The following is a 72,089-nucleotide window of genomic DNA, read 5'->3' as shown; positions in this document are numbered from 1 at the left end:
CCTAAGCATAAGAGAAGTCCCATTAGGCAAAGTTAGGTGTATGTCTCCTATACCAAGAATATCATAAGTCTGCTCAAGGCCCAAAGAAATGCATCCATCAAACTCCCTGTAAGTAGAGAACCATGCTTTATGTGGAGTAACATGACAAAATGCCATAGAATCCAATAGCCAATCTAAGGCGTAGGCTGTATTACTGAGCAAGAAAGTTGTAGGAAAACTAGATGACAGGAGTACATGCTCAACTGCATCATCATGGGTAACAACATGTACCTCACCACTAGTAATAGTGGTAACACCTGCTGCATCTCCTGTATCTCTGACTCTCTGCTCATGTCGAGTCCGCCATCTGTGTCTCTGCTGCTCTCTAATGCATCTAAAAATTTTTCTTTTAGCATGCCCAAGCTTCCCACAATGGAATCATACATTTGTAAAAGAAGAATCTGTAAAAGACAATAAGGAATCCAAGTCATCATGAATAGGGCTATCCATAGCATCCACGGAGCTCAAGGAATCCAAGTCATCATGAATAGGGCTATCCATAGCATCCACGGAGCTCAAGGAGTCGAGGGCTATCCCAACATAGGGAACCTGCTCATCAAGACAACTATCAATAGAAGCACAAGTGGTAGAAGCATGCTGCTCTGCAAGTACTCTTCCATCCTCACTAGAGAGGGAAGCATAGAAGCATCAATTAGAGATGCAGAAGCTCCCACATGAAGAAGAGTCGTAGCCAACTGCATGACATAACCAACCATAGTCGATAAAGCAAAAGAAATTTTTCATAAGAGCATATATTATTTAGCCATGAAATAAACCCATAACCATAATGGCAAATATGACTTTGCAGCACATCAGACCACATAGTAGCATTCAAGTCAATGCAAGACCGGTAAGTGGCATAAGATCATGCAATGGTCAAGCTCCAAGAGAAGCCCAAGTATCTGTACAACAATATCCAAATAAGTGGCTCTGTAAAGTACATGATAGTAGAAAAAGTGCATAGCCAGATAAGCATCAAGAGCAACTGCTCTCTGACATGTATGGGCAAAAGCAACCCAACTAGCATAGAAGCTAGGCAACATAGAAGCAACAAAGCCATAACTGCTAAACCCAAGCACTGTCAAGAAGTCTAGTGATCAAGGAGTAACGTGCAAAGAACCAAGCATCAATGTGCAATGAAATCTCAATAACCAAATGCCAAGACAATGGAGAAACCACTGCTCAAAACATGTATTTGCATCCAAGTAAATCAAAGATCCATAATCGAGGCATTGAGGGCCAAATAGCGTCCAAGCTGCATAAGTGATAAGCCAACCAAAGGCAAACTGCTCCACAAAATTCTCAAATGCAAGTCGATTCAAGCCCAAACATCTGCCATATTGCAGCCAACCCAAAAGCATCCATATCAGACATCAGACCCATAATGGGTAGCACGTTGCATAAACCTTATCAAGTGAAATGCCAGCTACAAAGAAAATGATAGTGAACCAAGAATTGAGCTCTACTCTTTGCTCAAGAAGCATCCCGGAGCATAAACATCAAAGTGGCATCATCCAAATACATCAACATATCATCCCGAGTAGTCGGGAGCACCCATAGACCATAGGCATAACCAAACTAGAGGTAAAATAACCTGTCAACCAAGGTAGCATAAATCCCAACCAAGAACAAAGTGTCCACATCCAAATCAAGGCTCAATAGCTCTCAAATAGCATATCCGGGCATAAACCATGATGACCAAGCATCAATACATCTAACAGGACACCCGAATGTCAACAAAGAGCATTATGCATAAGTCATCCCTGATAAAACCTTGATGTGCCCAAACAATGTACATCAATAAACCCTACATAAATCGAGCTATGGAAGGTCAAACTAAGTCCCAAAGAATCTCAAAACATTCGGCAAACATCCCCAAAGCATTTGGACATCAAATACAAGCCTTAGGAGCATCACATAAGCTAAGAGCATGGCATTTTCTTGTTGTAAATCAACTCAAACATTGCCTAAATTGGGTTCCGGATGCCCGAGATATAAGAAAAATTGGGATTTTTGAGCTAGATTTTGAAACAAGAACAAAAAAACGTGAGTTGCTACTGTGGGACCTGCTAGTTATGCTGAGGATAAGGGGGGAAATGGGGGCATATAAGGTGCCCAATGAAGCCAAGGAACACCTGCAAAGAGCCTATGAGGGCCTACGAGAGGCGGGAGATGAAATCTTACCTTGGGGGGAAGAAGCCATGGCTGGCATTGAAGCTCCAAGCTCTAGATCTTCAATCTCGGTTGAAGTAATGCCGGGCCAAGCTCCACGATCAAGCTCTAATCCAAAGCTCTTATACCAGTTGAAGGGGATGCAATGGCAGTGGAGAAGGAGAAGAGGAAGATGCGGGAGAGAAGAGCACACACAATGTAGGTGTTGTCCAAATGAACTGATAGCCTTATTGCACTATCATATTATATATGAATCACAGTGTACAAGAGCAGGCCCAAAGGCCTTTTACCCCAACAGTGGCATCCTCTTCAGGGTAGTCCTTCCATTGGTGGATGAGATATTCTCTAAGGGTTTTACTTTTGAGAGTCTTCTCTTGCATGTCAAGTATCTTTTTTGGCTGAAGTTTGAGGATTCCTTGATTGAGCATTACAATTTGTTGGTCGTTTAGTACATGGTCTGGGTTAGGGACATATGCTTTCAATAGATTGAGATGAAATACATTATGTACTTTCAAGTTGTTAGGGAGTTATAGTTTGTAGGCATTTGGCCCTAGTCACTTTAGTACCTTATATGGTCCACAATACATGGGACATATCTTCTTGAATTCCCCCAAAGATAAGGAACTTTTCTTTGGGCGAACTCTTAGGAAAACCATGTCACCTTCTTTGAAGATGCATTCTTGCCTTCGTTGATTGGCATATGCCTTCTATCGATTCACTTTTTCTAATCCATTTCTTCTAGCATTTTCCTAGATGCTTCTACATGTAAGGTAGGATCAGAAAAAATTAATGGGGTAAGACAATATTGCCCATATAGTGCTTGAAAAGGAGTCATTTGAATACTTTGATGGTATGATGCATTGTAGGAAAATTCAACTAAGGGTAGGTATTGGATCCACTGTTTGGGTTCCCTATTACAATAAGCCCTTAGTATGTTTTCTCAATAACTTGGTTGACCCACTCTGTTTGACCATTGGTTTGGGGATGGTAAGAAGTACTAAAGTAGAGCTGGGTTCTTAGAGCTTTGAACAAACTTTTCCAAAAGTTTGAGGTGAAAAGAGAATCGCGATCGCTGATGATTCTTTGGGGTAGTCCATGTAACTTGAAAATTTCCTAGAGCTAGTTTTTACAGAAATAAGGTGTGCAACTTTTGTTAACATATCGATGACTACCATTATGGAGTTATATCCTCCTTGTACTGGGGGTAGTTCAACTATGAAGTCCATGCTGATATACTCTCTAGACCTAAATGAAGGAGTTGGCTTTCCTATGGTACACAGGTGACTAGGCCAGGCTAGGTCCCAAAAGCCCTATTGCGTGCCCAAGGTGACTATGAAGGTAACACCTCAATGTATCCAAACCCACAAGTGGCATGTATGCCCCTCAATCCCAGGCTCCAAAAGATAATGCCCAGAAACGTAAATCAAAATAGAGTAAGAGAAAAGCCAAGAGGAAGGATGCTCGATCCATGAGTGCTCCAATGGTCTATCAACCAAAAGCTCAACAAATTGTCAATGAACAACCAATCATCAATGAGCTCCCACCTAAGCAAAGGAGTGGATTGCCAATGGAATTTCAAGAGAACAAGCCTTAAGCCAATGCTTAATCACATCCTTCAAGAAGAGCAAAATTCCCATGCCACCATAGGAACTTCTTGAGCTCCAATGATTAGTTGAATTTGAGTTCAATTTCTTATGCAAATGGTATACTCTGTACATTCAATGGGAACAAGAGGGTTATCAAATCATGACCAATGTGGAGCAACAATATGCCATTAAGACTTTCGAGTATGACCAAAAAATATGTGGCCCCAACCTCATTTAGGGTATTAACAATGACAAGAAATCTCCCATTAGAAGACTCTAGCTACATTCATACTTGGATAGGATCCTAATAGAGGAGAAACTCCATATTACAAGCCAAATCAACTCAGGTAACCTCTTGACCGATGTATTGACTTATATCACACATGTGGGCTTTCATCCACAAGATATGGACTGTCATGCAACATTAGAGTATAACTCAACCTTTTACGACTGGCTCTTGAAATAGTGAGGCACACCAAGGATGCATCAAATTACTTACACCTTTACTTCTACAATCCTAAGAAGGATTTCCATCATTTCCAAGGGGGATGGGGTAAAGTGGAAGGTGAATGAAAAATCGAAATAGGAGTTGAATTTCAAAAGAAAAGCATGAATTGAATTTTAAAGATAAGCTCAAATCTCCATCATATGAAGTGCCAATGTCATAGCTATGATCTCTTTGTTGATTAAGCTCTTCCAAAGGGAGTTTCCTGCCGAGAACATTGAATAATTTTTCTGCTATCCTAAATCAAATTTTTGTTAAACACCATAAAATGGTGCTTAATCTTCTCTGAATCACAAATGGAAAGTCCTCCAACAACTCCTTGATGTCAATAGGTTAAGATGAAGGAGCAAAATGAAGTAGAGCCTGTGGTCTGCCATGAAACTTGGAAGAGCTTTGGGAAATTTGAAGAAGAAGAAGAATCTTCTTGAAAAGTAACCAAGCCTATACCCTTTTCTACTCTATTTACCACAGTTTTTAAAGAAAATACCTTCAAAATTGGCCAAAAATGACCTACGAGCTGCTAAATTTGGTATTCCAGTCTCCAAAATTGGTCCAAGACTCCATTAATTCTCTAGACCTGCAGTCCTTGTGGTCCAAAAATCCTTGATAACTCCAGTGCTGCTCCATGTCATGTTTGTACCTGTGTACCTGTGGCTCTTAAATCTATGTGACTGAAAAAGGATAATTGACTGGAATGTTGGCCAACTGGATCAAGAACCTATGACTCTAACACCAATTGTCAAGGAGAGGACTGGGGAGAGAGAAAGAGGAGAGAGAAGAAGAGAAGCAAAAGAGAGAGAAAGAGGGTGATGAGGAGAGAGAAAGACTAGAAGAAGAGAGAGAAAGACAAAAAAGGAACGAAGGAAGCCATGAAAGCTAGAGAGAGGGAGAGAAGATGAAGGAGACTTATTACTATAATCTGATGGTAAAAAATGTCAAGTCCCTTACATCTTATATACTTTCCAATGTAGCATGTATTTTCCTCCATTATTTTATTCCCATATTCCCCCCGTATTCCCCATCTCTTACACCATATGAGAAATATCCAATTTACATTAGATCATTCCTTAACTTGCATGGTTGAAGGAGTTAAGGGCTCTTGTGGTCTTCCCATATGAGAAATATTCAATTTACAATATAAGAGGAGAATCCACCATGGTGTTTAGAAAGGCCTTATCACATTGTACTAGTCACCACCCAATTCCTTTGTATTTTTGTCTCTTTGTATTTATTTTGAGTGTCTTTTGACACTTAATTCCCTTTTCCATCTTGTTGGTCTCCTCGAGTAGCTTTTCAAAATTTTCATATCTTGGCCTCCCATTATCTATTTTGAGCATTTTTTTATCCCAAGAAAATGTTTAGTTGCTCTAGACACAATAGAATCATGAAATCGGTGCCATTATCAACTCAAATTTTATGTTTTAATACTATCACATTTAGTATTATAATTGGAATGGCCTAATAGTCCCATTATAAGTTTAAAAAATCTCACAATAAGCACTATAACACCAAATTATAAAGGAATTGGGTGGTGGTCAGTACAACATGAAAAAAACTTTCCAAACACTATGGTGAACTTCCCTCTTGCATTGTGCTAGCCCTAGACTAGTACAACATGTAGGAGGAGGGACCTTGAGACCATTAGGGCATCCCCCATCACATTGTGATGGCCCTAGGCTAGCACAACATGAGAGGGCCTTGGGTTAACCCAATGTAAGAGGGTGCCTCGATGATCTTAGGGGAACCCCACTCACATTGTGCTAGGCCAAGGCCCCCCTCACATTGTTCCAATCCTCTTGGGCATCTTCTTTATCTCTTTGTATCTGAGACTCTGTGCCCATTTTGAGCATTTTTTGTCATATGAATCCATATTTGGTTATCAAGATCTAAATGGTTGTATATTGTAGCTTCTTTGATAGAGGAATAGAGATGTCAAGGATGTGTAGCTTCCATTGAAATAGAAAATGAAGGGGGGGGAAAACGTTGAATGAAAAGGAGTGAGAATGGAAAATCACATGCAAAATTTTGGAAGAAAATGTACTAAAATGGAGAGTTTCAAGAAAAATATAGGGATATTAAAATGGAGAGAGAGAATTTTAGTAAAATATTTAAGAAATTTTAAGAAAATGATAGAAAATGCAATTGTGTCAAGATTGGCAAAAAAAATGCTATCTACCATCTTGAATTGTTTGGGAGCCTCATGAATTTTTGGGGTAATTTTGTTGGATACTTGTGGTAAATTAATAGTTTGAACTAGAATACTTTGTAATCCTCATATGTGAACCTCATTCAATTTCTAAATAGAGTAGGTTTTGGCTTGTTTTGGCTGCAAAATCTATTTGAACACATATATTCACATAGTAATTGCATTGTCAATTTACAATAGACTAGCTAGTTGTGCTTCCAACTATCTACTAGTTTGATATTGTAGCATACGATAGTTAAGAGTATGCCACATAATATGGAATAAGAAAATGCAAAAATATCTATCAAAAAGTAATAAAATTTTTGCAATCTCTTAGTTTAGTTTCATTGATACAATAGCTCATATCATATCATTGATCGCTACAATCTATAACTAGCTTGTCATCCACATCTAGCTAGATATTTTTTAATGCCATCACAATGTCATCCATTTCTTAAATTTTTTATAAAAAAATGCAATTGAATGACAACAAGAGCTAGAAATTTACCAATTTACATCTAGATCATAAAACACAAGATTTCTTGCCTCTTGCCTTGCCTTGTGTCTCCTTCACTGCCTCCTCGATGAGCGCAGTCAAAATGCTTCCATAGCCAATGAATGAGGCCTTGGACAAGGCCTTCTTTCTTTCTATGGCCTTGGAGGCTAGGGACTCCCCACCTGCTGTACTTCCTAAAGCTAGTGCTTTAGCCGCCTGGTCAATGGTTTTGTGTACATATCCGTTCCAGTCAACTTCATCCAAGGTGTGAGCTACTACATTCTCCAGCATAGACACGCTGATTCGATGCATTAAGGAGTTGTACCACTGGCTGCTGGAGAAGAGCGCGTGCACTAGCTTCACTTGTAGTCTGGCTTCCACATCAGGAATGTCCTGGATGCTGATGCCGTCATTAGTTAGCACATCCTCCCTTTTCATTTTCAGCATGGCATAAACATCCCTCTTATGCTTTTTCTCTATCTTCGGCTCCAATCCCAACACTTTCTCCACCAAGGCTGGGTTTAAGTGAACCTACACTTGTTTAGCATTTTCTCCCCTTCCCACCGTCACGGTGCCGTACTCCTAGTCAGGGTCGTATGTCCTAAGAAACTCCACACACTTTGTGTGTCAGGCTCTTGCGCAAATTTCTCAAGGTACTTGGTGAGGTTGCACTGCTCGATGACTCTCTTGGCCACTTCCTCCTTGGCCACCATACCCTCTATGTTATGAATGGTTCAGAACTTGAGCTGGTTGTAGGTGTGGTTTTCAAGGGTGATGCGGTATTGCGTTCTTTCCTCCTCCATGAACGGAAGTCGATGGGCGTGGTCTTGCTGCAATATCTTTTGTTCCTGTCATGATCCCAAGTTTCCATTAGTGCTTTCAAATGGAAAAGTCATAATTTGCTAGAAAAGAAAGACTCTATATGTTTATTGAATGAAAGCATTAAAATCCAATCCAATGTAGAATTTTCCCTTCAGACTTTAACTTTTTGCCCTTTATTTCAAAGTTCTCGTGCCATTTTTCCTACCTCACTCGTTGTTTACGTGTTTATGTATTTTGCTTGATTTTCCTTGGTTTTAATTTGATTCACCTCACCCCCCTCCTCTTCCAGCTCGAGAAGAATCCTTCCTAGGATTGAAGGTTAGGAGGTCAAGAGCATTCTGCAATGGGTCTAGGAGTTACCGGCGTAGGAACCAAGTGTAGAAATTGGGGTTGTACTCTAACTGAGCTTCGCGGTCTAGATCAAAAGGTCGAATGCCCACGTGTGTGATGTAAGTGAGAACATCTGTTAGAAAGTCACCGAAAGTGACACAGCTAGCAATATGTGACTCTTCCTTAGTCAATAGGCGATCGAGGTAAGGGTGTCCTTTGATGTGCTCTTCCATGGGTCGGCCACGAAGAATGGATAACACTCTATATGAGGTTGGCACAACGTAAGTGGGCTCGTACTCCGCTATTTTGATTGCACGGCATTGCTCAGCGTTTGTCATGACTTGGCACCATTCAACTTTCCATTGCAACCTAAGAGTGTACCAGTGCCTCAAGAATAGGGATTCAGTATCAGCAAGTTTTGATAATTCTGCAATTACTTGGTTAGTGATGGCAGAAGTGGTTCGCTGATCATATGACGTGATGAGGCGTTGTTTGAGGGCTTGCTCTTTGCAGATCTTGCTGTTGAGCAATTTAGCAGCGGAGTTAGCCACTTTTGCGAAGGCAAGTTCAAACGTCTCCCAAGAACAAGGCATCGTACGAACTTCGGTTGCAAAGGGTTTGGGAAACAGGCCTAAGTTCAAGCGATCGTAGCTCAGAGCTAGCTCTCTGAAAGTGGCATCTAGTCGTCTAATGCAATCAATCACGTCATCACCCGTATCTTCGGCTAGATTTGAGGCCAGTGTCAAAAATGATTTTCGCTCATAGAAGGGTTTAAGATGTGCTAGTGGTTGGGGTTTGATAGCACTAGAGCCTTTGACAATGAATAGTTGCGGTTGCGGGTGTTCTTGAGATTGCGGTTGGACCTCTTGGATTATTGCTGGGAAAGTAGCAGCGACGATCGATGGATTGCTACCTTCAGAATGGATTAGGGTAGTTAGATTGGCTCTAGCGGGTGATGACTCATGTGACGATGTATGTCGTTTGGGCCGATAGGCTTGTTCGACTCTCTTGGGCATGTGTGTGGATGAGCTTGATGGATGTGGGTATGGAAAGCATTGTGGCTTATGGTTTTGAGGTTCTATGGGACTTGGGGTGATCAAGCTTGAGGGCAGCGTACGAAAGGTGCCTTTGGCCGTATGGGCTTTAGGGATCCATATCCAGGCATTTCCCTCATAATAGCCTTGTGCTTTCAAGAGGGCTTTAGGGACCCATCTTTGCTTGATCATGCGTCGATTTCTGTGACTACGCCTTGGTTTCCTAGGTTTAGAGTTTCGGGTCTTATGAGGATGTGTGCGTCAACTCCTAGGTGGCGGTTGCGATTGTTTAGGCTTCCATTGAAACCTAGGCTGTTGGGCCTTAGCTTTTGCTGCTATGAGTAGCGGTTCTTGAGAATTGGTGGGTGGTGGCCGAGCACTATCCCCCTCCTTAGATTTGGCTGCTAATACTTCTAGTGGTGGCCTTGCAGACTGTGATGAGGTCACGTAGCCCTTGCTGAAAGCTGCAACAATGCGAACGTTGCCTATGGTGAGGTAGATGTGCTGCAACTCATAATCAACATTGCAATGAGTTTGCTTTTTGAAGGTTTTCCCTAGCAGTGACTCCTACCTGCATCTTTGTCGTTTGGCAACACGTAGAAGATCATTGGTACAGTCTCAGACTCGATAGAAACGACGGCTCTGCACTTGCCGAGAAGTGCATATGAGTGGCCCCCATATGGGCTTAATTTAGCATTAGTGGGCTGTAATGGTGGTTTGCCAAGTTGGGTCCAATAATCGTGAGTCAAGACATTGAAGTTTGCTCCCTCGTCGATCAAGGCATTGAAGGCGCATGTTCGCTTGGCAGTGACCGTGATGTGTAGGTATGCGGGCTATATGGCTTCCTCATCCTCATCATCAATTTCAGTGATTGTGGCTACTCGTACTTTGACAGGAAGTTCCAACATTGGTGGCTCATGCAAAGGATGCGTGGGAGGGTAGTACTTCTTGACAGGACTGCCATTAAAGAAGCCTATTCCCTCGCCGTCTAGAGTTTTGAGCTCGACGTTGCCCGTTTGGGTGATTGCATGACCTTTGAAAGGTCCAAGACCTCTAAACTTCATTTTTTGCTTATGCCCCTTAACTGAGTATAGGAGCACTAAGTTGCCCTATTCAAAGTCGCGCTGCTTGACGTGCTTGTCAAACCAGCTCTTGCATCATGCCTTCTCACATATGAGCGCATGAGTGACTAGAAGGAGAATCTCCGAGAGGCATTCGAGTTCAACTAGGCATTGCATCCATGCCTCCTTTCCTTCCTATTGTTCCTCAAGTGCTATTCTCAGGCTAGGCACGAAGAATTCTACATGGAGAATTGCTTCGGTTCCGTAGGTCAACCTAAAGGGGGTCTAGCCGACAGCCATTTTATAAGCTGTGTGGTAAGCCCACAAGGTTGCCATCAGCTTGTTATCCTAGTCACTGCGTGAGGCAGAGACTACCTTGGTCAAGATGTTGACAAGAATCTTATTCGTGGATTCTGCTTGGCCGTCTGCTTGAGGGTAGTATGGAGAGGATTTTCGATGGATAATTAGGAAGGTGGATAGGAGATGCGCTATCACTTCATTGATGAAGTGTGTGCCCTGGTCACTGACTAGTTCGATGGGGTAGCTGAATCGTGAGATTACTTGTTCCCACAAGAACTTGCTAGTCATTCGAGCATCGTTATTTTGTGTTACTCTCGCCTGTGCCCATTTCATTAGGTAGTGTGTGGCCACAATGATGTATTTGGCCTGCGAATACTGTGCAGCGGGACTGATGGGTCCTATGAAGTCAATTTCCCATTTTTCAAAGGGTTGTCGTGCAATGATTGGGATCAACTCCATTTGATCCTTGCAAATCGGGACCTTGCCCACGCTAACACTCGTCACAATGCTTAACAAATCATACTGCATCACGAAATAGCATTGGCCACCATAGTTGAGACTGCAGCACCTTACGGACCGTCGTGTCTCTGCTAAAGTATCCATCAGCAGTTTCGTTGTGTGGCTTTGAGAGCATGTCGTGCATCTCATGCTCACACATGCATTTGCGCAGCAATCCATCTTGCCCTAGGTGATACAACTAGCCTACTATCAACTGGTAGGGTTGGATCTTGAGAATGAGTCACCTAAGACTTGCCTTCTCTATCGGTCGCTCAGGCAGTCCATGCTCAAGTACTTGGACTATGTCATCTGCCCAATATGGCATTAGATCGGCCTTGAATAAATCTCTCTTGCTGGAAAGGTTAAAGAGATGGGCTTCTGGCAATTCATCGGCAATGCCTTCTCCAACGGCTTCTCCTGTGGGGATGCATGACATATGGTCAGCCATGTAGTGCTATTTTCTCTTCCATACAACCACAGAGAAGTCAAAATCCAAAAGCAGAAGGAGCCACCGAGCTATGCATCCTGTAGCACAAGGTTTATTCACTAGATATAGCAAGGCTTGATGGTCCACGAAAAAGATAAAGGGTGTAGCCAATAGATAATGCCGAAACTTCTTCATAGTAAACACCATAGCCAAGCCCTCTCTTTCTGTCCTCATCGAGTAGTTCATTTCCATCTCAGTGAGTTGTCTGGTAGCAAAGCTCACTGGATAGTCTAGGTTGTGTTCACCAAGTTGGCACAACACTGCCCCCACATCAAATTTAGAAGTATCAATATGCACGTGGAAGGTAATGGTCCAATCTGGGGCTTGTAGAATTGGTGTTGTGGTTAGAGCCTTCATAAACTCTTCATATGATTGTTGGCATGCTTCAGTCCATTCAAAGACAATCAGCAGCTTGTATAAAGGTCTGGCCATCAACGCGTAATTCAGCACAAACCGCTGATAGTATCCCTTATGGCCTAAGAAGCATTGGACTCCCTTATAGTTGATTGGGGTGGAAGGTCAACAATAACCCTGACTTTCGAGAAGTCAGTGGCAATGCCATTCTTTGACACCACGTGGCCTAGGATGCATCCATGCTTTACCCAGAACTGGCATTTTAAGGGGTTCAAGGAGAGATAATATAGGCGACACCGCTCAAAGACTGCTTGGAGTTTGTCTAAGTGTTCCATCCAAGCTGAGTGAATGTAGAGGTCATCAACAAAGAATTCCAACTCTTTGCAAAGCATGTCTTTAAATATGATGCACATGAGGCATTGGAAAGTGGCAAGGGCATTAGTCAACCCAAAAGGCATGACTATTTAAGCAAAGATGCCCCACTCAGTGGTGAAGGCAGTCTTATGCCAATCGGTAGGATGCACTTGCACCTGATTGCATCTTGAGAAGCCATCCAGAAAACTGTAGGCCTCCTTGCCCGCCACTCTTTCAAGCATGTGCTCAGTGTATGGCAATGGGTAATTGTCCCTCTTAGTAGCAGCATTCACCTTCTTGTAATTGACGCACACTCTGATTTTTCCATTTTTCTTCATCACGATGACTATGGGTGATACCCAGTCTGTGTGCTCAATTTCGTAAATGAATCCCACTCTCATCAGCTTATCAATCTCTTCCTTGACAGCATGAGCATATTTTGGATTCATAGGGTACGGTCGCTGCTTCATCGGTGTTGCGTTTGGTGTCATGGGTATATTATGAGTCAGTACACTTGGATCTACCCCTTTGAGCTCTTCCAAGGACCAAGTGAATATGTCTACGTACTCTCGCAAGAGAGCAACAAGACTCTTTTCTTCTTCCTTAGTCAAGTCATCGGCAATGAAGGCTGGTCGGGGTGTCTCCTCTTCCTGGGCTAGGTTCACCTCCTTGACCTTGGCTGGTCCCTCGATTGGTTTGCTCGTTTGTCCTTTCCGTTTGGCAACCAACAGGATCACTACCCTATCTCCTTTCTTGAATTTCATAAATCTTTTAGGGAGGTTCCGCGGTTTTCATTGTTCGTCTATTCATGTGTCCTTGGATTGTTTCGCCCTTTCTTACTTCAATCGTCTGCACCTCAGGTGGATGGGTAGGTTCCCCTTGGTGTGTTGAGGGTCTTGGGCTGCCTAGGTATTTCTGGGTCGCTATCTGAACTTACGACTTAGAGTCGAACTCCCCGACTTCGCTAAAAGACTTGGTCTCCCCTGGTGGTCACACTTCAAATGGTGATTCTGTCCTAAGCACTAGTGTCATTCCCGGTTGGGCTAGGTCTGCTTGCTCAAAGTCTATGGCTCCTATGTGTTCTAACCAGGCACGATCACAATCCATGCGCATGACCCCTCACTCTATCCTGAAGACACTCTTTTTCTGTGGCTTGGAGTTTGCCCGTATTTATTCTATTTTATGTCCCTCAATGTCGTATTCTATGGTATCTATCTCACCCTCACTTTTGTCACTGAAGGATTGATAGTCTTCGTACTCGTCATTAGAGTCCTCTGTGTCAGACTACTCGTCGTCTCCTAGGGCTTGGTATATCTCTTGTCATTGATTAGGGACTAGGGCCCAGTTGTACATGAGGTTTAAGTCATGCACCCTGGTCCATTGCCACTTGGATTCATCTAAGAGATCCTGGAGTGGTTTGAAGTTTGCTATTGGATTGTCAGCTAGCTTTTTTGTTAAGTATTCCAGAATCTCCTGGAGTTCTCTTTTGTTGTTTGGCACTTGGAAGGTGACGGGCTTAGGTCTCCCACGAAGGGTTCCTACCATCATGCAAACTGGTACGGAGGGCGTGCCGTTAGACTTGCCCATCATCTTGATGGCTTGCTAATATGCCTCGTGATCTGAGAACGGCAAGTCGATTGTAGCAAGGACATGCATCCAATCTCTCTCATCCTCTAGGCATGGGATATACTTGGTCAAGGGCCCATAAGACTTCTTGACTTGAGCATTATCTTTGAGCATCGCGGAGATGGCATCCAAGTCAACTGGTGAGGTCTTCCAAGTGTCCATCTCTACCCTCATAGCTTCCATTCTATTGCCTAAGAAGATCAAGTCCTTACCCCAATCTTTGATAACTCTGGCATTGCGCATCCAAGGTCGGCCTAATAGGATATTGTAGTCCACCCCTTTCATGACTATAAAGTCGACAGAGAACTAGACACCTGCGATTTTCACTGGCCAGTTTTTAAGTACCGCGAATGGCTTCACTCTCATGCCGTTTGCTAATGTGACATTAAACCAAGTAGTCTCGACAGGTGGGTTTCCCCAAGTTTGAAGTACTGCCTGGCTTAGCACACTAACCCCAGCACACGATCCCCTTTCTCTTCATGTCGCCTAGGGCTAGGATCGATAATACTGCATGCATCCTGGTGCCTTCCCAGAAAGCATTAACGTGTAAGGATTTTGGCACAAAGTGTAGTGTTAGACTCGATATTTGTGTTTCTGCATCATGGTCATGCAGATCAACAGCTTGTTCTCATGACCCTTCAACCCATTGCATCAGGTCTTGCCATAGGGTGGGATGCTGCTTAAGCAAGCCTCCTAGGCTTACATCAAAGGGGTGGTCACTAGCGTGGTAAGGAGGTCATTGGCTGCTCATCTCTCTCCTAAATCGGATTGTCCTGGCCAATGGCCGTGACTGATCTGTGGGCCTGTAGCATCAAGGATTGGCCTAAGCGATGCTGCTTATGGTGCACTCGTATCTACTGGTCGAGGGGGTGAGACTGCGTGCTTATGCTGGGGAGATCATCAATCTCGTCCTCTAAGATGGGCTCAGCATCCCTTAAGTGCTCTTGGGCCTCTTTCACCCAGTCCTTCACTTTCTCTATGGCCTCTAGTTGGCGCTTCAGATGTGGGCATTCCCCTACCTTGGCACTTTCCTTTTCGACCATCTTAGGGGCTTAAGTTTCTGCCTCTGCATCTGTGACCTTCTTTCCAATAGGCAGAGTTGTAGCACTCTTAGTTTTCAATGCAATCTTAGCTTTCGACCTCTTCTTTCTCTGCCTGCAGCTCTTCTTCCCTATCAAGGCTACATCCAGGTTGCTAGGTCCTGGCAGTGATATACCGGCCTGCTTTGTCTGGGCATGGGTCATGACCCGTAATGGGATAGGTGTGGCCTCCCCATCGAGGTTCTCAACACCAAACAGCCCCAATGGGATAGATGGTATGTTGGCTAAACTTGAAGAAGGTTTCCTCTTTGGGTAATCGACGAAGAGATAGGTGATTCTGCAATGCACCTTAGGTCAGCTTTGTCTTTGTTCTGCTACTCCCTCTCAGGGCAACGTGATGAGACATGACCTGGGTGACCACAAGTCCAACAGATGATTGGATCCTGTATCTGCCCTCCTAGGCCTCTACCTTGTCCTCTCCCTAACGCCATCACTGGTACTAGTCAATAGTCCATATAAGGACTGTGTTGCCCTCGTTATCATGAGAGATAAGGGTATACGTAAGTCTCTTCCTCATTTGGCTCTTCCATGTAGTGGACTGGAGCATCACTCGGTGGATGTGTCACTTAGGGACCAGGCAGTCTAGGTATGCCTGTAGGGTTTATGTCCATTCTAGGAACAACTGACTTAATGTCGTTAGGCATAGGAAGGGCCAATGGGGCTCCCCTTCCGAAGAGTAGTTGTGGCCTATTCGCTAGGTAAGGCTGGCCGTATGGTTGTGAGTACGGAAGTCTTCTCGGAAATCTGCAATGCGCGATATCGTGACCAAACCTACCACACTTAGCGCAAGGTCTCGACCTAGGGTCTTGACACTCGGCTGGCAAGTGGTTTCCGCCATAGTACACGCATTGGACGTGTGGGTGCGTTGGTCGTCTCAACATGTCTTGCAGCTTGGCTATCTCCATCTTGACATCAGCCAAGTATCTCGGTGGCTTTCCCCTTATCTTGGGATGATGGGACTGATCGTTCACTAGAGGTTGATGCTCTCTCTGAACTTCCCGAGTTGGTTTCTTCTGAGTTTGAGCTCCTGGAGCCCCTCTCTTTCAGCTGATCGTCAACTTTGATGGCTTCCTCAAAAACCCTAGCTAGCCTGTCTCACTCCAAGCTCGAGTTGCTTGCCAAAGCCTTATATAGTTTCTCATTTCGAATTCCGCTAATGAATATAGTTGAAACTGCTCTTTCAGTCGGTCGTTTGCCCGTAGGGATTCTCTTGAAGAGATTCTTTACGTGGGTTATATAATCACGAATATCCTCCTTCTCTTTTTGCTTGACATTCATCAGTTGTACTAGCAGATTGTCGGAGTATCCAGGCTTGGCAAATCTCTTGATGAAGAGATTCTTGAGGCCATTGAAGTTGGCTCACTCTGCGGCATCTAAGCTTGTATACCAAGTCCTACCCTTGTCACCTAAGCAGAGCCTGAATGCTTGAGAGCAATGAGTCAGGTCACTAAGGCCGTTGGCTTTGCAGACTTGCTCAAACTGCTCTACAAAGTTGTATGGATCATTGTGGGGTTGGTACTTGTCGAGCTGCTTTTTAACTATTGGGATTTTAGATTGGCTCTTAGAGCTGTGGGTTGCTCCTAATCCTACCAGTAGTGATGTCGCCAATGCTGTGGCACTTTGCTTTGTTGCGATTTTGTCTAGCAATCGCTTCATGAGAAGCTCGCTCAACGTTAAGTCTCCTTCTAGGGATCTCTCGTGATCCGTTCGGTTTCTACCGACTAAGTTCAGCACCCGTTGCACCTCACGCAACTCCGTGCTTTGCCTTTCGCTGCTAGCCTACTGGTTTCTATTGTATTTGACTATGCTTTGCAATGCCTTGTGGGCTAGCTTTCTCTCTTCTTCTAAGTTTGGGATGATAGCATCTGCTGTCCTATCGCGGTGCTCATACTGGGCATGCACCTTCAACTCCCTGAAAATGTAAAAGTTCACAACGTATTTCATGTTAGTCTACTAAAGAAATATGTGCCTAATCCTAGTCATGTATTAAGTGATCAAAAAATTGTAATGCCTAGCCAAGGAGTCCTTGAGTTGCACCTAATATAAAATCCTAGATACTAGGGAGAGACAATTGAGGAGCAGAACCCTTAGAGAATACCTTGTCCAGTGAAAAGATTATCCTGAAGAAGATGCTGCATGGATAGATGAGAATGCTCTTCATCAACAATACCCACGATTTCTCTCAAGATGAGGATATCTTGATTTCTCTAAGGGGAGGAGGATGTAATACTTCCACGTAATTAAAAATTAGTTGGTTAGTTTGAAAGTTCTCAATTAATAAGTTAGTAAGGTTACTAACTAAAGACTAACTAAAGTAAAAACTAACTAACATTAATAACTAACCATTTTTATTTAATTAAAAATAAAAAATAGAGAGTCGTAATCTAAAAATTTTCCTGGATTTACAAGGACTGTAGCCACCCTTCATAGAAGTTACAACGTGAACAATAGTTATGAGCCATATTAATCACTAGTATTAATGTGTATAGTATGGATGGTCCAAAAATATTAGATTTTTGGGCAAAAATAGCATATTTTAGATATTACTTATTGAAAATATCCTAAAAAGCTATGGAGATTTCTAGAATAGGATGTCATGTAAAAAAAAGTAAGTAGTTTTTTTTACCTTGTTTTGGAGATTTAATGCAAAAAAAGGATTAGTGAAATCATGCACGTCGGGAAGTTTATAGGCACTAAACAACACTTCAAACAGGGAGAAGAATGAGTGATCTTGAAGATTTCTAAGCAAGTGTCTTGAAGTTTTACCCCCCTTTCAGAGCCAACAGAACTATCAGAATTGTGATTTGAAAATTGCTGATTTTTCCAAGATCTCCTCCATAAAGAGCTCTTCTTCTCAACCACAACCCTTCTTCTCTTGTTTAGCTATAAATAGGAGGCATGGGGAGAAATTAGAGAAGCACAAGGAGACCCTAATAGGCTGTGAGAGAGAGGTAGTGAGAGGGAGGTAGAAGGATACCCCTCCAAGAGATTGCAAGAAGGAGTCTGAGAGAGAGAGAGAGAGAGAGAGGAGTTACCCTGAGAGGCTATGAGGGAGAAATTTAGCTTAGTTCCCCCTATCTTGGTCTTTGACTAAGCCATCTTCTCTTACGCTTTCTCATCTCAAATTCATTCCTCCTTCTTCATCTCTCAAATCCACTTGTTGCAAATGATGGGCCCCAAGCAAAAGATCTCTCCAAACACTGAAACTCCCACCACAATCAAGGGGACCATGAACCAAGGGACCGCAACTACGGCAAAAACATCTCTTATGAATCAAGTGCACCCCATTCTGTTAGGGAAAAGAAATTGGGAGAAACATTTACATTAATTATCGTAACTTAATTGAGCATGTTTCAAGATAATGAGCGTACTAGGAAAATTTTATTCATCGCATTCATCTCAGGTGATCAATTAAAATTACACTTAGAAGCCGTTAAATTGCACATAGATTGTATGAAAATTTCATGCTAATATATATATATATATATATATATATATATATATATATATATATATATGAAAATTTTCAAGAATATGCATTAAATTGCAATTAAACCAGATAGATTTTATGGATCCACATCCGTTTACTTGGTTGAAATAATAGGAAATCCTATTATATCTCATAAAACATAGATTGAACTTGTGATAGAATACGTAGGGTTCCTAGAAAGTTGAAAGAATTTAGAACCCTAAAGAGTTAGAAGTTGAAAGGATTCTTCTCAAGGCCCATCTTGCTTGAAGTTGAAAGGAATTCAAAGTCCTTAAGTATTTATATGAATTACGCAACAAACCCTAGTTCAAATGAATATGTAGGGTTTCGTTGTAGGGAAGCCAATGTCCCAAATTGCAATCAGCATTGCAAGGATACTCCTTCATTTAAAAGAATGAGAAAATTAAATTAGGTTATCTCTAGAAATCTCAGACGATAACAAGGATAAAGTTGAGACTAGATGTTATCCCATCAAATCGGAATTTCCTTCGGCAGAGAGAACAAGGAATTGTCTAGTACATATTGTGCACTTCTGCTTGTGTTTGTACTTAGGAACACCTATTTGATAAAGGAGTCATCTAACAAAGGAATTGATACGAAGAAAATCTTTCAAATTGGATTCAGGTTGAAACACTTGGGAAAGGCGTGTTGAGCACCTCTAGCTAGCTAGCAACCCTATCCAAGGGGGTTTTTTATAGTCACGTCGGGAATGTGGATTGAACCTGTCATGAGAGGTCTCTTTATAGAAACGTCTATTTGTAGGAGGACGCTCGGGTGCCAGGGGGGCCCTGGTTGTAAATCCCTTGCCTCTCCGGGTCGTATTCAGATGGTCTATGTTACTCGAGAAAGAATCTTGAGGCCCTCTTACTAGTGCAAGGGCAGAAACTTGGAGGAAAATAAGAGACATCTTTATGGATTGCGGGAATCATTCTATGGACAGGATTTATGTCTCAATTGAAATTTTAATATAAAGTTTACTTGAAGGAATTTGTTTGATCTATTTTCGTGTTAGTTCATAAAATTACGTAAAGGAACATGTGACTAATGTGTGAATTAAGGAAGCTAATTGTATGTGTTATCACTAATGTGCCTTTATATAAGTAGGAAACTAAAGCTATCAAGGGAAGCAGGTGGGCGGAACCCCCAACGGATGCATCCTACGGCAGGGTGGTCCCAGAAAATTGGGAGGCTTCTCAACATTTGAATTGCAATGAGGTATTGACCTTAGATAATGTAGGGTAGAACCCTGGCTCATATCGTTTTAGGGGGACGGGAATGGGACTTTACCCTACAGGTAGAGAGGTCAAGCGATGCATCCCTCTTGTTTCCCATTCTCTTTGAACCAAGTGGGATATGAGTTCGCCTCAATTTAGATGCTCTGCGCCAAGTAGATCATCTGAAGACCAATGCTAGAAGCCCATAGAATGACTTGACCATTAGAAACCCAGAAAGATTCAGGTTGATCCTAACAGGGTTGGCCGATACATTTCGTTGCAGAATAGACTTGGGAGTCACTAACCGACAAACCCTGTGACATTCCGTGGGGGTGCCATGCGGCATCTTTTAGATCAGACTCCCAATGGACTATTGAAACATGTCGTGACCTAGGCACATTACAAAAAGGCATTACCTCCCACCATTATAGAATGGGAGGCACTCAAGGGAACTTCAAGTGTTAGAACCTCAAGTTTCAATGATTTTGAAGAGGGTTCTACCACATTGAGGAGGTTTATAAAGTATGTTTAAATGAGCCAATAGAGGCAAAGGATAGGATTCATGATGCTGATGTGATAGAGCTGGATTTTGGGACTCCTAATGATCCTCACCCCATTAAACTCAGCACTATGTTATCTGCTAATGAGTGTGTAGATTATGTGGCACTCCTACAAGAGTTTAGGGATATATTTGCATGGAGTGATAATGAATTAAAGGGGATTCCCCACTCTGTTGCTATGCACATGATCCCATTGAAGGAAGGTAGTAAGCCAATGAGGCAGAAGATTAGACATATGCCTTTTGATTTGAGAGAGCCTCTTTTTGAGGAATTGATGCACTTAAGGAAGGTCGGCCTCATCTTTCCAGTTGATCATATAGAATGGTGCTCATCGGTGGTAATAAGAAATTAAAAGAACAACCAAATCCACATGTGTGTCAATTTTAAGGAATTGAATAAGCAGACGATGAAGGACTATTATCCTTTGCCCTTTATCGATCAAGGTGGTAGGGCGAGAGATATACTCTTTCATGGATTGTTTCACGGGTTATAATCAGATGGCCATAGTAGAAGAGGATAAGTTAAAGATGATGTTCGTTATAATTTTTGATACTTTTGTGTACCATGTGATGAATTTTGGCATATGTAATGTTGTTGGGTCTTGGCAAAGAACAACTAACAAGACATTTGCTGATATATCCCCTGAAAGAGCTAAAGGTTTTCATAGATGATTTGAGGGTAGCTACCATGACTTTTCATACACAAATAATTATTCTATGCACATCCTTTGAGTTATGTCATCGTGTTGAGTATTGCATATAGCATTGAACCCTCGAAAGTGTGTGTATTCAAGTTGTCTTATGGGTTGCTATCGGGTCATGTTGTGAGTGCATTTTGGTATTACTAGCGAGCTTGAAAAGGTGGTTGTTATTGTGGTCCTAAGCCCACCCACTTGCCCTAGGAAAGTTCACATTTTTGTTTCATCCATGGTTTACTATTGTCGATTTAGCAATGCATTGGTTGAACATTCATTACCCTTGACAAAGCTTTTATCTCATAGTAGTGTTTTTGAATGGATAGAAGCATGAAAAGTGGAGTTTGAAGATGTTAAAATGGAATTATCCAAAGCACCATTTTTAAAAGCTCCAAAAAGGGGTGAGGTTTTCTATATATTCATGGTGGAGAAAAGGCGTAGTATTAGTTGTTGCCTATCCCAAATTTGGGAAGCATAGCTTTATCATCCTATTGCATTCGCAAGCCAAAAGTTGAAAATTCTTGTGACTTTTCCCTTTGAGAAGTGGGGCATTGATTTTCTTGGATCTATGCATCCTTCGTCTACTATGTGAAAACATTATATCATTGTGGGAATGGACTACTTTACAAAATGGTCCGAAGCTCGAGCTACAATAAAGGACAATGCCAAGGAAACACCAATTTCATTATAGAATAAATTGTCTATCATTTTGGTCCACATAAAAAATTGGTATCCAACTGTGGGGTACACTTTTTGAATAAGGTCATAAAAGCCTTTACTAAAGCTTTGAAAAATAAACATAATAAAACCACCCCATGTAATCCCCAAGTGAATAGACAGGTAGAGAGTACCAACAAGTAGCTTGTGGAGATTTTATCCAAAATTGTATCTGAGGGTAAGCATGACTGGGACAAGAAACTTCATATGGCTATCTAGGCTTATAATACTACATTCAAAAGAGTGATAGGCCATACCCCATTTAAGTTAGTATATGGGGAAGAGTGTGTCTTGCCCTTGGAAATCTAATTACCCACTGTGAGGTTTGCGTTGAACTGTTCTCTAGGCAAAGAACTATTCTTTAGGCGAAGAGGAAGCATTGCAAGAAAGATTGACCTCCCTAGCACATCTTGATGAGATCTGATTGTAAGCTTTGTTACATCAAGAGCTAGGGAAGAAGAGGATGAAAGCGCTTCATGACCTTTGTGCCAAAAGATATAAATTTGTGAAGGGTCAATTGATCCTATATAAACAATGCACATCACAAGTTATTTCTTGGCAAGCTAGAACCCAAATGGGATGGCCCTTATAAGATTGTTCATGTAGGAAAGAATGGCTCCTTAGCCTTTTAGCAGATTTGCAAGGGGTAGAGTTTAAAAATAAAGTAAAATTTAATAAGTTGAAGCCCTATTATGTGTAGGGGTTGATGTCGTACTTGGTACCTTTGCATGTTTTCCAAGATCGAGCTTAAACTTGCAATAGATACCAAGACAATTAGATGGGCAAAATCATTCCTTAACTTGAACATCTATTTTTAGAGTAGTGTTATCACCAAGTTTGAGTGATCTGGTAGAGTAGGGTTATCATATTACTGAGCGGCAAGATGGATCTTTCACATGGGATATTAAGGTCTACTACCACCATTGTCATATAGTCCTTATTAGCATCCCAATTGAGTTTAGTGAGCAAGGAGAGATTGTACCGGTCATATATCCTCTCTCTTAGCTAGACTTTGATTACCATAAGTATGAGTAGGCTAATCGGTATAGAATGGGGCCTATCAATGAAGCATAGGTCTATACTTTGTATTTGATGGAGTTTCACAAGGGTCTGCTAAGTATGCAAGTGTCAGTATGGTTATTAAAGAACCCTGACGTAGAGTCGTTATGAAAATGGAAGTTTATTTAGGCAACACTTTTACTAGTAACATGGTAGAATACAATGCCTTAATCATGGGTTGAATATAGACTGATGTGGAAGTATCCGCCATTTATTGGTGAAAGGCAACTCGCAATTAGTGATGAATCAACTGAATGGGGCTTATAGTATGAGAGATCCCATTCTATGAATGCATCATCATGTAGCATTGTATATACTTCAGATTTGTCAACTGGTTCCTCGTCGGTGAAACCGCTTTGCAGATTCATTGGCGAATTATACCTTTTTTAAGGATGTATTTTTCAATTGTGGTCCTAAGGGGTTATTAGAAATTACTAATCTCATTAGCCCAGGACTATTGTGGAAACTACTTATTGTTGACATGTCTTGTTATGGCTACCAATGGTTAGTATGGGTGATGAGTCAGGTAGTGGATTGATCATCTTCATATTCTTTCATGGATGCATGGGATCATTTTACATCATATTCGCCCGACAACCCTTGCCATTTATATAGGGGGCTAGCTAATAATTTGATGCATTTAGTGTAGAGACTGAGTGGTCCATCCCTTGGTCTAGTGCTATATATCAATATGATTTATGTGGGGGACTAGGGGTTTGTTTTCAACGGTAAGTTGCTAAATGGTGTGCTTTATAGTTATATTTTCATTAGGCCAAGAGGGTCATTTTGGTTGGATTTAATGTTTGTTTTCATAAGGCCAAGAGGGCCATTTGTTTATTTAGTGCAAATGTGATTAATGGTTTCTTATCTTAGTGTTGTACTAAATAGATTCGATGGAGTACCTAGAGCGAGCCTCTTAGTGCACTGAAGTTTCTTGTGTCCAAGTGATGCGTTCCTTTACGATTTATTTCCCTTTGAGCTATATATGTAAATGTGTTTGTGGAAAATTTTCTTCTTTTTAGGGATTGGAAAGTCAAGGCATGAAGTCCCAGGGTTTGGTTTTGTATATTTGGGGGAGGTCTTAGTAGTTGCATGCCTCGTGTAAAGGCATTGTCGGGCACTCTGAGTTATTTTTGTGAGTAGCACTTAGTGACCCTATCTTGCTAGCCTACTAGGCTATTGTTTCTAGGAGCTTATGTTAGTTGTGAGGCAACTAGGGAAGCCTATCGAAACTAAGATAAAAAATGATAAATATATTTGAAAACCTAGTATATGCATGTGTGTAAAAATGTGTTCCAACCCTTGAAATGAAAAAGTATGCAAAGAAAAACAAGAGTAGATGATCATTACCTTGCAAAGGCTTGGTAGGTTTCCAGGGATGAGTCAGATGCCTTATCTTCCAAAGGGTGACAGTTAGCCGAAAAAATAAATAAGAACGGTTAGACCAAAATTAAAAGCAAGTGAAAGAAAAAGTATTTAGTGTCCCTTTGAGAGCTTGTAGGTTCTTGGGTATTGAGACAGGACCTGAGGTTGATGCATTGTTCTCCTTGGGTCACAATATGCTCAGTTCCCTCATTTTTACATACCCAAGTATCACGTCCTGAAGTATAAAAAAGTGTTAAATCAAAAGTATCTAAAAATAAAAGACCAAGCCACAGGAGTCCTCGCCTAGTAGGAGTTCCTAATCTAGTTGTCCTTGATTAGGTAGGTAGGTTAGACCACCACTTCGGATGACTCTTTTAATATTTCTTCTTAGTCAATGTGCATTGGAGTAATTGGTTAGTAGCTAGCTCTAGATCTCTATCAGACTATATTTGGCCTATCCCTTGAGAATCTCCATGCTTTGATTCGGTCAAGGGGCTGGGTGAGAACCATGTTTGTGTTTTCATTGTCTATCTTCTTGAAGCAGCTTGATGCTCTTTTTGGTTTTATATGTGCAAATTAGTTCATGGATTTGACTAGCTAAGTCACCCTATCTTGTGGTCACCAACAATGAGAGTGAGATTTTACAACCCAAAGAAAGCTTAAGCAGCCCTGGAAGACTTCTCAATAGTCTCAAATTTTTAATAATTTTTCCAAGTGTAATAATGAATTGGAACAAGCTCCACGTGCAGTGCGAGACTCTGAGATGGACAGATGAAAATTTTTAGATCAAAGATCAGATGTCAGAAGTCTGAATTTCCAAAGGCCAAACAAAGGAGAGTCAAAGAGACCAACAAAGGGCAATGTAAAGTGTCTTATGGGGAAGGGGTGTAACCCTTAGGGCCCCCCAACCCCCAAAATTTCACACAAGAGGGGGGGGGGGGGGTGTTTTTTTTTCATGAAAAAAAAGAAGATTGAATCTTTCCCTCTATTTCACCGGTCTCAACTTCAAAGATGGCAACTTGATCGCAAAGATGCAATTTCATCTTTCTCTCTCTCCCTTTCTCTCCTCTTGAGGGCTATTCATTCGAGAATTAATTAGAGAAGATCCGAAGATGGAGATCGGTACTACCAGATTGATTTGAGATCATGCCAACAATGAGGAGTGACGTGACTAGCACTATTTGGAGACCAATGGTTGGTCTAGTAGCTATCCAAAAAAATAATTCATGAGACTAAAAATCCGGAAAAATGGCAGTAAGCCCTTTTTTAATAAAAATTCAAATTCTTTTTGATAGATCATGGTGCGAGTCTTATTCATAAGAGATGAAACTTTATTTGAAGCTTTGTTGAAATGCATTTGAGGGTTGTGAATCATAAAATACAAAACTTATGCTTGTGTATGTGAGTTATTAAATTTTAAATTCCCAAAATGCATGTTTTAAGAGGAAAAATGATAGTTTTTTTTTTTGTTTTGAGTGATCAAATCATGTTTATATGGGATAAAATTCAATATGATGATAGATCAGAGTATGAATTAAATTATTTGATTATAAAAAATATAAAATATAGGATTTATATTAAAAATTTAACAAGTATCAAAATAATGCAATTTTGAGCTAACGAAAATAGAAAAAAAATAGTTTTTATATCCAAAAAATTATAGAAAATTAGAATATTATTTTTGTAAATATAGTGAATCTAAAATACAAGGATTTTCCTTGGGTTAATCATGTTTGTATATTTTAATTCATATTTATCACTTTTGATACAAAGAAATATGCATGAAATACCCTTTTAATCTACTCATTAAAAGGTGTAGAAGAAGGAGAAGGAGAAATGCTTGACAGGTCACCCCCTCACTAGGACCAAGAGAGGTCCAGTGACAGGATCGAGAATGATGAGGAAGGGCAGGAACAAGAAGAACAATCGAGCAAAAAGCATGCCAAAAACCCAAGAAGAAGACGGCACAAAAGAAAAAGAAGCAGGATGAAGGCCGCAAGAAGGAGAAATAGGATTTGGAGATGGCAAAAAGAGATACCCTCAAGGAGGCCGAGGAGAGGGAGAAGAAGAATAAACAGGAAGAAGAAAAGACAAAGGAAGAAGTCAACAAGGCTAAAAAGGTGTCGAAACAGGAGGCCGATGAGTGGAAAAGAAAAGGAAAGGAAGAAAAAGAGAAATTGGAGGAAGAGTGCAGGAAAATTGAAGAAGAAAGGCAAAGAAGAGCTGCTGAGGAAGAAGAGGAACTAAGAAGGAAGGAGGAGGAGGAGGACTTGGCGGAAGCTACACACTGGTCAATCGAGCAGCAAAGCAAGGCCGATGATTTGGGAGCCTTGAGCCCGCTGAGGGAAGAAGGGCCTGGTTCCGGCACACAGGTACCAGAAATCACACCGCCTGCTGTACTTGAAGGCAAAGGCAAGGCCCTTATCCACCCTATCCCTAACCTCATGGTGCCTCCCACCGAACCAACCACCCTCACCCCTAGCATCCCCACCAGCGCAGATGTATCCAACTTCGTGGCATGGATGCATTATTTTATCAATAAAGAAATGGCCCAAGGAAAGAGCACAGAGACCACAGCCACAAGGCAAAAGAGACCATCCACAGATACTGAGTCGACATAGGACCAGAAACATCAGAAACTAGAGGCCTTGACCACTCCAATCCACACAACAGTGACACCACTAGCCAATTATGACGAGTACATTGTCGAGCTGCTCTCCCAACTGGAGAAGGCTGAGGAGGAAAAGAAGATAGTTGTGGCTGAGTTGGCGGCGAAAAAGGAGTCGGTAGCTGCATTCTAGCTCCTCGAAAAGACCCACATAATTGCTATGCAGTAAAGAGAGATCTCTAATCTCAAATAGGAATTGAAGGCCAAGGAGGACATGGAGGAGAGCTATAAGCAGCAGAGGATGAAAATCAGGAATTGGTGTAGATGTAGAGAGAGTATAAGCTCATCCTGATGCAACATGGGGAATTGGAGGCAAAAACTGTCAACATCGAGCAAATGATAGAGGAATTGAATGCCAAAGAAGAAGAGAGAAAGCAAGAGATGGAGCAGCAGCAAAAGGAGATCGACCGATCAACTACACTTGGGAAAGAAAGAGCAAGAGAACATGAGCAGGGAACTGAAAGACCAAGAGCAAAAGCTCGTAACCCTGGTATAGAAGCAGGGAGAGAGCATGGAAGAGAGGAACAAGAGAGCAAAGGAATGGGAAATGCGACAAAAAAATGGTGAAGACACTGGCACGGCGCCTCGCTCTGGTAGAGAAAGAAAAGATCCTCACAGAGAGAAAATCAGAACCTGCCCAGACAGCCTTCAGTGCCCAGCAAAAGGCCTTCATTAACACACTAATGGACACCACCCACCTAGAAGAAGGAGAGTCATCGGAGGTGGTACAGAAAAAACTCAGTATCGTACACAGAGCTCTGCACGTAGGGCTACAGATGCCACCCCAACCTGCGGAGGTTAGGCTGAGCCTAGAAGAGCAACGAAAGTGCCTGCTAACTGGCTGACCTAGCCCTCGAGGAAATTAACACAATGGGAGTTGAAGAAGGAGCACAACAAGGAGACCAGCAGGGGGAGATGGCTGAGCTTGAATTCGATATGGGGAGATTCAAAGAAGAGGTGATCCCACAACCCCCCTCGCCACATTCCCAAGAGCAACAATAGGTTGATCCATGTGCGGAGAGACAAGCCGCGCTCAGGGAAAGACGGAGAAAGTTAGTCGAAGAAACCAGGAAGCCACTAAGGGCCAAGCCAATCCTGCAGTCATCCGCACCCCTCCCACCGTGCCCTAATGACATTCCCGCTAGATTCCACGTAGAGCTGGTAGTTTGGGAGCAGCCTAGCTTATCTCTATGGCCCCACTATGTGTAATGGAGGGAAATACCTAGTGTCACACTAACCTAGGTATAAAAGGTGTGAAGGACATTGGCATGGCACCATTTGATGAATACACATTTGTCCTTTCACCTTCTTCACCTTCTTCCCTGTCCTTCCATGGCTGCCAGCCATTTCTCTCTCCTCTTCTTGCCTTTCTCTCTCTACTCCTAGTCTTTCTCTCTCCTCGTCACCCTCTTTCTCTCTCCTTCTCTCTCCTCTCTACAATCTCTCCCTTCTCCTTCTCTCTCTCCTAGGTTCCCTTCGTTACAAGTGGTATCAGAGCTTAGTTTTTAGATCCTTCCTTTCTCTCTCCTCCTTTAGATTTAGTTTCTTTTCAGTCTCAAGAAACCCTACTGTGCACAAGTACAGCATTGAAGAACCACAGCAGTCAAGAAGTACTAGACATGGCAGCCTTTCTTGGAGTTTTAAACAGAGCTTGGACAAAAAATGGAGGCAGACAGACAAAGATGGCAGCTCGTTTTCAAATCCCAAGCAAAATTTAGAGGTAACTTCTTGAAAGAGGAGCCACAGAGTTGGTGAAGGCTTTGGTTTCAATTATTTTTTGTAAAGACGGTCTTCTTCTTCTCCCTTTAAGCTTCTTGAAAGCTATGGAGTCTTGCAGCCCGAGATCTTACTTCTACTCTTCTTCCATGCTGGGAAGGATCCTTCTTCATTGAGCACTCTCCCATGATTCAAAACAAAATCTATGAGCAGGAAAGGGGAGAAGATCTTGTTGATTTTGAGGCATGGAACTCGACCTTGAGAGAGGACGCATTTCTTGTCTTTGAGTTGGCTGCTTTGTTGCAAGATTTGAAGAACTTTGTCATTCGGCTACTTTCGCACAACAATGCAGCTTAGTTGTCCCGCAGGAGGATCAATTCGGACTGTCATCCTTAACAAAGTTGTAAAGATTACGAAGGCTGCTCTCATGGAAGCCTCCACCAAAGCCTTTTGTTAGCCTTAGCCTGGAAATTTCGCGAATCAGAGGTCTAAGGTACTAGCAATGGCAGCGAATGTAGAAGCAGGGAGAAAGCTCCGTGGAAGGGAGGTTTCGGCTCCCCCTCTGACTCGTTCAGTGACTGCATCGGGCAACGGTGTACGGCAGCAGAGCGAAGCTTCTCGAAGCAAGGAGCAATTAGAGGTGCAATAAACTCTGTGAAAGCATAACATTTGCTACTGCAAGATCAATGTCTGCATCTGCCTTTTTAATCTCTCATGTGGACTTGGGTCTGGAAGGCCTAAAGGGCCATTTGCATAGCCAGGCATTGATGAGACGTAGCTCCACCTGCCTAGACAATATTTGCTATAGCTAATAGTAGTGCAGCCTTGGCAGTAAATGTTGTACCATTTAGCAGCTTAATGATGCGAGGGCAAAGGCGCTGCAAAGAGCCAGTAGGCAAATCCCTGAAATTGTCTATCACTCCTGCCAAGCACAAGGCTGCTCCAGCTTGAACTCCTCTATTTTGCATTAAATAAGGGTTTGAGACTCAGCCTGCATTGAAGAGGACAAGCTCTGTGTTGATGGCCACAATCACTTCTCCTATTCTTGTGGATGATGGACTGAAGGTATATGCAGTCATAGATCAGAGACAAACTGCTGGTTCAAATCAAATTTGAAGGCTCCACTCTCCTCCTGCACCTCATCCCAACAACTCCCTTCAAGTTCCTCTACCCCCCGAGCTATGGCATATGTCACATCTGCAATACCTCTCCCTATCACATAACCTCTTCTCACGATGTGTTGCTTTTGGTGTCAGAGACAAATTTGGGCCTGCAGCATTTGAAGGTTTATGTGGACCATTTCCAGCAAAGGTGCTTAAGAATGGGACTGCTCATGGAATAAGATCCGAATCCCATGTGGCTTTGATTCTTGGGCCCTTAGCTAGGGGTATGTTGCTTGGTTGTCGCAGGCTTTCTGTGCCAGTGAACATCTTCACCACAGTTCCTCGCATACTCAGGGTCATCGATCACCAATATGTTGTCAAATAGAGAGCCTTATTTGACCTGCCATAGCTCTATACCAAGGTCCAAACATGATGCTATAAGGAGCGTCCCCATCAAAATTTGATTGATCGACAGTGCCACTTAATAGTTTCACATAACCGCCACCACAATCAAGATCCTGTTCATGCTTGACAGAGAATCGGAGCACCAGTCTTGTCTTTGTTACTGAACTCTGGGAACTCCGAAGAGATGCCAAAAAAGCGGTATTCTGGACTTGTTTGTATCCCTTTGTCATTTGGATCACCGGGCCATTTTTTGGCCGTATGCAACCATTCTCCAGCAGCCCCTTGAGAGCTGCTGTCCAGAAGATCTCCTGGCCTTGATGGTGGGAAGCCATCTGTGCAGGCGGTGGAGATAATTTTCCAATAGAACTAGTATCAATTGCCTCCACAGATGATGTGCGCCTCTTTGGACCATCCACAGCTTGTGCAGGCGAGCCCAATAAAGCTGACAATCGTTTTTTATCTCCTTGAACGGCAGCTTTTCCTAGGTCCCAATCATCAAAATACTTGGTGAAGAAGAAATGCTCATTTCCTTCAGTGATCCTGTACAATAGGACATCCAAAGGATTTCCTTCAAGGGTAGCTGCACGGTCCAGGTATTTCTGTGCAATATCGAATGCTTGCTGTTTTTTCTTTGGCCATCAGAGTGTTGGCCAACCCAAGTAAAAATTTCAACGTGACAGTCAAGGATCATAATGTCGCACTGCATTTCGAAAATGTTTCATTGACCTCATTGGAGCTTGCTTCTCAGAGTTCCAAGCCTTTTCTTTGGATGATCAGGAGGCTCTGGTTTCTCTGGTATGCTACTTTACCCTCAGTGCTTATTGAAAACAACTAAGTGGTGAAAGCAACTTTGCAAGCAATCAATGCCTTTAAAGCATTAAGGTAGAGATCGACAGAGTACAAGCAAGTTAACAACTGTGATTTGCTGGCCAGATAACCAGAACTCTTTGGTTTGCAATTCTCACAGTTTCAACAGTTACCAAGTTCAGATAATGTATTCTTTGATGGGCAGCAAGTTGATCAGTGGAGAGTCCATGGCTCTGGGAAAGGCTCTCCTTTAAGAGCTAAAGTTTTCAATGAAGTTCACAGGGAGAACATAGAATAGCAAGCACCGGGCCTGGATTGGGTTAGTGATCTCGTCAAGTGAGTTCAGAAGGTCTCTACCTAATTCTCCAGTGTTGCATTTGTCATGTTCGGACTACTACTGAAATGGGCAGTATGTCTTCTATTCCCTTCACAGCGTGCTTCCTCAGCAGCCATGCAACTGCGGACTCATATATTGGGACAACTGGCCAAATATAAGCAAAGCGCTGACTTTCAATCAGCTCACAGCAGAATTCACACATTGAAATAAAAAAGGAAGAAGTTCCAACCACGGGGCATCCTCTGCAACATTTGCTGCTACTTCTGCTACAGTGTAACATAGCCTTTTGAGGACACTCTGGATTTCTTCGGCTGAACACAATAAATAAGTTGTTCTTTGATAGTCGCCTGTGATTGCAAATTAAGTTGTGACCATGATCCAAGTTGCTTGCGAACTAGAAAAGGGTAAGTGGTTCATGCATATTTTCCAAGAGTAGACATAATGCGTTCAGCATAGCCATGCACAATCTGTGTTGTAGCAGCAAATGGAAAATTAGCACTTGAGGCTGCCTTTCCACAGATGGAGGCCTCTTGTAGGTGTATGTGTGTTGGGTCCCGTTCAAGAGAGATCATCTACTTTAGACCTCTATGATGATTCTTATGAGAAACCGTACTTCAACGAGTATTATAGTGGACATCATGGTGATATTCGGGGAAAACTCTTGACTAGTGATGATATTAGAGGACTGCATCCACAAGGTTTATGCTATAGATGCGCTGAACCAATATTCTCTAATCACAAACGTATATGCAAGAAAAGGAATGCTAAAATAATATTGGTTATAGAATTTATGGATAATGAAAAGGAAGTTGAAAAAAAGGAAGAAGAAGTGGAAAATAAAGTCCTAGATGGAGACTCATACAAATCCTTTGAAGTGATCAAGATGTCTATCAGCTTTCTTACTTACATCATGGCAAAGACCAAGCAAATGAAGAATTGAAGAAGTGCATGTGAAGGAGTTTAATGAAGCTATATTCCAATCTATGGAATCACATGACATGTTTTCATTTGATGACTTTATATTTCCATTTGATTCAGCGGATCATGAGGATGCTTCATTATTTCCATTTGACCCCAAAGGCACTTGTGGTTGCCTTTCCACGGCTGGAGGCCTCTTGCAGGTGTATGTGGGTTGGGTAAAGAACCTGTAAAGAACCCTGTCGCAAAAGAACATCAGGATGTAGACTGTTCACAGCTACAGTAAATGCATGTGCTTGGGATTGTATGGTCGCTATTGAAGCAGAAGAAGTAAATGCATTGATCTGCTATTGAGTTGTTGTGGTTTGTAGCTCATTTGTGATTGTGGTTGCAGCTGTGAATGCATTGTGATGATGGTGCAACAACATGAGCTGCAATAGATGATGCATTAACATTGTGCCGAGCTGAGCAACAGTAACAATTGGATTGAAAGCAGTCTCACAGCTGATAATCATTTTCACGAAGCATTGTTTGGAAAATAGTCCATAGTTGACAATGGCAATGCATTTTCAGAATCTTAGCCATAGCCAAGTACCATTTGAGGACGATCGGATGCTTGGAGAGCTCAGCCAACTCTACAACACCTTGCACAAGCATGAGACATGGTTCTCTAGCAGACCCAAGCAATTGAAGGTGGAAGCCAAGCAAATGCTCACTAAATTGATACCCATGGTCAATGCAGAGGCTCAAGGAGATCTCATGGAATCTTTGAGAACCTTGTGCAGCAATGGTATTAATGTTTGGTAATCTCTTCGAGAGAGAAAGGGAGTTTGGCTGCTCACATCATTATTAGGATGGCTATCTAAGCAATGACAACAGCAAGATGAATCCATTACAACACTACTCTCCATTCTTAATGCAGAGGTTAATGCTAGCAAATGGGCATGGATAATTGTGAGTGCAGGTGGCCTCCCTCCATTGGTCAATATACTTGAAACAGGTTCCACTAAGGCCAAGGAATATGCTGCTACTATACTTGTTAATCTTTGTACTCATAGTAAAGAGGTTCGAGATTGTGTGGAGTTTGCTGAAACTCATCTGCTAAAGAATACTAGATTAAAAAGGCAAATGCTAGCATTAAATGCGATTTGGTGCAGTCATAAGGGGCAACTTTAGCCATGTTTACAAGATGCAAGTGTTTCATTGGAGCATCATGATGTGGAGACCCTTCAGTCCAAATGCGACAAGGTAGTCGATGCAGAGAATGAAAAAGATATTGTTGAAGGTAATCTTTATGAGAGTCAAATGAAAGAAGGACTCCAACTCAAGGAAGAAGATTGTGGGCAGATTGTTGATCAAATTCAGCAAACTACTAATCATACTCCCCCAACCACAGTAAATACAAAGGATGATGCAATGAATGTTTTAGCATATGCAACCTTGTATGCTTTTGAGTGTATCACGGGAGAATCAAAGACTCACTTTATGCTTATGGTTGAGGATTACATCCATAAGACACCGATTGACTTAGCCCTGTCTGCTTATGGTGTTGGGGATGATGACCCAATGGATGGTAGTGATGTCACTTTTCCCTTTGATCCAAGTGGACAAAAGGGGTGTTAAAAACTCTATGTAGGTCAGTAAGCATCTTGGCTAATCCTCATATCTTCATGATGATCTTTGGATGTAAAGGATGCAAGTTAAGTGCCATGTTTCACTACAGTCTGCTTCCTGCCAGCTCTTTGTTTTGAGCTCTTTAAAATTCTGAATTGCTTAAAAATATATACCACTTACATTAGCTGATAGTACACTAAAAGAGCTTTCTACAGAGCTATTAAATGCTTGGTTTGGTTCAGTCTACCCAAACTTATGGCAGTTTTTCCTACAGAAGGGTCTGCAAGACAGCATGGTTATTCTATCAGGTTGCAATTCATGATTGCAGAAGAATGCATCAAGTCATCATCCTATGGTTCCACAATTGATGTATGCATCTGATAGTATGCTTGTAGCCATATACATAACCCACTACATGAAGATTTGGAGATTGTAATATCTTTATACACCTACATAGAGTCCCATATCCTCTCCACTACAATTTCCTTACCCATGTAATAAGTCCCTCCTTCTTTGTTTTTGGGACAAAAACATCCAAGCAGGGATGGATTGTAAGGGAGGGAAATACCTAGTGTCACACTGACCTAGGTATAAAAGGTGTGAAGGACATTGGCATGGCACCATTTGATGAATACACATTTGTCCTTTTACCTTCTTCACCTTCTTCCCTGTCCTTCCATGGCTGCCAGCCATTTCTCTCTCCTCTTCTTGCCTTTCTCTCTCTACTCCTAGTCTTTCTCTCTCCTCATCACCCTCTTTCTCTCTCCTTCTCTCTCCTCTCTACAATCTCTCCCTTCTCCTTCTCTCTCTCCTAGGTTCCCTTCGTTACACTATGGCTCTCCTATACCCCAAGGATTAGCCCTAGGATGCATCGTTTCAACATAAAGCACATACACAACACAATCTTCTCTTCATTGTACTCATTCAAGGAGTTAATATATGCGTCATTTCAACAAAATGCACATACACAACATAGTCCTCTCTTCATTATATTCATTCCAAGAGTCAATATAATCCTTAACACATTAGGCCCCAAAGAAAAAAATAACACCAGTCCTACAACTCAAAGGGTCCTCACACTCAAGGTGGGTCAACAATTTGAAAAAAATAATTTCATGATTTCACTCTAGCGTATTGCTTCATTGCTAAGGCAGAACTGGAATAACCTATGCTATTGTCCTTTTTAAGACTTAAATCGCACGAATCCTATATGCTCGAATATGCATAAAATTATAATTCAAATGATACTTGACTCCCACAATCCCCTTCCCCCTATCATTTAAGATTTTGCATTCAAATGGCAGGTTAAAAGGGTATTTCATGCATATTTCTTTGTATTGAAAGCGGTAAATATGTACTAAAACATACAAATGGGATTAATCCAAGGCAAGTCCTTGTGCTTTATCTATGCTATACTTGCACAAACATGATTTTAATTTTCTATAATTTTTTGAACACAAATACTATTTTTTCCTGTTTTATTATTTTGATATATTTCCTTATTTTCTTTATATTAAATGTTGTGTTTTTTATTTTTTAATTAAAAATATTAATTTACACTCTAATCCATTAGTATATTTAATTTTATCCCATATGAATATGATTTGATCACCTGAAACAAAAAAAACCACCATTTTTTCTCTTAAAACATGCATTTCGGGTTTTAAAAAATTAATAACTCACATACATAGACACAAGTTCTATATTTTATGGTTCATAGCCCTCTAACTCATTGTAACCAAGTCTCAAACAAATTTTTCTTGCATATGAACAAAATTTGCACCATGATTTATAAAAAAGAATCCAAATTTCTATTAAAAAGAGGCTTACTACCATTTTTCAAGTTTTGGGTCTCAAGAATTGCTTTTTGGATAGCCATTGGACCCAACATTGGTCCAAATAGTGTTGGTCATCACTCCTCAGTGTCGGCATAATCTCATATCAATCCGGTTCAAGTTAGACAATCGATCTCCATCTCAATCTTCTTCAATTAATTCTCGCATGAATAGCCGTCAAGAGGAGAGAGAGAGGGAGGAGAGAGAAATAATAAAATTGCATATTTGTGATCATGTTGCCATCTCCAAAGTAAAGAACGGAGAAATAAAGTGATGCTATGATCAAATCATAGGCTTGTTTGTTACCTTCATACTCCCCCTCTCATCAAATCATTGTCGTCGGGGGGGGGGGGAGTGGGGGCACCATCTTCTTTTTTTTCACAAAACCTCCCCCCTTGGTGTGAATTTTGGGGGCTGGGGGCCCTAAGGATCACACCCCTTCCCCATAAGACACTTTACATCGCCCTTTGTTGGTCTCTTTGACACTCCTTTGTTCGGCCTTTGGCAATTCGAACTTCTGGGATTCAATCTCCGATTTGAAAATTTCCACCTGTTTGTCTCAAAGTCCCACACTGCTTGGAGCTTGTTTTGATTCATTGTGGCACCTAGAAAAATTATTAAAAATTTGAGACTATTGTGAAGTCCATCTTCAAAAGTGATTTTAAATCTTGTCTTCCACAACTACTTAAATTTGTGGAATCCACATCCGTCGCTTCTTAATGAGCTTCAAGTTCTGCCTCAAATTGACAAAATTTGGCTCATTTTTTGTTTTCTTTGGGTTGTAAAATCCCGCTCTCAGTACCCTCATCTATGATATCTCTCTATCCTAGCCTAGCTACAGGACTCTATTCTATGGAGCTTGCATATTGAAACATGAAAAGAAAGTAGATAGATGCAATGGAAACTCACATTGTGCAATCAAGACGGTCCTTGTTGAACTCCAAAGCTCTTACCAATCCCTGAGCTACTTATACTTGTAGCTTTGTGCTTCTCAACCCCACAAGCTCATATGCATGACAATGAGATCCTCCACACATTTCTCGAAGTTGAAGCAAGTTTCTTCTAGATGTGTGTGTGTATATACACACACACATGCCTCTCTAAAAATCTATGTTGGAATATCTCTTCCTTCCTCTTTCTCTTTCTCACTTCCTCTCATAGAAAGCTATGGACGAAGGCAATGAGTTGAATGAGAATGTGACCACGTAGATAGAAGGAAACCCTCTTCTCGAAAGTTATAGGAGGAAATTGATCTATGGTAATAACTCTACAAGTCAGCTTGCAACTCAAAATATCCTTTTTTATAATTCATTGCATGTAGTAGAAAGTTAGAGATTGCAGCATTTCCCATTGTTGCCATTATCTAGTTGTGTGAATGGTTGATTGGTAGCTTGGAGTTGTCAGGAGTATGTTAATCAAATATAAAATCTAACATCAATAGTGATATGAAACCTGCCACATGCTCTAAAGATGTGCATCTTAGTTGGGTTATTCCATTTTCATTATTTGCACATTTGTTTGGTTCATGTGAGGTTCTAAAGAAAACAAAGATTACTTATTAATGCAAGTGTCCATCTAAGGAATGGATGAGTCAGCTATTGGGCAGGTTGGCAGATCAAAAGAACACATTTTGATGAGATGATCGAGTTTAGGGTCAACCAATCAGATCTTACATTCAAGTAAATCTTTCTTACTAAATTGTATGCCTTGATTAAATTGATATAGGTATTGCTTAGATGAGTTGTTGTGTTAATCACTTTTACCTACCATATTTTTTGTTTTAATTATAGGTATTTCATTGCTAGACAAACTCAGTGCATTCTCTTTCGGTATAGAAGATGGCGACTTTTGTGAGGGGAGTGGATCAGCTTTTGGATCAAGATACCCGAGATGAGACACATACAACTCTCATAGATGTGGTTATCGTATGGAATAGTCATAATCCTTTTGTAGTCAGCATAGAGAGTCATTGGCCCATTTCTTTTCTGAGATAAGAAATCCAATTAATGTCCAATAAGCCCCTGTGCAACTTCTATTTCAAGTTAGATAATAGAAAGGTCAAGACTCCTAGTGAACAATCCTGGACAAATAAGCAATGTGCTTCTCCACATATCCTTGATATAGTTGTAATTAGTCAATCATTGCACTGGTTAAAATCACAATTAAACTACAAGCTGGAGTTCTATAGCCTTGGGAATATTGTCTTTGCATAACGATATATTGTAACTCATCTCTTCTACCTATTTTTTGAGGACTCGCTCTGTTGTTGAAAGGAATGAAAATAAGTGCTGAAAGTATTGAGATTTCTAGTTGTTGTGTTTGAAGGGCTTTTAGATTTTTTTCTTAAAACAATCCAATATTTTCTCTAGTTAGACTTGAACATACTCAATGATCCAAACATATTTGAGGATATAATGAAGTATAATGAATCATTTGTCTATTTGAGTAATTTTGATGGCGGCATTCAATTATTGAAATAAAGTATCTATGGTTAGGGTTTTAATTTGAAACTTTAGGGTTAAAAATTTTATAAGAATCTTTATTTAAAACCCTTGATACATAAAAGTTAGATCTCTAAACTCATTTTCACTTTCATTCGTTACTTCTCTATATCTGTGCTCTCCTTCGTTCTCTCTTTCTCTGTGCCATGGCTACTACTCCCACCTTTGCCGCATGGATTAGCTCCATATGCTATGTGCCTATAGGGGACTAGATTTATCCAAGGTTTTGCATGACCTTGAATCTAGAGAGCTCACTTTCCATGGTAGATCCTAGCTCTAGCATATTGGCATAATTTTGTGATGAGGCAAACCCTCTCACTTGCTCCATCCTGGACTTTGCTCTTAGGTGAATTTCGATAGATTTTTTGTATAGTCTAGATGCCAAATCGAGCCATACAAAGGTAATGAATCGAGCTCTGGTTCATGTGGAGCAACAACTTCACGCTAGAGATGTACCCACGTCATCCTAGAACCACATCACAATGGATCTCATCGAGCGTGATGTAGCATTTGCCATCTATGTTTTGTGCACTAATGTGCAAGAGGACAGTGAGTAAGATATCGACACAGACTCTCAGTTGCCACAGCTACAATATTTTGAGAGGGAGCCTAAGGAAATCACCCTCGATCCAAGTAAGGAGGTAGTACATAGCTTAGCTATTATACACCCACCTCCCTGCCATGCTGAGATGTTAAGCAATAAGCCACCCCTTGCTTCTCTCCATGCTATCACCATCAAGGGGATTTAATAACTATTCATGCAAGATGTGTTGGAGATTTTGGAGATAAGAGAAGAAGAACTATACTGTATCATGATGCATGATGCACCATATGATTTTATAGATTTTGATGTATAGGATGCACCACCATATGTGGATGAGGTAGCTCGATATGATGGCATGTGTGTCGATGACATCTTTGCCATCGTGAGCATCCAATAGCAAATTAAGGATGTGATGCTAGAGTATAATGTCTCTGATGAGGATTTTGAGGGCTTATAGGAAATCCTTTTTGGTCCTCGACCTGACTACACGATACCTTTCCAGGAGAGAGATGAGGGAGACCCGATTGCAAGAGCAGTTACAATGGTAGATAGATGATGCAGAGAAGGTAATGTTTTTGGTTTTCAGTGCAACTTGACCCATAGGGCCTCGAGGGCATAAGGACCGACATCCTCAAATTTAGCTGGGATTGGAACCTTGCAGGAGCCCTATCCAAAGGCTCGCGTCTAGGGGCTTGAATATGCAGATTCAGGTCCCCCAAAGTAGCTTTGACCATGGGGAGCCTAGCTCTAAGAAGCCTAGGATAGATTAGATGTACTTATTACCCAATGATGTTTCTTTTGCAATGTAATGCAGCTTGTAATCTTCTCTTGTATTAATAAAAATTGATGTTGTTCAATTTGCACGCAATGTATTTTGTGATACGTGTCATTTATTATTATTTGTATTTGAATGTAATACTTATTTGTCAGATTTATACGCAACATGATTCGTCACTTAAATTTAATACACATTGCTTTATCAAATTTGTGCATAACATTTATTTATCCAAAGACATGTAAGGATACTTAAATAAATAAATAAATAAAATAAAAAGTGACTTTAAAAAATGCACCAAAAAATTGTAGTCATATTCATAACAATTTACAGAGGATCCGTCGATATAAGCTTGGTTTTACAAAATCATTTTAGAAGCTAGTTTCCATAAATGTAGACCCCTATTGTTGCTACTCTCCGCTAGGACTATCCCTCCATCGTCGAAAGAATCTCACTATTCATAGATCCCTGTCAGTGTGACGGTGACCCTCCTTGCATGCATTGCTACATAGAATGAGTCTCTAAAAAGTCAATTAGGAAGGCTTCAATAGCTTCTTGTAGTTCAAGGAGAGACTGGGTAGTCCATCACGATCAGGTCCGATCCACACTTGAACTATCAAGGAAGTGCCTCCTGCTATTTCTAATATATATGCTCTACATTGTCTCCTGCGCCACCTTTTAGAATGTAGCCTTTGGTATTAAGAGGTCTGTGGTCTTTTGATAATGGAAGATCTCTTGGAGGGCTTAATGCGTGGTGGTGGTGGTGGTGGTGGTGGTGGTGGTGGTGGTGGTGGTGGTGGTGGTGGTGGTGGTGGTGGTGGTGGGGGAGGTTGCCTTTGCGTGGGAGTTCTTGGGGGGAATCTTCGAGCTGCTTGCTTAATGAGTGCCATGTCTTATAGGAGTAAACTTGAAATACAAAACTCAAATGGGTAAAATGAGATGAAACTTTCAACTTATAGCCAAAATTTTTAAAAATCCATAAACTTGAATTAATGTATCCAGATTTCAGAAAAAATATGACTAGTGATCAGATTGACTTGAAATTTTACCTATGGACCCTTCTAGGACACATCAACTACAAAAAAAGGCCCCATTAGAAGCATCTAGGACACTTGGCTGGAGGCTTGTGTGGGGCCCTGAATCTAGGAAATCAGGGATCCACATGTGAGCCTCCGACCAGGTGTCCCAGAGGCTTCTGATGGGGCAAAATTTTTAGTTTTCATGAGATCTTATGATGCTCGGCACATGGGTGAAGTTTCACCAGATTTCGATTGATAAAATTGATTATTGATATTTTTTTTTAGAAAATGCATTAATTGGATTATAGTTCATTGAGAATAAAAAAATTTCACCGAGTGTGCGTACTTGCATATTAAATGTATTCTTGACCAAACTATGTGTAACATTGGATCATGAGCAAAATGAAATATCATATATCAGATATAGTATTGATAAACCATAAAATATAGTAAATATATAGTGCATCAACCTAACACTACAAGGAAAAGCAAGTATAGTGACGGCGGGTAGCAACGCAGGAATAGCGGCGTCGCTATTTGCATCACATTTGCAATGCAAATAGCGATGCCCCATAGGGAAAAAAAAGAGGGCCGAAACCCGAGCGCATTTCATTTCGCGCATTCATGAAACATTGAGAGAGAGAGAGAGAGAGAGAGAGAGAGAGAGAGAGAGAGAGAGAGAGAGACCGTTTTGCATAGAGGGTGAGAGAGGGAGAGGAAGAAGGCTTGCCGCCACCGCCGCCATTCGTGAAGGAGAGGAGGAGCCGCTGTCGCGAAGAGGAGCCACCAAACCCTCGCCAAATCTTTACAGTGAGTCCATTCTCTCTCTCTTTTGCTTGTTTAGGGTTTAATTTGTGTATATTGAGAGAGGGAGAGGAAATGAGAGAGAAAGAGAAAGAGAAAGAGAGGGGGAGAGAAAGAGAAAGAGAAAGAGAGGGGGAGAGAAAGAGAAAGAGGGGGAGGGGGAGGGGGAGGAAATGAGAGAGGGAGAGGGAGGGAGGGAGAGAAAGAGAAAGAGAGGGAGAGGGAGAGAGGGATGGGGAGGAAATGAGAGAGGGAGAGGGAGGGAGAGTGCATTCTCTCTCTCTTTTACTTTTGCTTATATGATTTGTGTATATATATTGAGAGAGGGAGAGGAAATGAGAGAGAAAGAGAGGGAGAGGGAGAGGGAGGGCGAGAGAGAGAAAGAGAGGGAGAGGGAGAGGGAGGAAATGGAAGAGGGAGGGGGATAAAATGAGAGAACAAGAGGGAGGGAGAGTGTATTCTCTCTCTTATTTATTTATCTTTTGTATAATTTGGGTATAATGAGAGAGGGAGAAGAAATGAGGGAGAGGGAGAGATAGAAAGAGAGGGAAATTAAAGAGAGGGAGAGGGAGGAAATGGGAGAGGGAGGGGGAGGAAATGGGAGAGGGAGAGGGAGAGGGAGAGGGAGGAAGAGAGAGAGAAAGAGAGAGAGAAAGAGAAAGAGAGAGAGAGGGAGAGAGGGAGGAAACGGGAAAGGAAGAGGGAGGGAGAGAGAGAGAGAGAAAGAGGGGAAGGAAATGAGAGAGGGAGAGGGAGACATTAAACATAATAGAGAAATAAGAGAGGGAGAGGGAGGGAGACATTAAACATAATAGGAAAATGAGATAGGGAGAGGGAGAGGGAGGGAGACATTAAACATAATAGGAAAATGAGAGAGGGAGAGGAAATGAGAGAGGGAGAGGGAGAGGGAGAGGGAGAGGGAGGGGGGGGAGACAAAAACATAATAGGGAAATGAGAGGGAGAGGGAGGGAGAAGAAATGAGAGAAGGAGAGGAAGAGAGCAAAAGGAAATGAGAGAGGGAGAGGAGAGAGAAAAAAGAGAATGAGAGGAGAGAGAAAAAGAGATAAGATGTTGAACATAATAGAAAAAGAGAGAAAGAGAGGGTGTGGGTGAGGGTGAGGGCGAGGGAGGGAGAAGAAGAGAGAAAAGGAAATGAGAGAGGGAGAGAAGAGAGAAAAATAAATGAGAGAGAGAGGAGATAGAAAAAGAGAGAAAGACCATTAAACCTAATGGGAAAAGAGAGAAAGAGAGGGTCAGGGTGAGGGAGGGAGAGGAAATGAGAGAGGGAGAGAAAGAAAGAAAGGGAAATGAGAGAGGAAGAGGAGAGACAGAAAAAATGAGAGAGAGAGGAGAGAGAAAAAGAGAGAAAAATCATTAAACCTAATAGGGAAAGAGAGAAAGAGAGGGCGAGGGCGAGGGAGGGAGAGGGAGAGGAAATGAGAGAGGGAGAGGAAGAGAGAAAAGGAAATGAGAGAGGGAGAGAAAGAGAGAAAGGGAGAGTCAGGTGAGGGAGAGATAGGAAATGAGAGAGGGAGAGAAAGAGAGAAAGGGAAATGAGAGAGGGAGAGGAGAGAGAAAAAGAAATGAGAGAGAGAGGAGAGAGAAAAAGAGAAAAATTCATTAAACCTAATAGGGAAAGAGAGAAAGAGAGGGTTAGGGTGAGGGAGGGAGAGGAAATGAGAGAGGGAGAGAAAGAGAGAGAGGAAAATGAGAGAGGGAGACGAGAGAGAAAAAAATGAGGGAGAGGAGAGAGAAAAAGAGAAAAAATCATTAAATCTAATAGAGAAAGAGAGAAAAAGAGGGTCACGGGGTGAGGGGGGGACAGGAAATGAGAGAGGGAGAGAAAGAGAGAAAGAGAAATGAGAGAGGGAGAGGAGAGAGAAAAAATGAGAGAGAGAGAGAGGAGAGAGAAAAAGAAAAAAATCATTAAACCTAATAGAGAAAGAGAGAAAGAGAGGGTGAGGGTGAGAGAGGGAGAGGAAATGAGAGAGGGAGAAAGAGAGAAAGGGAAATGAGAGATGGAGAGGAGAGAGAAAAAGAAATATGAGAGATAGAGAAGAGAGAAAAAGAGATAAAAATCATTAAACCTAATAGGGAAAGAGAGAAAGAGAGGGTCAGGGTGAGGGAGGGAGAGGAAATGAGAGAGGGAGAGAAAGAGGGAGGGAGAGGAAATGAGAGAGGGAGAGAAAGAGAGAAAAGTAAATAGGACCTTACAATAAGCTTAGGGTACTATGATAGTGTGTACTAAGAATGAGTCCACCTCACTAAGAATAGGATTGGCGATTCACCTCACTAAGAATGAGTCCATCTAGGTACAAAGGGTACAAATACATTATCTTAGAAACTACAATATAGAAGCTTCCACTTGTCTTGGCACAAGGGTACCATCATATTTCACCCTCCCCCTCTCTATATTTGTGTATGCATCTACGTACAAAGGGTACAAATAAAAACAGACAGAAAAGAAGCCAAATAGACAAATGTAGAGGATAACAATCTAAGAAAAAAAAAGAATGATAACAAAAATAAATTGTTTGTTGTAACATAGACAAAATGGAAAACGAAGAAGGTCCTGTTGTTCAAGATCGCGAGGCGTATCTTAATTAGTGTGTCCCATGTCCTTGCTCTCAATGCAAGCTGGCAATTAGATGAAAATGCCGATTGTCTATAGAACACGTACGACGATTTGGCGAGTCTCAATATAAGATCATTGATCAGGCGATTGCGGATTTTCAGCAAATGGTAAGAAAAGTTAATATCAATCATCCATTGTACTCGCAAGCTAATTGAATACATATACAATAAGATTGGGTCTCGCTGGAAAATTTTCTATCTAGGGAGGTGAAGTCTCATCCCAAGGAGGAGTGCACCCTTTGCGGCCAATTAGAAGAGTACGTGGACGTGCGATGGATGGAGTGCAGGAGCCAATCCACCACTTGCAAGGCCAATCTATACCGTCAATGCCAGTGGAGACAAGCAACCTTCCAGACCTACCTACAATCTTGGAGCCTGAGATGGAGGTAATGATCGATGCATTGATTCCCATGGATGTCGAGACTTCTGATCCGCTTAGAGAGGAAGCACCTATACCATTATATGATGGGTTTTTGTATCACCAAAATGTGCAAAAAGGCTAGGCATAAGCACTATTATTGCACCGAGAATACTTGTGGAATTAGCAAACAGCAAAGAAGTTCTATCAACACAACAAACTAGCAAGGTAGAATTTAGCTTGGGTGGCAATTCTTCCAAAATGAACTTTTGAATTATGAACCTTGAGGCTTATGGGTGTTTGCTAGGAATGGATTGGTTAATTCCAACTAATTTCCATATCCATTTAGGAAAGGGCCAAATCACATTCCAGAAGTCAAAGGGAGAACAAGTAACCATTCAGGGAGAAGTAGGAAACCCTAAGGTTCTGTGAGGCATGAAAACTATGAGTCCCTAATGATTGGCTTTTGTGAGGTTGTGATCTACACTTGGGGATTCACTTGATTGTTGGATTCGTAGCTTCGGGTATTGTTTCTAGATGTTGGTGGGACTTCACAATAGGTGTATGTTGTGGTGCACTACCCCCTCGTTATGGTTGACACTAGAGTTAACTACCAGTAGCACTACAAGTTTTTGGGTGGCTGTGGTGTCCTTTGCTAAAAGGCATTACTATTCTAATATTGCCTATGGCAAGGTGGATGCATTGCAAAGTCGTAGTCAACATTACAATGAACTTGGTTTTTAAACACGCGACCCAACAGTGATTCCTTGCCAACACTTTGTTTGTTAGGTAGTACATAAAAGATGATGGGTAGGCTCTCAATCAGTCTCGATAGAAACCATTAGTTTGCACTTCCCTAAGAGTGAATATGACTACCCTCCAAATGGGCTGAGTTTTGCATTGGTTGGTTGCAATTGGGGTTGACCAATAGTGGTCTAGTAATCATACAGTAAAATACTATAGTTAGCTCCCTCATCAATTAGCATGCCAAAGGTGTATGCCTTTTGAGCGGTCATTATTATACACATGTAGACTAGTGCTACTGCTTTCTTATCATCATCCTCTATTTTAGTGATAGTTGCAACTCTCACATTTGTTGATGGTTCTATCATTGGAGGTTCATGGAATGGATGTGATGGAGGATAATACTTTTTTATGTAACTTCCATTGAAAAAGCCTATGCCCTCCCCCTCTAAGGTTTCGTCATTTTCTACATTGCTTGTTCTAATGATGTTGCAAATCCTGAAATATCCCAATCCCTTGAATTTCATCTTCTGCTTGTGTCCCTTCATAGAGTACAACAATAATAGTTCACCTTTCTTAAAGTCTTGTTGTTTGATGTGCTTGTCAAACCAACTCTTGCATCATGCTTTCTAAAAAATTAGAGCATGATTTGCAATGAGATGAGCCTCGGATAGGCATTCTAGCTCTACCAAATGATTTTTCCATGCTTCTTCTCTCCCATCTCTCTTGGACCATTATTCTCAAGCTTGGAACAAAGAATTCCACTGGTAGAATCACTTCAATTTTGTAGGTCAATTTGAACAGGGTCTATAACACGACCATTTTGTGGTTGTTCTATATGCCCATAAAGCTGCCATGAGCTTGTTGTCCAAGTCATTGCATGAAGAAAAGATTACCTTTGTTAGGACATTCACTGAGATCTTATTCATGGATTCAACTTGACCATTAGCTTGAAGATAATATGGTGAGGATTTTCTGTGGATTATCAAGAAGGTGGATAATAAGTGAGCAATCACTTCATTGATGAAGTGTGTGCCTTGGTCACTAACCAACTCTATGGGACAACCAAAGCGTGATATTACTTGCTCCCAAAGAAATTTGGTTGTGGTCCTAGTGTCATTTTTGCAAGTTGCTCGAGCTTTCACCCACTTGGTGAGATATACTTGGCTTGTGAGTGTTGTGTCCTAGGGCTGATTGGACCCACCTCCATTTAATCCTTATGAATAGGAACTTTGGTCTGTTGACACTCATCATAGTACTTCACAAACTTAGGTGCATCGTAGAATAGCGTAGGCTACCACAGTTGAGACTAGAGCACCTTGGTGATGTGGTGTCCACTAAAATGTCCTCTAGCAATTTTGCCATTTTCTTTCATGAGCACACCATGCATTATTTGTTCGCATACACATCTCCTTAAAGGTCCAACAATATAATTGATCGATAATCAACTAATAGGATTGGATCTTCAAAATTAGTCTCTTTAACCTAGCCTTTTCTATGGGTCATTCAGGCAATCCATTCTCTACGATGTGGATTATATCATCTGCCTAATATGGTGTGAGGTTTGCTCTAAACAAGTCTCATTCATTGGACATTCTAAAAAGATGTGCATCTGGTAGATCATCAATGATGCCCTATCTAGCCGCTTCACCTACTATGGGTATGTGGGACATATGATCTATCATATAGTGTTGTTTGCCTTTGCATAGTACCACAAAGAAATCAAATTCCAAAAGTTAAAGTAACCATTGACGAGCAATGCATCCTGTTGCACAAGGTTTATTCACAAGATAAAGCAATGCTTAATGATCCACGAAAGAGGTAAAGGGTATCACTAGAAGATAATATCTAAACTTCTTTACAACAAATACTATGACTAACCCTTTCCTCTCTATTGTGAAATAGTTCATTTTTGTATTAGTGAGTTATCTACTAGCAAAGCTCACTAGATAATCAAGGTTATGCTCACCAAGTTTGCATAACATTGCCCCCACAAAAAACTTTGATGCATCAATGTGCATATGGAAGGTAATGGACCAATTTGGGGCTCTTAAGATAGGAGCTAAAGTTAGAGCCTACTTAAGTATTTCATAGGCTTGTTGTCATTCTTCAGTCTACTCGAATACTATCAATAGCTTGTATAAAGGTCTAGCAAAATCAATGCATAGTTTGGCACAAACCGCTGGTAGTACCTTGTGTGGCCTAAGAAGCATTGAACTCCATTGAAGTTGGTCAGAGGGGAATATGGTCATTGCATATGGTCATTTCATTGAACTCATTGAACTCCATTGAACTCCATGGTCATTTCAAAAGTTGGTCATTTCTTAACTAGTACTACATGGAGGGTCATGGGAATATTATAAGTCATGATACTCAGATCTCTTCCTTTTAGCTCATCTAAGGATGATGCAAGCACGTTGGAGAATTCCCTTAAGAGATTTATGAGATTAATCTCTTCCTCCTTAGTTAGGTCATCTGCTACGTACATGGGTCGAGGCTTTTCCTCTTTCCTTGCCAAGTTGACTTCCTTAACTTTGGTTGGTCCTTCAATGGGTTCACTCACCTACCCTTCTTGCTTGGCTCCTACTAACACCTCCTTGTGTTGCCTCCCATGGTTGTTGGTTGAATGAAATACGACCAGCAGTTGTAAGAATCTATGTGCTAGGTGAACAAACCCCTCTACATTTTCTAATTTGGCAATTGTGGTAGAAATGAAAGGATGCTCTTGAGAATTCATATTGAGATTCAATGGGAAATTCACACTTTCTTGAGCCAATTGGGTACAACTCGGTTTTCCATCGTAGCCACAAAAGACTATGAGAATCTACTTGTTTTGACTGCTTAGCCCTAAGCACGTCGTCATAACTTGTAAAATAGGGTATTTTGAAATAAGATTGCTAATCCCTCTCGATAATGGAGTATCTGTTTCCATATATCCCTTGTCTATTTTTTATGGTTAGTGCATACAATCCCAGAAGCATATCTTGAGTTGGTACAGAGACGGGATCTCTCGTAGCAGGGGATAATAGGTTAGCATGTGAAAACTATTCAATCACCCTTCTTAAACTTCGTGAAGCACTTGGACAATCCTAGGGTTTCTTTTGTCAGTCAACCTTTTGAAGACTTTGACTGCTTCCTTCTCTTTGCCTTTAGCCTCTTGCACCTTAGGTGGACTGGGAGGTCCCCCTTGGTGCATTTGGTCCTAGGTGATCAAGGCATTTTGGGGTCGCTATCAGAGCTTACCTTTGACTTGGATTTGTACTCACAATCCTCACTGTGGAAGAGGTTTTCTCCCTTGGTGGTTCTCCCTTGGTGGTCATAGCTTTGAGGTTGACTCCACTCCAAATAATGATGTGGTGACAAGCTAGACTAATCCTACTTGCTCATAATCTACTACCTCTATGTATTCTAGCCAAGTTTGGCCACAATCTACCTTGAGAACTCATTCACTCTAAAAGCGTTGACCTCTTGGGGTTTAGAGTTTACTGATTTGCTCAATTACTCTTCCATCCATGTCATATTCGATGGTGTTCACTTCCTCTTTGCTTTCCTCATCATTGATGGAATAACAGTCTTCGTACTCATTATCGGAATTCTCATACTTATATTGTGTAGTGTTTTTAGGGTTCTTGTCCTCAAGCTTTTTCTCACTTGTAATGAGAGCCCAGTTGTATAATGGGTTTAAGTCATGCACCTTAGTCATCACCACTCGTTACTCTCCATGAGATCCTTGAGGAGCTTTAGGTTTGCAACTAGGTTCCCAGCTAGCTCACTATAAAAAATTACACGGCGCAGCGAACAGAATCTGAGAAAGAGATAGAGAGTACACAACAGATAAGAGGAGAATAACAAAATTTCTTTATCTCCAAACAACTAATACAAAGATGGCTCTGTCCACTCGTGCACTTCCACTGTGAATTTTAGATGGCGATCTAGACAGAAGATAGGTGAAGAGCTTAAGACTAGCTGGAACAACTCTGACTGGGTGAAAGATGATAATGATGGCTGTGAAGGGGCTTAGCTTTTATAGCTTGTGAAGGGGGTCATGATGGATGACCTTCCATATGCACTTGTTTCTGTTGACCTTTCATGTGCCCATGTGTCTGTTGACCTTCCATGTGCACCTCCACTAGTTGGCCAGGGAATATTCTAGGGAATATTCCCTTAAGCATTGGCTAGGGCCCCTGATAATTCTCTTACCCCGCAACTCGATGCAATGTGCCTCAAGTTGCTACCAGCTTAACTACTTTGTCTAACCAAAGATTAGACCCACAACGGTCACCTTTTTGCCATCCGGTCACATAGACCTCATCTAACATACAAGTCAGGACTCAACCAATGTCGGTACTTGAGGATTCTATGGAGTTCTAATTTGTTAGTTGGAACATGATAGGTGATTGGCGTTAGTCAACTAATGGAACTCTTGGCCATCATGCATAGAGGCATTGTGGGTAGATTAGAGGTTGTGGTTTTGTTGGCTTGCTAGATCTGAGTGTACTGCTTGCCTATATTCATCCTCATCATCTAAGAATGGTATATATGGTTTCCAACACATGCATCCAGTTGCCACATCATCCTCAGGATAAGGAATGTACTTAATTAGAGATCCATAATTGATTGTGGCCTATGAGTCACCCTTCACCATGGTAGAGTTGGCATCTAGGTCCACTGGTGAGGTTTTCCAAGTATCAATCTCTACTCAGACTGCTTCTGATCTATTGCCTAAGAATATCAGGCCATTACCCCAATCCTCTATCACTTGGGTATTTCTCATCCAAGGTTTTCCTATCAGGATATCATAATCCACTCCCTTCATGACTATGAAGTTTATGAATAATTTAATTCCCACTATCTTTAAAGGCCAATCCGTTAGGACTCTAAAGGTTCTAACCTTCATCCCATTCACTAGAGTGAGATTGAACTGTGCAGTTTCTACTAGTGGGTTTCCCAAGCTTGCAGGGCTACATGGCTAAGCACACTAACTCTTGCTCTTGTGCCTACTGTCCCCTTTCGTGTTGTGTCTCCTAGGGCAAGAATAGGTAAGATTGTGTGCATCTCAATGCCTTTCCAAAAGGCATTTACTTGTGGGGACTTAAACATTGGGTTTAGCATTAGGCTTGGTATGTGTGTCATAGGGTCATGGTCGGGGCAAGTCTTGTGGTCTATCGATTTGTTCTACCCATTGCTTCAACACTTGCTACAGTGCAAGGTTTTGCCTAAGCAATTCTCCCAGTGGCAATGTTATAGGAGTTGATATAAGTGTGGTAAGAAAATTACCAACTGTCTTTTCCTCCTCTGTTTTCATAGGCTTCCTACCAATGCTCTTGGGTAGTTTGTTGTCTTCATGGCATCCATGCTCTACCTATGCGGCTATGCATGTGGTGGCATTGTCTCTCCTACTTCTCAAGTACATGGGAGAGACTAGTGGGCTCATGGTTGAGAGTTCATTGATCTCGTCCTTAATGATAGGCTTAGCATCTTGCAAGTGAGCTTGTGCTTTTTTTTCCATTCTTTGACTTTATCCATAGCCTATAGTTGCTGGTTGGGGTCAGGGTACACTCTAGCCTTAGCATCTCCCTTCTCCCTCATCTTAGGGGTAGACATTTTTTCTTCTATATCAATAACCTGCTTTCCCTTTGTTAAAGTGGTCGAGCTCTTTGTTTTGAGTGTTATTTTTGCATCAATCCTCTTTCTTCTCCTTCATCAACTCTTCTTCCCTTTAGAGACTGCATCTAGGTTGCTAGGTCAAAGTAATGAAATACCAGCCTGCTTTGTTTGGGCTCATTTCATGACATTTATGGGAATGGGTGTGGCATTGTTGTCACGTGACTCAACACAAAAGAGTTTAAGTGGCATATATGGCATGATTGCCAAACTAGTGGAGGTTTTTGTCCAGGGAAATCAACGAATAGGTGTGTGACTCCACATTCAAGACACCTCAAGTCAGCCTTCTCTCTATTTGCTTGCTTCTTTTCAGGATAATAGGATGAGATATGCCCTAGATGGCCACACGTCCAACATGCTATGGGCTCATGGTTTTGACCTCATCCTAGGCCTCTAGCTCTTCCTCTATCTAAAGCCATGACCAACATAGGCCTAAAGTCCATTAGTATGGGATTATCCCCCTTATCATAAGAGACGTAAGCTTTCACGTATGAGTCTTCCTCTAGTGGTTTCTCTACAAAAAGTGCACTAAAGCATTGCTTGATGGATGGGTCACTATAGGTCCTGGTGGTTTAGGGATTCTTGTTGGGTTAATATCGATCCTTGGAGTAGCTAGCTTTGAATCGTTAAGTGCAGGTAGAGCCAAAGGGGTTCCTCTTCCAAAGTTAGACTACCCAACTCATGGATAGTATGGCTGAGCATAGGGTTGCTAGTATGGAAACTGTCTTGTCAATTGACACATAGCATCATGCTCGAAACTTCCGCAATTAGCACAAGGCCAGGACTTAGGATTGGGGCACTCAGATGGCAGGTGGTTCCCTCCATAATGCACACACTACATGTGAGGTCACACTGGCCTTCGCAATGGCTCCTATAGTCTGGTTAACTTTGACTTTAAATTAGCTATCGCTTGGGTCTGGTCAACATTCTTTCCTTTATCTTGCTTACTAGGGGTTGATTATTTCCTAAGTGTTGTGGTTCTCTTGACATTTCTAAACATGTTGTTCTCTTGCTACATAGCCCTAGAGCTTAACTCTTTGAGCGAGTCATCCACTCATATAGCCTCCTCAAAGACTCATATCAACACATTACTTTGTAGGTTCGAGTTGCTTGCTAAGGCCTTATAGAGTTCTTGATTGCAGATCCCATTGATGAATAGAGTGGAGAACACTCTCTCATTGGGTTGCTCAGCTGCCTCTTGTAGAGACTCCTCACATGAGTGGCATAGTCTCATATGCCCTCTTTGTCTTTTTTGCTGACATTCATCAGCTTAACAATGAGGTTTTTGGAGTATCTTGCCTCTCTGAGAATCTCTTGATGAAGAGATCCTTTAGATCATTGAAATTATCGCATGTGGTATTATCTAGACTGGTAAACCAAGTCTATCCTTGTCTCCTAAGCAAAGACCAAATGCTTGTGACCATTGAGTGGGGTCCATGAGGTTGTTAGCTTGCACATCTACTCAAACTGCTTGAGAAGTCATAGGGATCATTGCTTGCTTGATATTTGTCAAGTTATCTAGCAACTATGGGTATCTTTTTTTGGCTCTTAGTATTTGGAGTGACTCCTAGCTTAGCTAGCAACAATGATCCTACCAAGACTGCTCCACTTTGCTCGATGCTAGTGTTGTCTAGCAATCGCCTCATGAGCAACTCGCTCTCACTATAAGATCTGTTTCTAAGGCTCTCTTCCTATTGACATTTCCTCCCGCTCTATTTTTACTTGAGATGGCTAGGATCCTATGAACCTTGTTGAGATCTCCCTCCAAGTGTGACCTTTGAGCCCATTGCTCTTGGTTATAGTTCTCTATGCATTGCAGTGCAATCCTTCCTAGTCTCCTCTCTTCCTCAAGATTGGCTATGATATCGGCTGTAGGTCTTCCATGATGTGTTATCCTTGTCTATTGGTTATACTATGTGATAAGTTGCCAAATGTCATCCGGGTACCTTGCTATGTTAAGGTAAAGATCAAGGTCAAGGTCATTCTCATTCAAACTGGTACCTGCCATGGTGGTTGTCTCTTGATCTACTAGTATTTCTATGAGGTTGACTAGGACGGCTAAAGATGTGTCCCTAGTCTTGGTTACTCCTTCCTTCCCTCACCATCATTTGATGGTTCTATCTTCCTTAGATCTTTGTCTTTGGTGTCTTGGGTCCCTCGTCTGATTTTTGAAGTTGCACTTCTACTAGTGGATTTGTTTCTTAGTTTAATCCCCTTTAGTGTGTTCCTTGTTAATCCAATCAATCTACAAGTATACACACACTTACATGCTTGAGTGGTGTGACTTGATGTGAGCTGTGCAAAATCAAGCTTTCTAGTTTTCACATGCACCTAAGTGTCTATTGCAAGGGGCAACCTTTGATGAAATCAATCAAATCCACACTTTTACTAATCAATTTCATGAAGTTGCAGCTCTTTCACATGAAGAGAGGAGAAGAATAACTTCTCCACAATCCCTGACTCTCTCATACACACATTCTCCATCTCTCATACACAAGAAGGAAGCAAGAAGCAAGAAATAAGAAGAGAGCAAGTTTGGCCACACACCAAGAATGAGCTTCTTCATTCACTTTTTGACTTTTATGCATGCCATACCTCCTTCTTGGGTGGCCATCCCCTTTTTGGTCCGTTCCTCCACTCTTTTTCCTACTCCTTTCTTATTAGCATTTCCTTAACCCATGCCTCTTATTCTTTAAAACTTGCATGGGAGAGATCTTTGTGCTCTTTTGCAAAATAATTACAATTCACATGTCACTCTTTTTGCAAAAATATTAACGTGTGCTTATTCTTGTGCACCTCCCTCTTACATTTAGAATTTTTTACTGTGCTTTGTGTCTTTAAATTTTCCTTAGTGTGCCTATGTTCTTCGTTTTCCTCTTGCCTTGAAATTGTCTTCCGCTCTCCATCTTCCAAATTTTATGTCTTGGTCTTTTGAGGCCTTTGTCCTCCATCTTCCTAATGCCTTCGGACTATCTTCTGCTTTCGATTTTTTGGATTTTTTGTCTTGGTTTTCTAAGTTTAATATGAGCATATAATAAAATATTAAAGCTACATAAAATAAGGAGAAAAACATCCATGGCCATAACAATTGCATTGCACTAGTGAGAAAAGGATGGAGAGGGGAAGAAGGTGGTGAGAATCATGATAAAAGAGTGGGTACTTCTATAGTCAATTAAAATTTGAAAGGATTTACCTTGATAATCTACTGGAATTTGAATTACTGAGAATAGAAGGAGGAAGAGAAGTTTTGGAGATAGAGGCCATTGTTGGTAGATAATGGGATTAGAAAAAAACCACCCTCCTCAACATAATTATAGGGTCCAAAGACTATCATTTGAGTAGAGAATAGGGAGGTTTGTATTGCAAGGCCACACTATTTGTTATGAATTACAATATGATGGCAAATCTAGAAAGGAATGGAGGGCTTTCTCTCCACCAATGATCTTGGATTCCAATAGGTTATACCTTGCTTCTTTATCTTTCTTTCTTGTATCATGCATTTTTGTGGTTCTTTCTTAGGCAATAATAAAAAAAGCCTCCAGGGAGGGTTGGTTTTTGGGGACATTCAATGGCTAGATGTCTCTCTTGATGGCATCTTGCACACCAAGTGTTTGACCTCATAACATCTTTTCCTACTCCTACAATATTTGATAGGTTGGCAATATTCACTTTTAGTGTCTATAACTACTTTGTAATCACATCCATGAGCTCTTTCTTAATATTTTTAATTAAGTTGGATAAGTAATTCTTCAAATTCTCTCCTCATGGAGCACTTGTAGTAGGGTGTTGGGGTGTCTCTATAATCATTTCATAGACTGGTTGGGTTGATGTAGAGGATTCTCTATTTTGATTCTAATTCAAAGCTCCTATTTGGATTGTTGGATATTGATTCCAATTGGTAAGGTTCCACTGTTGTTGCTAATTTTCCATTAAGGGAACTATTTGAGACCATTGCTATTGTGGTTGAACTATCATTTGAGGCACTGTCTACTACTACCATTGTGGATTTGGTGCATTGTACTAAGGCGCTATTGGTATCTATGGATAGGGATATCGAACAGTCCCTAGGATTGGATTTGATGGATATATCATTTCTGGCAATGGAGGAGGTAGAGCTCCTCTTCTAAAGGTCATAGACAATCTTGTTTCAATTTTATTATACAATCTTGCACCTTCCACTAAGGTTTGCAAATTAGCTAGTCTTCTCAATTCCACAATCTTTTGAACCTCTAGTTGTAGGCCTCTTAGAAAAAATCATTTTCGAATGTCTTTATCCAAGTTATAGTTGATCCATCTCTTGTATGGATTCCATTCTAGAGACATATACTTCCACTTGCTCTCCAGAGAGGACTAGCTTAAATTCATGAACTCCTCCTACATATGCTCTTCAAAACCTTCACACTTGAATTTGGTGAGAAAGACCACCTTCAATTCATCCCATGTGCTAAAAGTTCATGTTGCTTATCTCTCATACCACTGAAATGCTGTGTCTTTAAAAATGGTGGGAAATGTCACCTACAAATGCTCTCAAGTTTTGGCATTGTTGGCCACACAAGCTACCATGAACTTGATTACATGAAGATCGAGATCTTCATTGTACTCTCCCTTGAAAATTGGTAATGAACTGACTACATTTGTTATACTATCATTAATATTTCCAAGACAGATTTGGCTGGGAAGGGGACCTTGATCTCAGATAAGTTACTCACAACACTCTGTCTACTAGCTTCCAATTGCACAAATAGAAGGTTGTTAGTACGCTGGTTGTCCCACATGTCTTACTATTGTGCATCCACAAACAAGTCCCAGCTCTTTTCTTTCTTATTCCGGTGGACCTCCACTGACCACAATTCCTAGAGCTTCTTCACAATCTTCCACTTAATAATGTATAAAAACTCTTAAATGAAAGCCAAATCTTCCATTGATGTTCATCCTCTATATTTTTGCTTCAGCTTTCTCCTAAGTTGATAAAAAATGCATGTCTCTATTTCTTTTGTAGATAGGGGAAACATTCCATCACACAAGGCTCGCATCAAGATAGTATTGTGCTCTCACCAATTGGAAAATGAGTCTCTTGAAGAAAATGGCTTTGCGTATGAATTCTACTAATTCTTTCGTAGTGCTTGGAATATTACAACCTTCTGTGCCTCTTTTTGTCTTCAACAATATCTTTTTTATTTATTTTTTGCCTTTGTAGGTGCTTATTGATGGTAGTTTTCCCTGACTACACACCAAAATATGGAGCTCCTAGAGAACACCACCAACAAACGTATTCTTCATACTTTCAAGGAACCATAGGAAGAAAAAGAAACACCAAGAACATGAATTCTCTATGCATCATCGTAGAATGAATCTCCCATAGATTTATCACACCAAATCTTCATATGCACCAAGCACAAATCAAAGCTCTATATTGAATGGAAATTGATCACACAAGCTTCATTATTCATAATTCTTAATCTTCTTCTTTCAATCTCTCACAATCTCTCATAGATATAACGTTTTTTTGTAGAAAATTAACTATCTTTTACTCCATCTCTCTCTCACATATGCTCTCAATCACTCATACATAATCATCCTCATCCAATACAATAGAATAGCATATAATAATCCTCTCTTGGTCTCATGAATACACCTCTCAAGAGGTATGCTTAATATGAAGAGGCACCAAAGATACTATAGTGTCCCTTTAGAGCTCACTAGTGCCACTGTCACTTTAGTCTTTACTTCAAGTCTTCATCTCCTACATCATCACTTCTTCAAACTCTTTTGAGGTTATATTATTTCCTTTCCAAGATTGGAAATTTTTCCTAAGCTAAATATTAATTCCAATAGAAAACTCACAAAAAACAAACAAAAGATATACAAAAGATTCACTATAGGACATCATAAAAACTATATAGCTCCAACCAAAACCATTCAAACTCAATAAAAACCATTCTAGACATACTCAACCACATTTAAACCCAAAAAAATCACAATCTCAATCTCTGAAATAGAAAGAAAATATACTAAAATAGAGGCAAAATAGATCCATCAGAATCAAATAATAATAAAACAATAGTAAAACAATAAGCATATTACCAATCATTTAAAAACCACCATGAGCTAATCAAGCATATTCAACCCACCCCAACAACATTTACTTAACCATGGGTTAGATATTAATGTTATTATATGTAAAGTCTATGAGAGTGAAAAGAGGCCAGCTCACATGGAACATGGTTGATAGACAAGAGCCGCCAACAACATTGCAAGGAAACTTTATGCTTTGTGTTTGAATATCATGATATTTATAAGTGATGTACATAATGATTTTCATTCTTTGTGCAAGACACTTGCTCTTATGATGTTATATTGGGTCAGCCATTTATTACTCAGGCATGAATGGAGACAAAGGTGATGGATGATGGCTTTTTTTATGCTCAAGTTTGTTAGTAGAGATGGGATGAGAGCAATTTAGTTTATGACAGTGTGTATAAATCATACTAGGAACAAATATACTTTATGGGATGGTCCTCTACTTATGAAAGATTTGGATTTTTATTAGGTACCACTATCCTATGAGACAACTGTGGTACGAGGTAGGATAGCTCTGGCTCTTAGTAGTGGTTTTTTTTCTTCTAGTTTTGTTGGACTTTTTATTTATTATCTCGTCAAAGGGTTTTAGAGATGCCTAGAGGAGCTGCTAGGCAATACATAGGTAAGAGAATGAAGGCATTAAGGGAGACATGTGTATTGCATGATGATAAGTATACATATGGTATATATGAAGGGTTGACTTGTGCAAATATTGTATAGAAATTTGAGAAAATGGTGAAAACTGAAGATTTGTGTTGTTTTGGTGTTGTATTAGTGCATTTCATGGACATGTATTATGTGATTTCCACATTTATGTAGCAGAAAGAGTTAGAGGCCGAGGTATCTCAACAAATAGAGATGAATGCTAAAATATTTCAATAAAGAGAAGAGATGGCTAATCATTTCTAGCTACACGAGTGTTCTTGAGGGCTAAGGCATCTCAGCTAATAGAGTATATGGCTATGTTCATGTTGTGTGAAGAGAAAAAGGTTGATTATTTTTAGTCCTTCCATAGAGTTCAATATTGCACATATGTAGCATGAGTTGAGTTTTTCAAAGGAGCAAAGAGAGGCTAGGGTTGACACTAAGTACAAAAATGTGGATAAAAAAGTGAAACAAGATGCATTTGATGCTAGGATAAAGTTGGGAGGATGGTTTATGCAAGAAACATTGCTAGATAGAAGATGTTGCAATGGGAATTTGATTTAGCAATCTTGCATGAAGCATGCACCAAGTATGAGAAATAATACATAGTTAATTAGTTAAATTATTTAATTCATATCTTGAATTGTTATCATTTTCAAAGTCTTGTCTTGTAGAATAACTAAAGGTTAACATGATGAATGACCATCATTAAATTCTACCATAATTAGCTAAATAGATCTCAAAAGATGATAGGATATTCTAACTTAATACTGAGAAATATTCTAGTAAATAAAATGAAATGGATGTACCCATCTAATGACTAAACATCATAAAATCTATAGAGTTTGCAAGAATTATCCAACCCACATGCTAGGTAGAACCAATAAAATGTTAGGATGATTTGCACATAATAAAGCATGCACATTGGTAAAAGCATGTAATTCTAGCTAGTGGTGCGTGGAGAAATTATTGAAGTAGTAAATGGTGAAAATTTCCTTGATTTGATATGATCACTTGAGTTGGAAACCAAGGTCATATTAAATGTATAAATATCCCTTCTCATTAAAATAATGGAATACTATTTGAGAAAGATTGATTAGTTACTGTCTTAAGTTGCAAGTTATTTGTAAAGTACATTAATAAATTTACTAAAAACTATTACGAGAGAGCTCAACTCTAAAAAATAACTTACAACATAATATTCTTTAAAAAATAAATCTAGAAAGTACATTTGCACTGAAATTCAATTTTGTGCATTCTCCTTTGTGATTGCATCCATATCTTACTTTCTAAAAAAATTTATTTTTTAGAAAATTTTTGCTCACATTTTTTGAGAAGAGGTTAAGGTTATCCCTCTCCTAGACAAGTGCTAGTCCCATAGCACTCTATGACCTAGTGTTAGAGCTTTCGCAAGCTTGCCTACCAGACTTGATGGAACACTTATTGTTTCCATACTTCATCTAATTTAGCAACGTCTATCTCTCACATAGCTGATATATCCCCCACACTCATTGATATGTCCATTCTTCTCCCAAATCATATGAAAGAAGGAATGAACAAGCTGACTAGGATGTAGTGAACTCACCAACTTACTTCTCCTCAATGCCACAAAGAGAAGGCTCAATGGTGGCTCCATGATATTTGCAGTGGTACTTGATCTTTCCTCTACTCCATAGCTTCTAGTCCAATCTAAAAGCACCCAATCTATGAGAGGAAACACAAAGAAGAAGAGAAGAAACCCAACCTCTCCTCTAATCTGCCTATCATTCAAGAAGGGAGAGAAGAGAAGAGCTCATGCAAGGAAGAAGCTTCACCTCTCAAGTACTTCAATGTCTCCCTCACTCTCACACTCACACTCTACCTCACTCTCAAGTATTGGAGCACAAATAGATAGAATAGAAGCAAGAATAAGAAACATGCTCTCAAGTTTGCATGCCACAAGAATGAGCTTATCCATTCACTTTTTAGTTGTTATAGATGGGGTTTTGAGTTTGGGCTTCCACTCAAGTTGGGCATCCATGTCACCTATTTGGCCCTTGGCTGATATTTTTCTATTCATGTATATGCAAATAGATTTTGCTAACTATCACAAAAGTGAATGAAAGCTAGTGCTTGCACCCATTCGAGTTGTGATTCTTTCTTCCAAGTAGAAAATCTTACAACTTGCACACATGCAACATTGAGCTCAAATGAATATTACAATTAGTTTTATGACTTCAAACATTGGCAAAAAACTATTATGTGCCTTGTGCCTTTCATTTGATTTTCATTCTCTTTGCTTTTTCTATCTTTACCAATTTACTCTATCATTTTGCCACCTTTCTTTGTTTGGTTAACATTAACCCCTTCCTAGCCGAGTGCAAATTCCATGTCACTCTTTATCAAAGGTAGCATGCTTCTACTTGCACCAAAGATGAGAAATGTCAAGGACAGTTGTGGAATCTCTATGAGGAGACTAGTGGTTGTCATCGAAGCTCAATTTTGATGTTGAAATTGTTGGAAGCTCAATGTGGGAATTGGATTTACTTTACAAATTGGATATCAAATAGGAAGTGGCAATGCATTTTATATGTAGCTCATGAAATTAGAACTTCTAATGATATTATATTCACAATTAAATGAAAGGTTTGAAGCTGGTCACCATGGAGGTTATTACCTCGAGGTAGAAATTGCAAGTTGCCAGTAAGGGGAAAGATGCACTACCATATAAGTGGATCAAGAAGCTAAAGGTATCTCCATCTAATGCATTGCATTGGCATAAGGCAAGTTTGGTGGCCAAAGGATTTAAGTAAGAGAAGGGGACTTTGATAAGATTGTCTCACTGGTAGTCAAGATGACCACCCTACAAATGGTCCTTGCTTCATTTGTTGCTAGAGAGGATATGGAATTGCTTCAAATGGATGTAAATATTAGTTTCTTACATGGGGACTTGCATGAGGATACCTATGTGCAACGTCATGTGAGGGGTTTACTATGGAAGGTAAGGAGCAAGTGGCATGCAAGCTTCATTAAGAAGAGCTTATCTGGTTTGAAATAGGCTCCCAAGGAATGGTATCATAAGTTTGCCACCTTTATGCCATCTCAAGGGTACACTAGAAGTGAGACTGATTACCACTTGTATACTAGGAGGCCTAGAGATGGTAATCTTATGATCTTGATTCTTTATGTGGATGACATGTTGATTTCTAGGAATTCCATTATATACATTGCTTTAATAAAGAGATTGTTGCATGAAATATTTGACATGAAGGACTTATGGAATGCTGGTCAGTTCTTAGTATGCACATAACACAAGATTGAGACAATAAAATATCCTATTTATCTCATAAGAAATACATTGGAAAGGTATTGGAACATTTCAATGTGGAGAGGGAAAAGGCTATAAGTGTTCCACTGCCTCTATATTTGAAACTCAGCCAAGAGAATAGCCCCAAGTTAGATGAGTAGAAGGCTCGAATGGCAAAGGTTACTTATGCATCCATAGTTAGTAGCTTGATGTATGTGATGGTTTCTAGATATCTAAATATTGCTTACACATTGGTAGTAGTTAGCAAGTATATGGAAAACCCTAGCAAGAAGCATTGGGAGGTAGTAAAGAGTATCATGTGATACTTGATAATAAGCACTAGATCTATGTGAATGTGTTTCTTGGATATGTAGTTGCTTCTTTTATTAAGGAATGTAGACTCTAAGAGATCTACTAGAATTTTGTCTTCATTTTCATAGGTTGTGCAATTTATTGGGTCTCTTGATTATAGCTATGTATGCCTTTATCTACTGCAGAGGAAGAGTATGTTGCAAGATTACTGGTATAATCCAATGGCCTTTAAGTAGGAGGTTGTTGGGGTAGAGTCCACACAGACTAGGTAACCCTTCTATATATACACACAATACAATCATATATAACTAAAGATACCAAAGAATAAGGGTACCATTCATTCTGTACCCACATAACTCTCTTGTGTTCTTCTCTCTCTTGACCCTCTTGCACTCCATAGCTTCTAACTCACATCCCACCATTGTCCCTCTCACATAACTTCCCTTCACTTAAGATTTTGTCTAGGACTGGATGGTGTAGCAATTTTTTAGGTGTGTCAAGTTTGTGCAACTCAGTAATGGATCTTAAAGAAGTAGTCTCATAGTATGTGGTGTCACATATCAGCAAATTGAATACATGATGTTGTTCGACCAAGGTAGTCATATCGTAATTTGTACCATTTCCTTTTTGTGAAGAGAGGATCAATACTGCTACTTGAGTACCTCAACTTTGGATTTTGAGTGTAATAACAAATGCATACATGGGACATATTCGACACTTCTATGATTGCTTTTCAAGAAGTTCATGTGACAGTTGCTTTGAGATAGGAAAGCTTTTGTGATACAAATATTAATGCTCTTTCAAAGTGGGGTGCCATAGGGAGGCAATCATGACCATGTGGCTTTTATTATCTAGATCTAAATTGATTGCCACAAATAGCTTTGTGAAAGTATTAAATCTTGGATTGAGTTGTAAAAAGAATTTTGTTAGGGAGTTTGGTTTGTTGGGCCATTTCCTTTGCCATTCCATAGATTAAGTGGTGACGTCAATTCTTTTTCAATTGGTTAGAAGTAGTGCCCTATGAGCACTAAACTTAAAGGGAGATATATTAAAGTTGGGCTCAATAGATAGAGTAGTTGAAGCCTAATGTGCCTTATGGTTGGTTTCTTGATGCTAGACAATCAAATGTAGTTGTGATGAGAGTACTATTGGCCAAGTGCTACTTGGCCTCCTAGGCTTTTAGATTTCATTGTGGTAGGCACCTCATAAAGGGTATAAGAGTTTGCAATAGGATGTTTTGATTTATAAATCATCATAGGTTGTGAGTTGTTGTTAGATGTAAATGTTATGGAGTTCACATGTGAATTATATTTTGATTTTTTCAGGAACTTTGGTGGCAAAGTTTGTTTTGCTAGCTCTTCTTATTGTTTCCCTATATAGAGAGAAACAACACATGGCTAAGATTGTTATAGTTCACATTTTTTATTGTTTGTGTTATATTGTTTTCCCATATAGAGAGAAACAACACATGGCTAAGATTGTTATAGTTCCCATTTTTTATTGCTTGTGTTATATTGTGTAGGATGGGGTAATGGCTCTTGATTATTTGATTACAAGGACTTTAATCACTTAGGAAGCCAAATATATCAACAATCTTGATAGTATTGTTGTATATATAGTAGGATCGTGGGTATCCATTGAGGCATCATATGCAACTTCAATTGAGTGTATATATGCTTTTGAGCTCTCATCAAAGAGATGTGGTAGCTTGACTAGACTTTAGCTCCCATTGGGGCTAGGCCTTTAGCCCCCAATGTAGTAAAGCAATGGACTATATGTACTCATAGGTGTTAGAAATGCGGGATCTAGAGCATGACATAACCGGAAGCTATGGAGGATGGAAGGAGAAGTGTAGACTCATGATGGAATGGACACTGTTTGTTACACAAGTGAATTAGGTTCCAAGATTGAGACTTGGACTCATAAACACAATCTTGTGTATGTGGACAATGACATTGACACTTTACTGAAATGAAAAGAGTACTATCATTGCATTAAGAAAGGAAGCAAGTACAATGCTTTATAGGAAAGTAGGAAACTGCAGTAGGCACTATTGTGCATATGGGATAAGTTAGCCTGCATATCCTTGACCCTGAGATTCCATACAAAGAGGCTGTTTGAGTGTGATTGCTGATTCTCAACACCCCTCCTCAATCACAACTAGGAAAGGCACAAAGTGTGTAGAGGCTGTAATGAGAACCACCTGCAAAGTGTGGGTATACCACAGACATGGCAAAACACCAGAGGCTGTTGCAGAAAAAGCTAAGTGTGGGTACCATAAACATGGTGGACATCCAGAGGCTGTAACAGGGGCCTCACAAAGTGTACAGGGACTGTAATGCCAAGTTACATAAGGAGTTTACAAAGCTTATGGCAGGAAGCATTAGGGTAAGGAAAATACAAGGCTATTAAAACAATCTATCAAAATTATGAGAGTACAAGGACTAATGAGTCTTGTCCTTCCGATCCTGGTGATCTTCATCTTCTTCTTCCTTTGCTTCATTTTCTTCTTCTTCTTTGACTGCGACTAGATAGGCCTTTTGGGATCTCTTTCTTGCGTGGCAGAACTTCTCGGTGTGTCCGGTCCTTTTGCAGAAGTCACAAAAGAGCTGATCTTTCTTGCCTTTGTACCTGTTGCCAACATATAATGCATGCTCATCTCTAGAGGTACTTGGTTCTTCCTTAGTTTTTAGCTTCTTTTCTTCTTCTAACAGTGATGCCTGGATATCAACAAGTTCAGGATTTGGCATGTTGATTAAATTTGTTGATACGTTATTATATTCAGGAGGCAAGCTCTTAAGTAGAACACCGATGCAAACATCTTCATCCATTTTAATGTTGATTCCTGCAAGTTGGGTTAGGAGTCCTTCCATGTAATTAAGATGTGTGGCAAGTGATGTGCTGGACTTCATTTCAAGCCTGAAGAATTCAATTAGGAGACCATACTTTGATGATTTAGATTGTGCACCGAACAGGGTGTCAAGTCTTTTCCATGTATCCTGTGAGGTCTCACAGTTATCCACATGATGGATATAACTGTCGTCTAGCTCCAATTTGATAATGGCCTGGGCTCTGTCATCATTCTTTTGCCAAGTAGTTGCAAGGTCCGCGTCCCGCAGTTTCTTCTCTTTGCCATTTGTGATGGCCCAGAGACCCTTCTTCATCAGAATGAGCTTGATGCGGGTTTGCCAAGTGTGGAATCCGACTCCTTTGAATCGAGCATTTGGCGAGTCTTTGCCCATGTTGGATTTACGGGAACAGTAGCAAATCAACTTCAGACTTTATTAGATTTGAGCAACAGAAGAATTGATTGAGAGACACAAGTGCTAAAAAGCACTAACTGAGTGTCAATGAATACCAAATCTGCAAAAGTCTTTTTCTCCAAGTGATCTTCCCCTTCTTGATTTGATGCTGATGTCTTCAGATCTGAGTGACGGTACTTTAACGAACTTCAGAGAGTATTGCTCAGTGATTAAAATCACTGTTGATAACTTCAGTGAGAGAAACAGTGAAAAATGTCAAGATTTTGAAGCTTTTGGCTATGGCTGACTTTTAGGGTTTCTGAGGCAGCCCTGGTTTTTTACAGATTGTGGGAGCTGTGGTTGACCATTTTCAAAACTTTTTTTATGAAAATGTAGCTCTCATGATGCTCTACCAAAGCCCCATAGCAATCGACCAGATCACGTCGCGTGCAGGCGGGCAGAATCGAAAATCAGAGACGGGCGCAGATTTCGGCCAGATCTATCGATTTCTTCAATGCCGTCGTGTATGGACTCCAATGTCGTCGTGTATGGTGCCACGCTGCAGCGCCTTGAGGTGTAGAGCAATCCCCCAGAAGGAATCGAAAGCTGATTCAGCTTCTATGATGAGATTGGAGTGCTCAAAGGTGGGCAGGTCAAATCTGGCTATGGTGGACCAAAAAACAGAGATTAAGAATTTGAGCAATGCTGAGCTGTGGTTAGGGCAATGTTGAGTTCTGAGTTGACACAGAGGAGCTATGGAAGCATAGGAATACTTTCCCAGAAGGAGTCACAGCAAGATATGACCTGTGGACAGAGATCCAGGAGCTTGAAGCAGGCAGGGTGCAGGGTGGCTATGGCTGCCAAGCAGTCCAAGATGAGAATGAAGTTGAAGATGAAGTCATGTACCCAAGCTGAGCTACCTAGAGTTGAAGAGGGACTGAGAGAGAGCAGAGGAGAGCTTAGCCATGCTCAACCCGCTCTGATACCATGTTAGAAATGCGGGATCTAGAGCATGACATAACCGGAAGCTATGGAGGATGGAAGGAGAAGTGTAGACTCATGATGGAATGGACAATGTTTGTTACACAAGTGAATTAGGTTCCAAGATTGAGACTTGGACTCATAAACACAATCTTGTGTATGTGGACAATGACATTGACACTTTACTGAAATGAAAAGAGTACTATCATTGCATTAAGAAAGGAAGCAAGTACAATGCTTTATAGGAAAGTAGGAAACTGCAGTAGGCACTATTGTGCATATGGGATAAGTTAGCCTACATATCCTTGACCCTGAGATTCCATACAAAGAGGCTGTTTGAGTGTGATTGCTGATTCTCAACAATAGGAAAACTATTCTGAGGTTGGGTACTTAAGAAGAGCTATGTTGGATGTTTTGATCATTGTTGGGGTAGCAAGGTGGGAGAAGTGAATTGCATGTGCCCTATAGTCAAATCCTAAGATAAAAAGCTGAAATGACCCTTGCATTAGTGAATTGCAAGTGAATGTACTTGTCAAAATAATTGACATTGCAATTTGTGAGATATTTGAATGGGCATCCTAGTAGTATTATTATTACATCACCTTCTCTATTTTGTAAAACATAGAAGAGGATAGGAATGCTTTCAGTCTTCACTGTAAACATTAACTTACATTTTTCTAGCAAATGAATAGGGTTGTCTATATAGGAATTCAATTTAGAAATGGTTGATTTATAGCCAAGGTTAGCCTAGTTCTCTCTAGTAACAATAAGGAAGGGTGTTGAAATTAGCTTCCTTGTCAATGAGTGGACATGTAGTTAAAACGTCATCAACCGGTTGTAGAGGTAGGCCAGTGGAATTTCAAGGCCACTTTGATCCTAAGATACTAATAGTCATTGTCCTAATATTAAATCTTGCGGATATAAAAGGAAGATTGGTTGTTTTTGAGTTTGTTACACCATTTTCTCGTACCAAGTTTATTCAACCACCCTTATGGATTTGACAACAATGTAAACTTCCTTCATGTGTGGTTCACGTAAATAGTACCTTGGAGGATAGCATCATTTGATATAACTACCATTAAAGTGTCCAATACTTTGCCCTTCCAAGGGTTTTAACTCTACATTACTTGCCCTATTGTTGATTACATGGATTTGAGACCTTGAACTTTAAGGTTCTATTTATGGCCTTTGATAGAGTATACAAGCACTAGATCACCTTTCTCAAAGGATTGCTTTTTGACATGATTATCAAGAAAGACCTTTTGATGGGCCCTTTTAGTAAGTAGGGGCATGAGTTGCCAAAAGTCAAGTTTTTGTGAGGCATTTAAGTTCTATAAGGCAATCAACCTAAGCTTTAGTGCCTTCCTAGTGTTCTTGCATTGTTATACCAAAACTAGAGATTAGAAACTTGATTGGCATAATGCATTGGTTTCATAAGTCGACTTGAAGGGGTTTGCCCTATGGCCATCTTATAAGCTATGTGATAAGCCCATAATGCTACCATGAGCTTATGATCCCAATCTAATCTTGAGGCCAAGACAATCTTGGTTACGAGACTAACAAGTATCTTATTATTCTATTATACTTGTTGGTCATTTGCTTTTGCTTATAGTATAAGGTAGATTTCATATGCAAGACTAGAAATGTAGATAGGAGCTAGGTGATGGCTTTGTTCAAAAAGTGGTTTCCTTGGTCACTGACTATCTCAATGAGGTAACCAAATCATGAGATGACTTTCTCCCATAAGAATTTTGCCATGATTTCTTTGGTCATTGGCTATTTCAATGGGGATGGCAAATAATGAGAGGACTTTCTCCCATAAGAATTTTGCCATGATTTAGACATCATTCTTATGAGTGGCCCTACCCTCTACCCACTTAGTCATGTAATCAAGGGCCAAAATATTGTAGTGGGCTTGGGAATACTGGGTAGTAGGATTAGTAGGTCCCATAAACTCTATACTCCACTTTTTGAAGGGTTAGTATATGATAACAATGGATAGTTTCACTTTGTCTTTCTAAATTGTAAGTTTAGTTATGTAGCACTCATTGCAATGTTTGATGAAATGGGCTACATCCTTGAATAAGGTTGGCCACCAAAACTAGGAGTGTAAAAAAAAATTGGTTGTGTTTTTTGTATTAAAATGACCATCCACAGTCTCTTTGTGTGCTTCCTATAGCACACCCTCGATTTCATGCTTAAATACACATCTTTGAAGAAGAATATCATGTCCTAGTTGATACAATTGATCAATAATTGTTTGGTAGAATTGGGTCTTGATCAAAAGATGGGTGAGCCATGCCTTTTCAATAGATTAGTCTAGTGGTCCATTCTCTAACATGTAAATAATATCATTTTCCCAATGGGGTGTTAGTTCCACCTTGAATAGCTGTGCTTCTTATTGTATTTTGAAAAATTGAGTAATTGGGAGATTATCATCAATCCTAAGTGCTTTCTTTCCATTGGTGATGCATACAATGTAATTGACAATGAAATGTTAGTTTCTCTTCGAGATGACCATAGAAAAGTCCAATTCTAGCAAGAGTAGAAGCCATCAAGTGATGCATCTTGTGGCACAAGGTTTGTGCACCAAATATAGAAGCACTTGATAGTCTACAAAAAAGGTGAATGATGTGGCCAACAAGTTGTGGTGAAACTTCTTAACAATATATACCCTTTCCTTTCTACCATTGAATAATTTATTTTTTCCCCTATGAGTTGTCTTTGCTAGCAAACACTTGCACGGAAGTTCATGTTGTGTTCACTGAGGTTGATGTAACACAACCTTGATTGTGATTTTTGAATCATCAATATGTAGATGGAAGGTTATTCTCCAATTTGGGACTCATAAGATAGGGGTAGTCATTAAATCCTTCTTAAGTACTTCATTTGAAGCTTGGCGTTCATTGATCCATTCTAAGATAGCCAACAACTTATAAAGTAGTCTCGCTATCATGGTGTAATTAGGCACAAAGCATTGGTGATACCTAGTATGTCCCAGGAAGCATTGATTTCCTTTTTGATTGAAAAATAACTCAATATGTTGTCTTAACATATTTTTTAAGATAATGCACATAAGGTGTTGGAAAGTGACTGGTGCATTGGTCAAACCAAATGGCATGACAATGTATGCTAACACTTTCCATTCACTAGTAAAGCGAGTCTATCATCCTAGTGAACTTACACTTTGATTGTAACCATAAAATCCATCTAGGAAGCTATAAGCTTCTTTTCTTGCCACTCAATTGATCATGTGATTAGTGTATGGAAGTGGACAATAGTCTCACTTAGTTGTAGTGTTTAGCTTTTGTAGTTGATGCATACTTATGTCTCTCCATTTTTCTTAAGTACCTTGACAAATAGTTTTATCTATAAGCCAAACCTAATTGGTCTAATTTATCTTGGCAATAAGCTGATAATGTTCTATCTACTGTAAGATGGGATCCTGCACACTGTAAGTCCCATTTAGCTTATTGATTACTAACTTTGAGTCATCTTTAACGAATAATTGGCAGATACCACCACATCGGGCTACATTCAACCCCATGATCAAGGCCTTGTATTCTGCCATATAATTAGTAAAAGAGGGTCCTAAATAGACTCCCATCTTCATGACAACCCTACGCCGGGGATCTTTAGTGACCACACACCAACACTTGCATTTTTAGTGGGCCCTCTTGAAGTTCCATCAAAATATAGAGTATAAACTCAGGCTTCATTGACATGCCATGCCATAATAATTAACTCACTCGTACTTATGATAATCAAAATCAAGCCAAGAGAGAGGATGTATAACGCACAATCCCTCCTTCCTCACTGAACTCGATGGGAATGCTAGTCTGAAGTCGTTGACAATGGTGGTAGAGTAGACCTTAATTTCCCATGTAAAGGATCCATCTTGCCACTTAGTAACCTGATACCCTTTGCTCCACCAGATCACTCGACCTTGGTGGTAACGTTGCTCAAGGTACAAATGCTCCAAATAGGGAATGATGCATCCCATCTGCTCGTCTTGGTACCTACTGCATGTTAAAGCTGAATCTTGAAGGACTTGCACATGCACCAATCCCAATGTCAACCCTTACACATAATAAGACTTCAGCTTATTAAAGTTAACTTTAGTCTTAAACTCTATCCCCTGCAAATCTGCTAGAAGGGTCGTAGAGCCATTCTTTCCTAAACATATGATCTTGTATGGTCCATCCCATTTGGGTTCTAATTTTCCTGGAAAGAGCTCCCTACGAGCATCATAATATATCACTAACTAACCTTTCACAAATTTTTACTTCTTAGCCCAAAGATCATGAAGGGCTTTCATTCTCCTTTTTCCTACTTCTTGATGTACTAAAGCCTACAACCGAATCTCATCAAGATGTGCCAGAGAAGTGTACCATTCCTGTAATGCTTTTTCATCTCCCAACGAATGATTGAGGGCAAACACACAGTGGGAAGTTCTATTTCTACTAGCAAAATGCACTCCTCTTCATACACTAGCTTGAATGGGGTGTGGCATGTGGCTCTCTTGAATGTCGTGTTGTAAGCCCACATTGTCACATATAATTTCTTATCCCAATCGCACTTGCTTTCCAACACTATCTTAGATAAGATTCCCACTAGTTGTTTATTTGTACTCTCAACCTGTCTGTTTTCTTGAGGATTATATGGGGTAGTCTTGTTGTGCTTAATCTTCAAAGCTTCGGTCAGGGCCACTATAACCTTGTTCAAGAAGTGTGTCCCTCGATCAAACACAATCTCCTTTGCTGGACCAAAATGGCAAACAATTTGCTCCATAATGAAATTGGCTGTCTCCTTAGCATTGTCCTTCACAGTTGCTCCCAGTTTGTAAAGTAGTCAGTTGCTATAATGATATACCACTTTCGCGTAGTTGATGAAGGGTATATTGGCCCCAAAAATCAATACCCCATTTTTCAAAGGGTAACGTAACCAAATTGGGATTTAAAGGTCACCTACGATTTTCTCTTACTTCCTATCTTTGACGAACATCACAACGCTTAATGTAACTGAAAGTGTCTTGGAAAATCAATGGCCACCAATATCTTAGTACGGAGAGCTTTTTAGGTGGTAAGCCGATGAGCGAAATGTCCCCCACATGCTGAATCATGGCACTCCTTAAGAATAAATGGTACCTCATCGGGTACTACACAACGATGGTAGATATCGTCTACTCCTCTCCGATATAAGACACTTGCTATAATTTAAAAGTGTAATGCTTGTTGCTTGATCTTTCTCTTTTCAGGCTTTGATAAAGCAACCCCAAATCCTCTTGTGGATAGATAATATAGTATAGCCGCATATCAGGAAGGGATGGAAGTTGTATCGATTTTAAATAGACCTTCAATATCACTTCCTCTAGCTAGAATTTCTTTTAGCTCCCCGAAATCTACAAGACATTCCACAATACCCTACAGCTTCGGTGGCTTACTCCTAATCTCATAATCAAAATCTACAAAGTGATTAACCACTTTGCGAACCGATTAGATGGCTGCAACTTGTTCAATAATAATTTGAGTCATTTCACCTTCATAAAGAATACTAGCCAGCTAGCGTCAGTAATTTTGAGTTCCCACTTCCTACAGGATTACTCAAACTAAAGCGAACTTGCCATTGCCCTTGGTTCAAAGAGAATGGGAGATGGAAGGGAGTGAGATACATCAACCCTCTTGTCCATAAGGTAAAATCCTCCATACCCCTAAAACAATGCAAGTCACTACCTAATGACTAGTTGGTCAATTTATCATCTTCCTATTTCTATCGTTGATTTAGAAAAGCTCCCAGCTAACCGGGATCACTCTACCGTTGGACAGACTCATTGGGGGTTACACCCACCTGCTTTCCTTTGATGACGGAATCAAATTTAGTTTTTTAATTACCTACATCACATTTATTTGAACATATACAATCAGCTTCCTTAATTAGTCTGTTAAATCACAGGTTCCTTCACATAATTTATCTCAAGGACACACATACAATTCAAACAATCATTGAGTAAAATAATTTTCTTTATTATATTGGAAGTTTATTACAATTTCTATCTTTTCGACCCTATGGAAGATATACAGAATTCCACGAGGGTATCCTGCCCGCCAAGATTCCACCCTTGTAAATAGTATTTAGGGTTCCAGGATCCCATCCTAGGTCACGAAGGGGCTCTAGGAGTAATGCGGAATTTATGGCTAGAGCCCCCCTTGGCACCCATATTTCCTACTGCCCGAGGCCATCCCTACAAACAAACCTTTCGCTACTATGAAGCTAATCTAAGCCTCGCGAAGCAATAACCATGACCCCCTTGGAGTAGGGTCTTGCAGCTAGCTTGGGGGTAGCCTAGTGCGATCTTTTCTTTTATCTTATTTGTCAATGTTTTTAATTAGAGACCTAGATTCTAGCAAACATAAACAATCCTTCTAGCAAACATAAACAATCCTTTCAAACAATCACAATCATGTTAGATATTCTCAATTCCCCACCCTCATAAGGTGCGACCAATGATCCATGGTGCTCAAAGTTATAAGACCTCCATTATGAGGAGAAGCCAAATATGAGCCTGGATATTGGTTGAGTGTCTTGACTTGTATATCAGATGAGTCTATGTGATCGGATGGCAAAAAGGTGACCATTGTGGGTCTAATCTTTAGGTTGGATTGAGTAGTTGAGTTAGTAGCAACTCGAGGCACATTGTATTGAGTTGCGGGGCGGTAAAGGGAATATTCCTTGGCCAACTAGTGGAGGCTCATATGGTAGGTCGGTCATGCCGGCCTAATTGCCTTCACGGGCTATAAAAGCTAAACCCCTTCACAGCCATCAATCATCTATCTTTCACCCAGTCAAAGTTGTTTCAGCTAGCCTTAAGCTCTTCACCTATCTTCTATCTAGATCGCCATCTAAGCTTCACTGTGGAAGCACACGGGTGGACAGAGCCATCTCTATATCAGTTGTTTGGAGCTAAAGAAATTTTCTAATTCTCCTCTTATTTGTTGTGTACTCTCTATCTCTATCTCTTTCTCAGATTCTATTCGCTGCACTATGTAAT

At 40.5% G+C, this 72,089-nt stretch overlaps 1 protein-coding gene across 1 annotated transcript; it reads right to left on the bottom strand.

Annotated features, from left to right (window-relative positions):
- Positions 1-29,901: 29,901 nt before the first annotated feature.
- Positions 29,902-48,533, bottom strand: LOC148030167 (uncharacterized). The gene is made up of 2 exons (XM_087687367.1): positions 48,333-48,533; positions 29,902-30,569 (listed from the first exon to the last, which is right to left on the bottom strand). Exons 1-2 carry the CDS (start codon positions 48,531-48,533, stop codon positions 29,913-29,915), a joined length of 858 nt encoding a protein of 285 aa, XP_087543493.1. The 3' UTR covers positions 29,902-29,912.
- Positions 48,534-72,089: the final 23,556 nt, after the last annotated feature.

This window comes from Lygodium microphyllum, chromosome 10 (assembly GCF_053477565.2).
Source record: "Lygodium microphyllum isolate KBCC chromosome 10, Lygodium_microphyllum_v1.1.10, whole genome shotgun sequence".
NCBI classification, from domain to species: domain Eukaryota; kingdom Viridiplantae; phylum Streptophyta; class Polypodiopsida; order Schizaeales; family Lygodiaceae; genus Lygodium; species Lygodium microphyllum.
This window is presented reverse-complemented; position numbering and strand designations above follow the sequence as displayed.

Bases quoted from the DNA above. Each gene is read 5' to 3' on its own strand.
- LOC148030167 (XM_087687367.1), bottom strand. From the start codon at position 48,533: ATGACTAAGGTGCATGACTTAAACCCATTATACAACTGGGCTCTCATT. The intron at 30,570-48,332 runs GTAATTGAGCAA...TGATGGCCAAAG, and splicing joins AATATGACATGGATGGAAGA to AAAAAACAGCAAGCATTCGA.